The 71,567-nt window shown below is 39.3% G+C and overlaps 6 protein-coding genes across 6 annotated transcripts; 2 read left to right on the top strand and 4 right to left on the bottom strand.

The window, feature by feature from the left end:
• Window positions 1–38,233: 38,233 nt before the first annotated feature.
• On the bottom strand, window positions 38,234–40,360 carry LOC116417122. The gene has a single exon (XM_031928370.1). The coding sequence runs from the start codon at window positions 40,358–40,360 to the stop codon at window positions 38,234–38,236; it is 2,127 nt and encodes a 708-aa protein (XP_031784230.1).
• Window positions 40,361–40,396: 36 nt separating this feature from the next.
• LOC116417121 lies at window positions 40,397–42,046 on the bottom strand. Its single transcript, XM_031928369.1, has one exon. It carries the CDS (start codon window positions 42,044–42,046, stop codon window positions 40,397–40,399), a length of 1,650 nt encoding a protein of 549 aa, XP_031784229.1.
• Window positions 42,047–43,635: 1,589 nt separating this feature from the next.
• Window positions 43,636–45,834, top strand: LOC116417120. The gene is made up of 3 exons (XM_031928368.1): window positions 43,636–43,687; window positions 44,756–44,848; window positions 44,953–45,834. The coding sequence occupies exons 1-3, from the start codon at window positions 43,636–43,638 to the stop codon at window positions 45,543–45,545; spliced, it is 738 nt and encodes a 245-aa protein (XP_031784228.1). The 3' UTR covers window positions 45,546–45,834.
• Window positions 45,835–56,748: 10,914 nt separating this feature from the next.
• On the bottom strand, window positions 56,749–60,487 carry LOC100679164. Its single transcript, XM_003425057.3, has 3 exons — window positions 59,738–60,487; window positions 59,274–59,484; window positions 56,749–58,282 (listed from the first exon to the last, which is right to left on the bottom strand). The coding sequence occupies exons 1-3, from the start codon at window positions 59,902–59,904 to the stop codon at window positions 58,067–58,069; spliced, it is 594 nt and encodes a 197-aa protein (XP_003425105.1). The 5' UTR covers window positions 59,905–60,487; the 3' UTR covers window positions 56,749–58,066.
• An 853-nt stretch (window positions 60,488–61,340) lies between these two features.
• LOC103318042 lies at window positions 61,341–62,825 on the bottom strand. The gene is made up of 2 exons (XM_031928367.2): window positions 62,517–62,825; window positions 61,341–61,983 (listed from the first exon to the last, which is right to left on the bottom strand). The coding sequence occupies exons 1-2, from the start codon at window positions 62,823–62,825 to the stop codon at window positions 61,480–61,482; spliced, it is 813 nt and encodes a 270-aa protein (XP_031784227.1). The 3' UTR covers window positions 61,341–61,479.
• A 1,929-nt stretch (window positions 62,826–64,754) lies between these two features.
• Window positions 64,755–69,265, top strand: LOC100114298 (ribonuclease Oy). Its single transcript, XM_001599308.6, has 3 exons — window positions 64,755–65,785; window positions 67,371–67,893; window positions 68,369–69,265. The coding sequence occupies exons 1-3, from the start codon at window positions 65,730–65,732 to the stop codon at window positions 68,546–68,548; spliced, it is 759 nt and encodes a 252-aa protein (XP_001599358.2). The 5' UTR covers window positions 64,755–65,729; the 3' UTR covers window positions 68,549–69,265.
• The last annotated feature ends 2,302 nt before the right edge of the window (window positions 69,266–71,567 follow it).

Here is a 71,567-nt window from a genome sequence, read left to right as displayed (position 1 = left end):
ATCACCCGAGTCTGTAAAAGCCACTCCCCCCTTGTTGCACATCGTACTTTTTATGATAAGTGCACGAATAGGCCACTTATTATGCATATGAAAGGAATGGGAAATTCGAGGACATTTCAAAGTAAAACAATACTATATTGAAGATTTCTAGAATTTCTAGAATTTTAAAAATGTTGGAAGTGTGTTCTGATGAATTTGAAGTCGAAAAATAGTGTTTGTGTGCGTGCGTATATATACGCCTCTATATCATTTTTTACTAAGTGGAATTTAGCCACCAAGTCTCATTTTTTTTTTGCTTGACCTCTTACATGGTATGAAAAAAGTCCGTTTTCACATTTTGTTAACTCATTTTTTTATAGTGATTTTTTAAAAGTTTTAAAAGTTCAGTTTTTTCTGATACAGTTATTGAAAAAAATCATAAAATTAAATTGCTTGATACAAAACGAAAACGTACTTGAAATAAAACGAAATCACCTATCTTTTCACCGCGGAGAATGTATATTATCGTTTCGTCGTTCTTCTATTATACACCATAAAGTGCAATTTTATGAAACTGTTGTAACTCGAAAAATAAATTTCGAACTATTTTAAATTAAGTTTTCTGTGTCCAACGTTCGCGAGGGTAAAAAGGCTTGAATTCATCTACAATTTTGGGAAAAGGTAGATCGGCTAAGTTCTTTGCGCAGCTTTCAAAACCCTGTGGTTTTCGAGATTAATTTTTTAATTTTTTTGATCGGCTCTTATATTTTCAAAACTATAGTTTTATTGCTTATAAGCAGTCAAATACTTCTAACACAAAATTTTGTGATTCATCATAGCAAAAACTAATTGCTATTAAAATTTTAAATGATTTACCGATTAGTTCCTGGGTTATAAGCCAATCTCTAAAATCCGATTTTTATCTACAATTTTGCTTCCTCCCTAGAGGAAGCTTTGTAATAGTAAAATTTTCACATAGCACATTACTCAGTAATGCAAAGTGAAATGCAACTGCTACTTTCGTATGCTACTCTTGATAGAAGTACAAATTCATCGATCTTAAAGTAAGCCAGCGTGATCTTCTGATCGAACTATATTCCACCGTTTATATCGTCGCTCCGTACGAAGACTAGCCGTACGTTGGAGACTCACGATTTGCCGCGAAGAGTAGCGCATTTCAGAAATGCCGCCAAGAGTCGCACAACTCACGTATTTCCCGCGAAGACTAGCACAACTCGCGACTTATATTATTTTAAATGTGAGTATTTTACGTCTTTATTGGATTATTGGGTTAGTTAAGATCATGAAAACCTTGGACGGAAATAGACAAACCTCAAAGTTTTAAAAAGTTTCGAAAATTTCAAATCAAAGTGAACAATTTAAAAAAATGCCTGTAAAAATTATTGTATTTGTGAAAACAATTTTAAATTCGGTAAAAAGTTGTAAATTGTAAACATTTAAAAATATTCATTAGGGACATTTTCGCAAAAATCGAGAAATTTTTATAAAAATTCGTTGTTTAAAGTTTGAGTTGTGCTATTTTTCGCGGCAAATGCGCGAGTTGTGCTAGTCTTCGCGGGAAATTTCGAGATGTGCTAGTCTAGTGTGCGTCAAATGACTTGTGCTACTTATGAGGGGAAATTTTAACAGTGCTACTCTTCGTTGGGAGCATCGATATAGTTGCTACAGCGTGTTATGAAAATCAAGAGCCTCGACAGATTCTTGGAAGAGATTACCGTAACGAGTGGAATTTCCCGCGGACAATAAACGCATGGCACCCGCACCCCTGTAATCCTCTGTAAAACAATTGACGCGTGCTTATGCGTTTCAAAAATCTTGCGAGTATACCTGCTCGAGATCAGCCTTTCGCATCCTGAAAAATGGAAAATTATACAGCCTTTTGTCTCCGCCTCGGTCCCGAAAAAGTGGCCAATTCGGACCGTTTCTTTGTTTTAGTTCACACCCTCTGCTCGTCAAATTAAAGCTTTGTATATTTTCTGAAATCGACAGTAAATTTCTGATCTCGGGGAGCGTGGTGTATTTGGGCTTCAGCACCTTGGTTTTTGATTTATACTCGCCTTCCTTCTATGTGACGAGGTATTAATTAAATAAATTTCTGATCTCGGGGAGCGTGGTATATTTGGGTTTCAGAACCTTGGTTTTTGATTTATACTCGCTTCGATCGCCTTCCTTCGATGTGCCGAGGTGTTCATTAAATACATTTCAGATCTCGGGGAGCATGGGGTAGCTGAGTTTAAGCGATTTGGTTTTTGATTTATACTCGCTTCGATCGCCTTCCTTCGATGTGCCGAGGTGTTCATTAAATACATTTCTGATCTCGGGGAGCATGGGGTAGCTGGGTTTAAGCGATTTGATTTTTGATTTATACTCGCTTCGCTCGCCTTCCTTCTATGTGCCGAGGTGTTGATTAAATAAATGATTGAACTCGGGGAGCATGGTGTATTTGGGCTTCAGCACCTTGGTTTTAGATTTATACTCGCTTCGCTCGCCTACCGTCGATGTGCTGAGGTGTTGACTAAATAAATTACTGATCTTGGGGAGCGTGGTGTATTTGGGTTTCAGCACCTTGGTTTTTGATTTATACTCGCTTCGCTCGCCTTCCTACAATGTGCCGAGGTGTTGATTAAATAAATGACTGATCTCGGGGAGCATGGGGTGGCTGAGTTTAAGCGATTTGGTTTTTGATTTATACTCGCTTCGGTCGCCTTACTTCTATGTGCCGAGGTGTTGATTAAATAAATGATTGAACTCGAGGAGCGTGGTGTATTTGGGTTTCAGCACCTTGGTAATTGATTTATACTCGCTTCGACTGCCTTCCTACTATGTGCCGAGGTGTTGATTAAATAAATGATTGAACTCGGGGAGCGTGGTGTATTTGGGTTTCAGCACCTTGGTTTTTTATTTATACTCGCTTCGATCGCCTTCCTTCGATATGCCGAGGTGTAGATTAAATAAATTACTGATCTCGGGGAGCGTGGTGTATTTGGGTTTCAGCACCTTGGTAATTGATTTATACTCGCTTCGACTGTCTTCCTTCTATGTGCCGAGGTGTTGATTAAATAAATGATTGAACTCGGGGAGCGTGGTGTATTTGGGTTTCAGCACCTTGGTTTTTGATTTATACTCGCTTCGATCGCCTTCCTTCGATGTGCCGAGGTGTAGATTAAATAAATTTCTGATCTCGGGGAGCATGGGGTGGCTGAGTTTAAGCGATTTAGTTTTTGATTTATACTCGCTTCGCTCGCCTTCCTACTATGTGCCGAGGTGTTGATTAAATAAATGATTGAACTCGAGGAGCGTGGTGTATTTGGGTTTCAGCACCTTGGTTTTTTATTTATACTCGCTTCGATCGCCTTCCTTCGATATGCCGAGGTGTAGATTAAATAAATTACTGATCTCGGGGAGCGTGGTGTATTTGGGTTTCAGCACCTTGGTAATTGATTTATACTCGCTTCGACTGCCTTCCTTCGATGTGCCGAGGTGTAGATTAAATAAATTTCTGATCTCGGGGAGCATGGGGTGGCTGAGTTTAAGCGATTTGGTTTTTGATTTATACTCGCTTCGACTGTCTTCCTTCTATGTGCCGAGGTGTTGATTAAATAAATGATTGAACTCGGGGAGCGTGGTGTATTTGGGTTTCAGCACCTTGGTTTTTGATTTATACTCGCTTCGATCGCCTTCCTTCGATGTGCCGAGGTGTAGATTAAATAAATTTCTGATCTCGGGGAGCATGGGGTGGCTGAGTTTAAGCGATTTAGTTTTTGATTTATACTCGCTTCGCTCGCCTTCCTACTATGTGCCGAGGTGTTGATTAAATAAATGATTGAACTCGAGGAGCGTGGTGTATTTGGGTTTCAGCACCTTGGTTTTTTATTTATACTCGCTTCGATCGCCTTCCTTCGATATGCCGAGGTGTAGATTAAATAAATTACTGATCTCGGGGAGCGTGGTGTATTTGGGTTTCAGCACCTTGGTAATTGATTTATACTCGCTTCGACTGCCTTCCTTCGATGTGCCGAGGTGTAGATTAAATAAATTTCTGATCTCGGGGAGCATGGGGTGGCTGAGTTTAAGCGATTTGGTTTTTGATTTATACTCGCTTCGCTCGCCTTCCTTCTATGTGCCGAGGTGTTGATTAAATAAATGATTGAACTCGGGGAGCGTGGTGTATTTGGGTTTCAGCACCTTGGTTTTTGATTTATACTCGCCTTCCTTCTATGTGACGAGGTATTAATTAAATAAATTTCTGATCTCGGGGAGCGTGGTATATTTGGGTTTCAGAACCTTGGTTTTTGATTTATACTCGCTTCGATCGCCTTCCTTCGATGTGCCGAGGTGTTCATTAAATACATTTCAGATCTCGGGGAGCATGGGGTAGCTGAGTTTAAGCGATTTGGTTTTTGATTTATACTCGCTTCGATCGCCTTCCTTCGATGTGCCGAGGTGTTCATTAAATACATTTCTGATCTCGGGGAGCATGGGGTAGCTGGGTTTAAGCGATTTGATTTTTGATTTATACTCGCTTCGCTCGCCTTCCTTCTATGTGCCGAGGTGTTGATTAAATAAATGATTGAACTCGGGGAGCATGGTGTATTTGGGCTTCAGCACCTTGGTTTTAGATTTATACTCGCTTCGCTCGCCTACCGTCGATGTGCTGAGGTGTTGACTAAATAAATTACTGATCTTGGGGAGCGTGGTGTATTTGGGTTTCAGCACCTTGGTTTTTGATTTATACTCGCTTCGCTCGCCTTCCTACAATGTGCCGAGGTGTTGATTAAATAAATGACTGATCTCGGGGAGCATGGGGTGGCTGAGTTTAAGCGATTTGGTTTTTGATTTATACTCGCTTCGGTCGCCTTACTTCTATGTGCCGAGGTGTTGATTAAATAAATGATTGAACTCGAGGAGCGTGGTGTATTTGGGTTTCAGCACCTTGGTAATTGATTTATACTCGCTTCGACTGCCTTCCTACTATGTGCCGAGGTGTTGATTAAATAAATGATTGAACTCGGGGAGCGTGGTGTATTTGGGTTTCAGCACCTTGGTTTTTTATTTATACTCGCTTCGATCGCCTTCCTTCGATATGCCGAGGTGTAGATTAAATAAATTACTGATCTCGGGGAGCGTGGTGTATTTGGGTTTCAGCACCTTGGTAATTGATTTATACTCGCTTCGACTGTCTTCCTTCTATGTGCCGAGGTGTTGATTAAATAAATGATTGAACTCGGGGAGCGTGGTGTATTTGGGTTTCAGCACCTTGGTTTTTGATTTATACTCGCTTCGATCGCCTTCCTTCGATGTGCCGAGGTGTAGATTAAATAAATTTCTGATCTCGGGGAGCATGGGGTGGCTGAGTTTAAGCGATTTAGTTTTTGATTTATACTCGCTTCGCTCGCCTTCCTACTATGTGCCGAGGTGTTGATTAAATAAATGATTGAACTCGAGGAGCGTGGTGTATTTGGGTTTCAGCACCTTGGTTTTTTATTTATACTCGCTTCGATCGCCTTCCTTCGATATGCCGAGGTGTAGATTAAATAAATTACTGATCTCGGGGAGCGTGGTGTATTTGGGTTTCAGCACCTTGGTAATTGATTTATACTCGCTTCGACTGCCTTCCTTCGATGTGCCGAGGTGTAGATTAAATAAATTTCTGATCTCGGGGAGCATGGGGTGGCTGAGTTTAAGCGATTTGGTTTTTGATTTATACTCGCTTCGACTCTCTTCCTTCTATGTGCCGAGGTGTTGATTAAATAAATGATTGAACTCGGGGAGCGTGGTGTATTTGGGTTTCAGCACCTTGGTTTTTGATTTATACTCGCTTCGATCGCCTTCCTTCGATGTGCCGAGGTGTAGATTAAATAAATTTCTGATCTCGGGGAGCATGGGGTGGCTGAGTTTAAGCGATTTAGTTTTTGATTTATACTCGCTTCGCTCGCCTTCCTACTATGTGCCGAGGTGTTGATTAAATAAATGATTGAACTCGAGGAGCGTGGTGTATTTGGGTTTCAGCACCTTGGTTTTTTATTTATACTCGCTTCGATCGCCTTCCTTCGATATGCCGAGGTGTAGATTAAATAAATTACTGATCTCGGGGAGCGTGGTGTATTTGGGTTTCAGCACCTTGGTAATTGATTTATACTCGCTTCGACTGCCTTCCTTCGATGTGCCGAGGTGTAGATTAAATAAATTTCTGATCTCGGGGAGCATGGGGTGGCTGAGTTTAAGCGATTTGGTTTTTGATTTATACTCGCTTCGCTCGCCTTCCTTCTATGTGCCGAGGTGTTGATTAAATAAATGATTGAACTCGGGGAGCGTGGTGTATTTGGGTTTCAGCACCTTGGTTTTTGATTTATACTCGCTTCGATCGCCTTCCTTCGATGTGCCGAGGTGTAGATTAAATAAATTTCTGATCTCGGGGAGCATGGGGTGGCTGAGTTTAAGCGATTTGGTTTTTGATTTATACTCGCTTCGCTCGCCTTCCTTCTATGTGCCGAGGTGTTGATTAAATAAATGATTGAACTCGGGGAGCGTGGTGTATTTGGGTTTCAGCACCTTGGTTTTTGATTTATACTCGCTTCGCTCGCCTTCCTACTATGTGCCGAGGTGTTGATTAAATAAATGATTGAACTCGAGGAGCGTGGTGTATTTGGGTTTCAGCACCTTGGTTTTTTATTTATACTCGCTTCGATCGCCTTCCTTCGATATGCCGAGGTGTAGATTAAATAAATTACTGATCTCGGGGAGCGTGGTGTATTTGGGTTTCAGCACCTTGGTAATTGATTTATACTCGCTTCGACTGCCTTCCTTCGATGTGCCGAGGTGTAGATTAAATAAATTTCTGATCTTGGGGAGCATGGGGTGGCTGAGTTTAAGCGATTTGGTTTTTGATTTATACTCGCTTCGCTCGCCTTCCTTCTATATGCCGAGGTGTTGATTAAATAAATGATTGAACTCGGGGAGCATGGTGTATTTGGGTTTCAGCATCTTGGTTTTGGATTTCTTCTCGCTTCGCTCGCCTTACTCCGATGTTCCGAGGTGTTGACTAAATAAATTACTGATCTTGGGGAGCGTGGTGTATTTGGGTTTCAGCACCTTGGTTTTTGATTTATACTCGCTTCGCTCGCCTTACTCCGATGTGCCGAGGTGTTGACTAAATAAATTACTGATCTTGGGGAGCGTGGTGTATTTGGGTTTCAGCACCTTGGTTTTTAATTTATACTCGCTTCGCTCGCCTTCCTTCTATGTGCCGAGGTGTTGATTAAATAAATGATTGAACTCGTGGAGCGTGGTGTATTTGGGTTTCAGCACCTTGGTTTTTGATTTATACTCGCTTCGCTCGCATTCCTTTGATGTGCCGAAGTGTTAATTAAATAAATGATTGAACTCGGGGAGCGTGGTGTATTTGGGTTTCAGCACCTTGGTTTTTGATTTATACTCGCTTCGATCGCCTTCCTTCGATGTGCCGAGGTGTAGATTAAATAAATTTCTGATCTCGGGGAGCATGGGGTGGCTGAGTTTAAGCGATTTGGTTTTTGATTTATACTCGCTTCGCTCGCCTTACTTCTATGTGCCGAGGTGTTGATTAAATAAATGATTGAACTCGAGGAGCGTGGTGTATTTGGGTTTCAGCACCTTGGTTTTTGATTTATTCTCGCTTCGCTCGCCTTCCTTCGATGTGCCGAGGTGTAGATTAAATAAATGATTGAACTCGGGGAGCGTGGTGTATTTGGGCTTCAGCACCTTGGTTTTTGATTTATACTCGCTTCACTCGCCTACCTTCGATGTGCCGGGGTGTAGATTATATAAATTACTGATCTCGGGGAGTGTGGTGTATTTGGGTCTCAGCACCTTGGTAATTGATTTATAGTCGCTTCGATCGCCTTCCTTCGATGTGCCGAGGTGTTCATTAAATACATTTCTGATCTCGGGGAGCGTGGTGTATTTGGGTTTAAGCAATTTGGTTTTTGATTTATACTCGCTTCGCTCGCCTTCCTTCTATGTGCCGAGGTGTTGATTTAATAAATGATTGAACTCGGGGAGCGTGGTGTATTTGGGTTTCAGCACCTTGGTAATTGATTTATACTCGCTTCGCTCGCCTTCCTTCTATGTGCCGAGGTGTTGATTAAATAAATGATTGAACTCGGGGAGCATGGTGTATTTGGGTTTCAGAACCTTGGTTTTTGATTTATTCTCGCTTCGCTCGCCTTCCTTCGATGTGCCGAGGTGTAGATTAAATAAATTACTGATCTCGGGGAGCGTGGTGTATTTGGGTTTCAGCACCTTGGTAATTGATTTATACTCGCTTCGACTGCCTTCCTTCTATGTGCCGAGGTGTTGATTAAATAAATGATTGAACTCGGGGAGCGTGGTGTATTTGGGTTTCAGCACCTTGGTTTTTGATTTATACTCGCTTCGATCGCCTTCCTTCGATGTGCCGAGGTGTAGATTAAATAAATTTCTGATCTCGGGGAGCATGGGGTGGCTGAGTTTAAGCGATTTAGTTTTTGATTTATACTCGCTTCGCTCGCCTTCCTACTATGTGCCGAGGTGTTGATTAAATAAATGATTGAACTCGAGGAGCGTGGTGTATTTGGGTTTCAGCACCTTGGTTTTTTATTTATACTCGCTTCGATCGCCTTCCTTCGATATGCCGAGGTGTAGATTAAATAAATTACTGATCTCGGGGAGCGTGGTGTATTTGGGTTTCAGCACCTTGGTAATTGATTTATACTCGCTTCGACTGCCTTCCTTCGATGTGCCGAGGTGTAGATTAAATAAATTTCTGATCTCGGGGAGCATGGGGTGGCTGAGTTTAAGCGATTTGGTTTTTGATTTATACTCGCTTCGCTCGCCTACCTTCGATGTGCCGAGGTGTTGATTAAATAAATGATTGAACTCGGGGAGCATGGTGTATTTGGGCTTCAGCACCTTGGTTTTAGATTTATACTCGCTTCGCTCGCCTACCGTCGATGTGCTGAGGTGTTGACTAAATAAATTACTGATCTTGGGGAGCGTGGTGTATTTGGGTTTCAGCACCTTGGTAATTGATTTATACTCGCTTCGACTGCCTTCCTTCGATGTGCCGAGGTGTAGATTAAATAAATTTCTGATCTCGGGGAGCATGGGGTGGCTGAGTTTAAGCGATTTGGTTTTTGATTTATACTCGCTTCGCTCGCCTTCCTTCTATGTGCCGAGGTGTTGATTAAATAAATGATTGAACTCGGGGAGCATGGTGTATTTGGGTTTCAGCATCTTGGTTTTGGATTTCTTCTCGCTTCGCTCGCCTTACTCCGATGTTCCGAGGTGTTGACTAAATAAATTACTGATCTTGGGGAGCGTGGTGTATTTGGGTTTCAGCACCTTGGTTTTTGATTTATACTCGCTTCGCTCGCCTTACTCCGATGTGCCGAGGTGTTGACTAAATAAATTACTGATCTTGGGGAGCGTGGTGTATTTGGGTTTCAGCACCTTGGTTTTTAATTTATACTCGCTTCGCTCGCCTTCCTTCTATGTGCCGAGGTGATGATTAAATAAATGATTGAACTCGTGGAGCGTGGTGTATTTGGGTTTCAGCACCTTGGTTTTTTATTTATACTCGCTTCGATCGCCTTCCTTCGATATGCCGAGGTGTAGATTAAATAAATTACTGATCTCGGGGAGCGTGGTGTATTTGGGTTTCAGCACCTTGGTAATTGATTTATACTCGCTTCGACTGCCTTCCTTCGATGTGCCGAGGTGTAGATTAAATAAATTTCTGATCTCGGGGAGCATGGGGTGGCTGAGTTTAAGCGATTTGGTTTTTGATTTATACTCGCTTCGCTCGCCTACCTTCGATGTGCCGAGGTGTTGATTAAATAAATGATTGAACTCGGGGAGCATGGTGTATTTGGGCTTCAGCACCTTGGTTTTAGATTTATACTCGCTTCGCTCGCCTACCGTCGATGTGCTGAGGTGTTGACTAAATAAATTACTGATCTTGGGGAGCGTGGTGTATTTGGGTTTCAGCACCTTGGTTTTTTATTTATACTCGCTTCGATCGCCTTCCTTCGATATGCCGAGGTGTTGATTAAATAAATTACTGATCTCGGGGAGCGTGGTGTATTTGGGTTTCAGCACCTTGGTAATTGATTTATACTCGCTTCGACTGCCTTCCTTCGATGTGCCGAGGTGTAGATTAAATAAATTTCTGATCTCGGGGAGCATGGGGTGGCTGAGTTTAAGCGATTTGGTTTTTGATTTATACTCGCTTCGCTCGCCTTACTTCTATGTGCCGAGGTGTTGATTAAATAAATGATTGAACTCGAGGAGCGTGGTGTATTTGGGTTTCAGCACCTTGGTAATTGATTTATACTCGCTTCGACTGCCTTCCTTCTATGTGCCGAGGTGTTGATTAAATAAATGATTGAACTCGGGGAGCGTGGTGTATTTGGGTTTCAGCACCTTGGTTTTTGATTTATACTCGCTTCGATCGCCTTCCTTCGATGTGCCGAGGTGTAGATTAAATAAATTTCTGATCTCGGGGAGCATGGGGTGGCTGAGTTTAAGCGATTTGGTTTTTGATTTATACTCGCTTCGCTCGCCTTCCTACTATGTGCCGAGGTGTTGATTAAATAAATGATTGAACTCGAGGAGCGTGGTGTATTTGGGTTTCAGCACCTTGGTTTTTTATTTATACTCGCTTCGATCGCCTTCCTTCGATATGCCGAGGTGTAGATTAAATAAATTACTGATCTCGGGGAGCGTGGTGTATTTGGGTTTCAGCACCTTGGTAATTGATTTATACTCGCTTCGACTGCCTTCCTTCGATGTGCCGAGGTGTAGATTAAATAAATTTCTGATCTCGGGGAGCATGGGGTGGCTGAGTTTAAGCGATTTGGTTTTTGATTTATACTCGCTTCGCTCGCCTTCCTTCTATGTGCCGAGGTGTTGATTAAATAAATGATTGAACTCGGGGAGCATGGTGTATTTGGGTTTCAGCATCTTGGTTTTGGATTTCTTCTCGCTTCGCTCGCCTTACTCCGATGTTCCGAGGTGTTGACTAAATAAATTACTGATCTTGGGGAGCGTGGTGTATTTGGGTTTCAGCACCTTGGTTTTTAATTTATACTCGCTTCGCTCGCCTTCCTTCTATGTGCCGAGGTGATGATTAAATAAATGATTGAACTCGTGGAGCGTGGTGTATTTGGGTTTCAGCACCTTGGTTTTTGATTTATTCTCGCTTCGCTCGCATTCCTTTGATGTGCCGAAGTGTTAATTAAATAAATGATTGAACTCGGGGAGCGTGGTGTATTTGGGTTTCAGCACCTTGGTTTTTGATTTATACTCGCTTCGATCGCCTTCCTTCGATGTGCCGAGGTGTAGATTAAATAAATTTCTGATCTCGGGGAGCATGGGGTGGCTGAGTTTAAGCGATTTGGTTTTTGATTTATACTCGCTTCGCTCGCCTTTCTTCTATGTGCCGAGGTGTTGATTAAATAAATGATTGAACTCGAGGAGCGTGGTGTATTTGGGTTTCAGCACCTTGGTTTTTGATTTATTCTCGCTTCGCTCGCCTTCCTTCGATGTGCCGAGGTGTAGATTAAATAAATGATTGAACTCGGGGAGCGTGGTGTATTTGGGCTTCAGCACCTTGGTTTTTGATTTATACTCGCTTCACTCGCCTACCTTCGATGTGCCGGGGTGTAGATTATATAAATTACTGATCTCGGGGAGTGTGGTGTATTTGGGTCTCAGCACCTTGGTAATTGATTTATAGTCGCTTCGATCGCCTTCCTTCGATGTGCCGAGGTGTTCATTAAATACATTTCTGATCTCGGGGAGCGTGGTGTATTTGGGTTTAAGCAATTTGGTTTTTGATTTATACTCGCTTCGCTCGCCTTCCTTCTATGTGCCGAGGTGTTGATTAAATAAATGATTGAACTCGGGGAGCATGGTGTATTTGGGTTTCAGAACCTTGGTTTTTGATTTATTCTCGCTTCGCTCGCCTTCCTTCGATGTGCCGAGGTGTAGATTAAATAAATTACTGATCTCGGGGAGCGTGGTGTATTTGGGTTTCGGCACCTTGGTTTTTGATTTATACTCGCTTCGATTGCCTTCCTTCGATGTGCTGAGGTGTAGATTAAATAAATTTCTGATCTCGGGGAGCATGGGGTGGCTGAGTTTAAGCGATTTGGATTTTGATTTATACTCGCTTCGCTCGCCTTCCTTCTATGTGCCGAGGTGTTGATTAAATAAATGATTGAACTCGGGGAGCGTGGTGTATTTGGGTTTCAGCACCTTGGTTTTTTATTTATACTCGCTTCGATCGCCTTCCTTCGATGTGCCGAGGTGTAGATTAAATAAATTACTGATCTCGGGGAGCGTGGTGTATTTGGGTTTAAGCAATTTGGTTTTTGATTTATACTCGCTTCGCTCGCCTACCTTCGATGTGCCGAGGTGTTGATTAAATAAATGATTGAACTCGGGGAGCATGGTGTATTTGGGTTTCAGCATCTTGGTTTTGGATTTATTCTCGCTTCGCTCGCCTTACTCCGATGTGCCGAGGTGTTGACTAAATAAATTACTGATCTTGGGGAGCGTGGTGTATTTGGGTTTCAGCACCTTGGTTTTTGATTAATACTCGCTTCGCTCGCCTTCCTTCTATGTGCCGAGGTGTTGATTAAATAAATGATTGAACTCGGGGAGCGTGGTGTATTTGGGCTTCAGCACCTTAGTTTTTGATTTATACTCGCTTCGCTCGCCTACCTTCGATGTGCCGAGGTGTTGATTAAATAAATGATTGAACTCGGGGAGCATGGTGTATTTGGGCTTCAGCACCTTGGTTTTAGATTTATACTCGCTTCGCTCGCCTACCGTCGATGTGCTGAGGTGTTGACTAAATAAATTACTGATCTTGGGGAGCGTGGTGTATTTGGGTTTCAGCACCTTGGTTTTTTATTTATACTCGCTTCGATCGCCTTCCTTCGATATGCCGAGGTGTTGATTAAATAAATTACTGATCTCGGGGAGCGTGGTGTATTTGGGTTTCAGCACCTTGGTAATTGATTTATACTCGCTTCGACTGCCTTCCTTCTATGTGCCGAGGTGTTGATTAAATAAATGATTGAACTCGGGGAGCGTGGTGTATTTGGGTTTCAGCACCTTGGTTTTTGATTTATACTCGCTTCGATCGCCTTCCTTCGATGTGCCGAGGTGTAGATTAAATAAATTTCTGATCTCGGGGAGCATGGGGTGGCTGAGTTTAAGCGATTTGGTTTTTGATTTATACTCGCTTCGATCGCCTTTCTTCGATGTGCCGAGGTGTAGATTAAATAAATTACTGATCTCGGGGAGCGTGGTGTATTTGGGTTTCAGCACCTTGGTAATTGATTTATACTCGCTTCGATCGCCTTCCTTCGATGTGCCGAGGTGTAGATTAAATAAATTACTGATCTCGGGGAGCGTGGTGTATTTGGGTTTCAGCACCTTGGTAATTGATTTATACTCGCTTCGACTGCCTTCCTTCTATGTGCCGAGGTGTTAATTAAATAAATGATTGAACTCGGGGAGCGTGGTGTATTTGGGTTTAAGCAATTTGGTTTTTGATTTATACTCGCTTCGCTCGCCTACCTTCGATGTGCCGAGGTGTTGATTAAATAAATGATTGAACTCGGGGAGCATGGTGTATTTGGGTTTCAGCATCTTGGTTTTGGATTTATTCTCGCTTCGCTCGCCTTACTCCGATGTGCCGAGGTGTTGACTAAATAAATTACTGATCTTGGGGAGCGTGGTGTATTTGGGTTTCAGCACCTTAGTTTTTGATTTATACTCGCTTCGCTCGCCTACCTTCGATGTGCCGAGGTGTTGATTAAATAAATGATTGAACTCGGGGAGCATGGTGTATTTGGGCTTCAGCACCTTGGTTTTAGATTTATACTCGCTTCGCTCGCCTACCGTCGATGTGCTGAGGTGTTGACTAAATAAATTACTGATCTTGGGGAGCGTGGTGTATTTGGGTTTCAGCACCTTGGTAATTGATTTATACTCGCTTCGACTGCCTTCCTTCTATGTGCCGAGGTGTTGATTAAATAAATGATTGAACTCGGGGAGCGTGGTGTATTTGGGTTTCAGCACCTTGGTTTTTGATTTATACTCGCTTCGATCGCCTTCCTTCGATGTGCCGAGGTGTAGATTAAATAAATTTCTGATCTCGGTGAGCATGGGGTGGCTGAGTTTAAGCGATTTGGTTTTTGATTTATACTCGCTTCGATCGCCTTTCTTCGATGTGCCGAGGTGTAGATTAAATAAATTACTGATCTCGGGGAGCGTGGTGTATTTGGGTTTCAGCACCTTGGTAATTGATTTATACTCGCTTCGATCGCCTTCCTTCGATGTGCCGAGGTGTAGATTAAATAAATTACTGATCTCGGGGAGCGTGGTGTATTTGGGTTTCAGCACCTTGGTAATTGATTTATACTCGCTTCGACTGCCTTCCTTCTATGTGCCGAGGTGTTAATTAAATAAATGATTGAACTCGGGGAGCGTGGTGTATTTGGGTTTAAGCAATTTGGTTTTTGATTTATACTCGCTTCGCTCGCCTACCTTCGATGTGCCGAGGTGTTGATTAAATAAATGATTGAACTCGGGGAGCATGGTGTATTTGGGTTTCAGCATCTTGGTTTTGGATTTATTCTCGCTTCGCTCGCCTTACTCCGATGTGCCGAGGTGTTGACTAAATAAATTACTGATCTTGGGGAGCGTGGTGTATTTGGGTTTCAGCACCTTAGTTTTTGATTTATACTCGCTTCGCTCGCCTACCTTCGATGTGCCGAGGTGTTGATTAAATAAATGATTGAACTCGGGGAGCATGGTGTATTTGGGCTTCAGCACCTTGGTTTTAGATTTATACTCGCTTCGCTCGCCTACCGTCGATGTGCTGAGGTGTTGACTAAATAAATTACTGATCTTGGGGAGCGTGGTGTATTTGGGTTTCAGCACCTTGGTTTTTTATTTATACTCGCTTCGATCGCCTTCCTTCGATATGCCGAGGTGTTGATTAAATAAATTACTGATCTCGGGGAGCGTGGTGTATTTGGGTTTCAGCACCTTGGTAATTGATTTATACTCGCTTCGACTGCCTTCCTTCGATGTGCCGAGGTGTAGATTAAATAAATTTCTGATCTCGGGGAGCATGGGGTGGCTGAGTTTAAGCGATTTGGTTTTTGATTTATACTCGCTTCGCTCGCCTTCCTTCTATGTGCCGAGGTGTTGATTAAATAAATGATTGAACTCGGGGAGCGTGGTGTATTTGGGTTTCAGCACCTTGGTTTTTGATTTATACTCGCTTCGATCGCCTTCCTTCGATGTGCCGAGGTGTAGATTAAATAAATTTCTGATCTCGGGGAGCATGGGGTGGCTGAGTTTAAGCGATTTGGTTTTTGATTTATACTCGCTTCGCTCGCCTTCCTACTATGTGCCGAGGTGTTGATTAAATAAATGATTGAACTCGAGGAGCGTGGTGTATTTGGGTTTCAGCACCTTGGTTTTTTATTTATACTCGCTTCGATCGCCTTCCTTCGATGTGCCGAGGTGTAGATTAAATAAATTACTGATCTCGGGGAGCGTGGTGTATTTGGGTTTCAGCACCTTGGTAATTGATTTATACTCGCTTCGACTGCCTTCCTTCTATGTGCCGAGGTGTTAATTAAATAAATGATTGAACTCGGGGAGCGTGGTGTATTTGGGTTTAAGCAATTTGGTTTTTGATTTATACTCGCTTCGCTCGCCTACCTTCGATGTGCCGAGGTGTTGATTAAATAAATGATTGAACTCGGGGAGCATGGTGTATTTGGGTTTCAGCATCTTGGTTTTGGATTTATTCTCGCTTCGCTCGCCTTACTCCGATGTGCCGAGGTGTTGACTAAATAAATTACTGATCTTGGGGAGCGTGGTGTATTTGGGTTTCAGCACCTTAGTTTTTGATTTATACTCGCTTCGCTCGCCTACCTTCGATGTGCCGAGGTGTTGATTAAATAAATGATTGAACTCGGGGAGCATGGTGTATTTGGGCTTCAGCACCTTGGTTTTAGATTTATACTCGCTTCGCTCGCCTACCGTCGATGTGCTGAGGTGTTGACTAAATAAATTACTGATCTTGGGGAGCGTGGTGTATTTGGGTTTCAGCACCTTGGTTTTTTATTTATACTCGCTTCGATCGCCTTCCTTCGATATGCCGAGGTGTTGATTAAATAAATTACTGATCTCGGGGAGCGTGGTGTATTTGGGTTTCAGCACCTTGGTAATTGATTTATACTCGCTTCGACTGCCTTCCTTCGATGTGCCGAGGTGTAGATTAAATAAATTTCTGATCTCGGGGAGCATGGGGTGGCTGAGTTTAAGCGATTTGGTTTTTGATTTATACTCGCTTCGCTCGCCTTCCTTCTATGTGCCGAGGTGTTGATTAAATAAATGATTGAACTCGGGGAGCGTGGTGTATTTGGGTTTCAGCACCTTGGTTTTTTATTTATACTCGCTTCGATCGCCTTTCTTCGATGTGCCGAGGTGTAGATTAAATAAATTACTGAACTTGGGGAGCATGGGGTGGCTGAGTTTAAGCGATTTGGTTTTTGATTTATACTCGCTTCGCTCGCCTTCCTTCTATGTGCCGAGGTGTTGATTCAATAAATGATTGAACTCGGGGAGCGTGGTGTATTTGGGTTTCAGCACCTTGGTTTTTTATTTATACTCGCTTCGATCGCCTTCCTTCGATGTGCCGAGGTGTAGATTAAATAAATTACTGATCTTGGGGAGCGTGGTGTATTTGGGTTTCAGCACCTTGGTTTTTAATTTATACTCGCTTCGCTCGCCTTCCTTCTATGTGCCGAGGTGATGATTAAATAAATGATTGAACTCGTGGAGCGTGGTGTATTTGGGTTTCAGCACCTTGGTTTTTGATTTATACTCGCTTCGCTCGCATTCCTTTGATGTGCCGAAGTGTTAATTAAATAAATGATTGAACTCGGGGAGCGTGGTGTATTTGGGTTTCAGCACCTTGGTTTTTGATTTATACTCGCTTCGATCGCCTTCCCTCGATGTGCCGAGGTGTAGATTAAATAAATTTCTGATCTCGGGGAGCATGGTGTATTTGGGTTTCAGCATCTTGGTTTTGGATTTATTCTCGCTTCGCTCGCCTTACTCCGATGTGCCGAGGTGTTGACTAAATAAATTACTGATCTTGGGGAGCGTGGTGTATTTGGGTTTCAGCACCTTAGTTTTTGATTTATACTCGCTTCGCTCGCCTACCTTCGATGTGCCGAGGTGTTGATTAAATAAATGATTGAACTCGGGGAGCATGGTGTATTTGGGCTTCAGCACCTTGGTTTTAGATTTATACTCGCTTCGCTCGCCTACCGTCGATGTGCTGAGGTGTTGACTAAATAAATTACTGATCTTGGGGAGCGTGGTGTAGCTGAGTTTAAGCGATTTGGTTTTTTGATTTATACTCGCTTCGCTCGCCTTCCTTCTATGTGCCGAGGTGTTGATTAAATAAATGATTGAACTCGGGGAGCGTGGTGTATTTGGGTTTCAGCACCTTGGTTTTTTATTTATACTCGCTTCGATCGCCTTTCTTCGATGTGCCGAGGTGTAGATTAAATAAATTACTGAACTTGGGGAGCATGGGGTGGCTGAGTTTAAGCGATTTGGTTTTTGATTTATACTCGCTTCGCTCGCCTTCCTTCTATGTGCCGAGGTGTTGATTCAATAAATGATTGAACTCGGGGAGCGTGGTGTATTTGGGTTTCAGCACCTTGGTTTTTTATTTATACTCGCTTCGATCGCCTTCCTTCGATGTGCCGAGGTGTAGATTAAATAAATTACTGATCTTGGGGAGCGTGGTGTATTTGGGTTTCAGCACCTTGGTTTTTAATTTATACTCGCTTCGCTCGCCTTCCTTCTATGTGCCGAGGTGATGATTAAATAAATGATTGAACTCGTGGAGCGTGGTGTATTTGGGTTTCAGCACCTTGGTTTTTGATTTATACTCGCTTCGCTCGCATTCCTTTGATGTGCCGAAGTGTTAATTAAATAAATGATTGAACTCGGGGAGCGTGGTGTATTTGGGTTTCAGCACCTTGGTTTTTGATTTATACTCGCTTCGATCGCCTTCCTTCGATGTGCCGAGGTGTAGATTAAATAAATTTCTGATCTCGGGGAGCATGGGGTGGCTGAGTTTAAGCGATTTGGTTTTTGATTTATACTCGCTTCGCTCGCCTTTCTTCTATGTGCCGAGGTGTTGATTAAATAAATGATTGAACTCGAGGAGCGTGGTGTATTTGGGTTTCAGCACCTTGGTTTTTGATTTATTCTCGCTTCGCTCGCCTTCCTTCGATGTGCCGAGGTGTAGATTAAATAAATGATTGAACTCGGGGAGCGTGGTGTATTTGGGCTTCAGCACCTTGGTTTTTGATTTATACTCGCTTCACTCGCCTACCTTCGATGTGCCGGGGTGTAGATTATATAAATTACTGATCTCGGGGAGTGTGGTGTATTTGGGTCTCAGCACCTTGGTAATTGATTTATAGTCGCTTCGATCGCCTTCCTTCGATGTGCCGAGGTGTTCATTAAATACATTTCTGATCTCGGGGAGCGTGGTGTATTTGGGTTTAAGCAATTTGGTTTTTGATTTATACTCGCTTCGCTCGCCTTCCTTCTATGTGCCGAGGTGTTGATTTAATAAATGATTGAACTCGGGGAGCGTGGTGTATTTGGGTTTCAGCACCTTGGTAATTGATTTATACTCGCTTCGGTCGCCTTCCTTCTATGTGCCGAGGTGTTGATTAAATAAATGATTGAACTCGGGGAGCATGGTGTATTTGGGTTTCAGAACCTTGGTTTTTGATTTATTCTCGCTTCGCTCGCCTTCCTTCGATGTGCCGAGGTGTAGATTAAATAAATTACTGATCTCGGGGAGCGTGGTGTATTTGGGTTTCGGCACCTTGGTTTTTGATTTATACTCGCTTCGATTGCCTTCCTTCGATGTGCTGAGGTGTAGATTAAATAAATTTCTGATCTCGGGGAGCATGGGGTGGCTGAGTTTAAGCGATTTGGATTTTGATTTATACTCGCTTCGCTCGCCTTCCTTCTATGTGCCGAGGTGTTGATTAAATAAATGATTGAACTCGGGGAGCGTGGTGTATTTGGGTTTCAGCACCTTGGTTTTTTATTTATACTCGCTTCGATCGCCTTCCTTCGATGTGCCGAGGTGTAGATTAAATAAATTACTGATCTCGGGGAGCGTGGTGTATTTGGGTTTAAGCAATTTGGTTTTTGATTTATACTCGCTTCGCTCGCCTACCTTCGATGTGCCGAGGTGTTGATTAAATAAATGATTGAACTCGGGGAGCATGGTGTATTTGGGTTTCAGCATCTTGGTTTTGGATTTATTCTCGCTTCGCTCGCCTAACTCCGATGTGCCGAGGTGTTGACTAAATAAATTACTGATCTTGGGGAGCGTGGTGTATTTGGGTTTCAGCACCTTGGTTTTTGATTAATACTCGCTTCGCTCGCCTTCCTTCTATGTGCCGAGGTGTTGATTAAATAAATGATTGAACTCGGGGAGCGTGGTGTATTTGGGCTTCAGCACCTTAGTTTTTGATTTATACTCGCTTCGCTCGCCTACCTTCGATGTGCCGAGGTGTTGATTAAATAAATGATTGAACTCGGGGAGCATGGTGTATTTGGGCTTCAGCACCTTGGTTTTAGATTTATACTCGCTTCGCTCGCCTACCGTCGATGTGCTGAGGTGTTGACTAAATAAATTACTGATCTTGGGGAGCGTGGTGTATTTGGGTTTCAGCACCTTGGTTTTTTATTTATACTCGCTTCGATCGCCTTCCTTCGATATGCCGAGGTGTTGATTAAATAAATTACTGATCTCGGGGAGCGTGGTGTATTTGGGTTTCAGCACCTTGGTAATTGATTTATACTCGCTTCGACTGCCTTCCTTCTATGTGCCGAGGTGTTGATTAAATAAATGATTGAACTCGGGGAGCGTGGTGTATTTGGGTTTCAGCACCTTGGTTTTTGATTTATACTCGCTTCGATCGCCTTCCTTCGATGTGCCGAGGTGTAGATTAAATAAATTTCTGATCTCGGGGAGCATGGGGTGGCTGAGTTTAAGCGATTTGGTTTTTGATTTATACTCGCTTCGATCGCCTTTCTTCGATGTGCCGAGGTGTAGATTAAATAAATTACTGATCTCGGGGAGCGTGGTGTATTTGGGTTTCAGCACCTTGGTAATTGATTTATACTCGCTTCGATCGCCTTCCTTCGATGTGCCGAGGTGTAGATTAAATAAATTACTGATCTCGGGGAGCGTGGTGTATTTGGGTTTCAGCACCTTGGTAATTGATTTATACTCGCTTCGACTGCCTTCCTTCTATGTGCCGAGGTGTTAATTAAATAAATGATTGAACTCGGGGAGCGTGGTGTATTTGGGTTTAAGCAATTTGGTTTTTGATTTATACTCGCTTCGCTCGCCTACCTTCGATGTGCCGAGGTGTTGATTAAATAAATGATTGAACTCGGGGAGCATGGTGTATTTGGGTTTCAGCATCTTGGTTTTGGATTTATTCTCGCTTCGCTCGCCTTACTCCGATGTGCCGAGGTGTTGACTAAATAAATTACTGATCTTGGGGAGCGTGGTGTATTTGGGTTTCAGCACCTTAGTTTTTGATTTATACTCGCTTCGCTCGCCTACCTTCGATGTGCCGAGGTGTTGATTAAATAAATGATTGAACTCGGGGAGCATGGTGTATTTGGGCTTCAGCACCTTGGTTTTAGATTTATACTCGCTTCGCTCGCCTACCGTCGATGTGCTGAGGTGTTGACTAAATAAATTACTGATCTTGGGGAGCGTGGTGTATTTGGGTTTCAGCACCTTGGTAATTGATTTATACTCGCTTCGACTGCCTTCCTTCTATGTGCCGAGGTGTTGATTAAATAAATGATTGAACTCGGGGAGCGTGGTGTATTTGGGTTTCAGCACCTTGGTTTTTGATTTATACTCGCTTCGATCGCCTTCCTTCGATGTGCCGAGGTGTAGATTAAATAAATTTCTGATCTCGGGGAGCATGGGGTGGCTGAGTTTAAGCGATTTGGTTTTTGATTTATACTCGCTTCGATCGCCTTTCTTCGATGTGCCGAGGTGTAGATTAAATAAATTACTGATCTCGGGGAGCGTGGTGTATTTGGGTTTCAGCACCTTGGTAATTGATTTATACTCGCTTCGATCGCCTTCCTTCGATGTGCCGAGGTGTAGATTAAATAAATTACTGATCTCGGGGAGCGTGGTGTATTTGGGTTTCAGCACCTTGGTAATTGATTTATACTCGCTTCGACTGCCTTCCTTCTATGTGCCGAGGTGTTAATTAAATAAATGATTGAACTCGGGGAGCGTGGTGTATTTGGGTTTAAGCAATTTGGTTTTTGATTTATACTCGCTTCGCTCGCCTACCTTCGATGTGCCGAGGTGTTGATTAAATAAATGATTGAACTCGGGGAGCATGGTGTATTTGGGTTTCAGCATCTTGGTTTTGGATTTATTCTCGCTTCGCTCGCCTTACTCCGATGTGCCGAGGTGTTGACTAAATAAATTACTGATCTTGGGGAGCGTGGTGTATTTGGGTTTCAGCACCTTAGTTTTTGATTTATACTCGCTTCGCTCGCCTACCTTCGATGTGCCGAGGTGTTGATTAAATAAATGATTGAACTCGGGGAGCATGGTGTATTTGGGCTTCAGCACCTTGGTTTTAGATTTATACTCGCTTCGCTCGCCTACCGTCGATGTGCTGAGGTGTTGACTAAATAAATTACTGATCTTGGGGAGCGTGGTGTATTTGGGTTTCAGCACCTTGGTTTTTTATTTATACTCGCTTCGATCGCCTTCCTTCGATATGCCGAGGTGTTGATTAAATAAATTACTGATCTCGGGGAGCGTGGTGTATTTGGGTTTCAGCACCTTGGTAATTGATTTATACTCGCTTCGACTGCCTTCCTTCGATGTGCCGAGGTGTAGATTAAATAAATTTCTGATCTCGGGGAGCATGGGGTGGCTGAGTTTAAGCGATTTGGTTTTTGATTTATACTCGCTTCGCTCGCCTTCCTTCTATGTGCCGAGGTGTTGATTAAATAAATGATTGAACTCGGGGAGCGTGGTGTATTTGGGTTTCAGCACCTTGGTTTTTGATTTATACTCGCTTCGATCGCCTTCCTTCGATGTGCCGAGGTGTAGATTAAATAAATTTCTGATCTCGGGGAGCATGGGGTGGCTGAGTTTAAGCGATTTGGTTTTTGATTTATACTCGCTTCGCTCGCCTTCCTACTATGTGCCGAGGTGTTGATTAAATAAATGATTGAACTCGAGGAGCGTGGTGTATTTGGGTTTCAGCACCTTGGTTTTTTATTTATACTCGCTTCGATCGCCTTCCTTCGATGTGCCGAGGTGTAGATTAAATAAATTACTGATCTCGGGGAGCGTGGTGTATTTGGGTTTCAGCACCTTGGTAATTGATTTATACTCGCTTCGACTGCCTTCCTTCTATGTGCCGAGGTGTTAATTAAATAAATGATTGAACTCGGGGAGCGTGGTGTATTTGGGTTTAAGCAATTTGGTTTTTGATTTATACTCGCTTCGCTCGCCTACCTTCGATGTGCCGAGGTGTTGATTAAATAAATGATTGAACTCGGGGAGCATGGTGTATTTGGGTTTCAGCATCTTGGTTTTGGATTTATTCTCGCTTCGCTCGCCTTACTCCGATGTGCCGAGGTGTTGACTAAATAAATTACTGATCTTGGGGAGCGTGGTGTATTTGGGTTTCAGCACCTTAGTTTTTGATTTATACTCGCTTCGCTCGCCTACCTTCGATGTGCCGAGGTGTTGATTAAATAAATGATTGAACTCGGGGAGCATGGTGTATTTGGGCTTCAGCACCTTGGTTTTAGATTTATACTCGCTTCGCTCGCCTACCGTCGATGTGCTGAGGTGTTGACTAAATAAATTACTGATCTTGGGGAGCGTGGTGTATTTGGGTTTCAGCACCTTGGTTTTTTATTTATACTCGCTTCGATCGCCTTCCTTCGATATGCCGAGGTGTTGATTAAATAAATTACTGATCTCGGGGAGCGTGGTGTATTTGGGTTTCAGCACCTTGGTAATTGATTTATACTCGCTTCGACTGCCTTCCTTCGATGTGCCGAGGTGTAGATTAAATAAATTTCTGATCTCGGGGAGCATGGGGTGGCTGAGTTTAAGCGATTTGGTTTTTGATTTATACTCGCTTCGCTCGCCTTCCTTCTATGTGCCGAGGTGTTGATTAAATAAATGATTGAACTCGGGGAGCGTGGTGTATTTGGGTTTCAGCACCTTGGTTTTTTATTTATACTCGCTTCGATCGCCTTTCTTCGATGTGCCGAGGTGTAGATTAAATAAATTACTGAACTTGGGGAGCATGGGGTGGCTGAGTTTAAGCGATTTGGTTTTTGATTTATACTCGCTTCGCTCGCCTTCCTTCTATGTGCCGAGGTGTTGATTCAATAAATGATTGAACTCGGGGAGCGTGGTGTATTTGGGTTTCAGCACCTTGGTTTTTTATTTATACTCGCTTCGATCGCCTTCCTTCGATGTGCCGAGGTGTAGATTAAATAAATTACTGATCTCGGGGAGCGTGGTGTATTTGGGTTTCAGCACCTTGGTAATTGATTTATACTCGCTTCGACTGCCTTCCTTCTATGTGCCGAGGTGTTAATTAAATAAATGATTGAACTCGGGGAGCGGGGTGTATTTGGGTTTAAGCAATTTGGTTTTTGATTTATACTCGCTTCGCTCGCCTTCCTTCTATGTGCCGAGGTGTTGATTAAATAAATGATTGAACTCGGGGAGCGTGGTGTATTTGGGTTTCAGCACCTTGGTTTTTGATTTATACTCGCTTCGATCGCCTTCCTTCGATGTGCCGAGGTGTAGATTAAATAAATTTCTGATCTCGGGGAGCATGGGGTGGCTGAGTTTAAGCGATTTGGTTTTTGATTTATACTCGCTTCGCTCGCCTTCCTACTATGTGCCGAGGTGTTGATTAAATAAATGATTGAACTCGAGGAGCGTGGTGTATTTGGGTTTCAGCACCTTGGTTTTTTATTTATACTCGCTTCGATCGCCTTCCTTCGATGTGCCGAGGTGTAGATTAAATAAATTACTGATCTCGGGGAGCGTGGTGTATTTGGGTTTCAGCACCTTGGTAATTGATTTATACTCGCTTCGACTGCCTTCCTTCTATGTGCCGAGGTGTTAATTAAATAAATGATTGAACTCGGGGAGCGTGGTGTATTTGGGTTTAAGCAATTTGGTTTTTGATTTATACTCGCTTCGCTCGCCTACCTTCGATGTGCCGAGGTGTTGATTAAATAAATGATTGAACTCGGCGAGCATGGTGTATTTGGGTTTCAGCATCTTGGTTTTGGATTTATTCTCGCTTCGCTCGCCTTACTCCGATGTGCCGAGGTGTTGACTAAATAAATTACTGATCTTGGGGAGCGTGGTGTATTTGGGTTTCAGCACCTTAGTTTTTGATTTATACTCGCTTCGCTCGCCTACCTTCGATGTGCCGAGGTGTTGATTAAATAAATGATTGAACTCGGGGAGCATGGTGTATTTGGGCTTCAGCACCTTGGTTTTAGATTTATACTCGCTTCGCTCGCCTACCGTCGATGTGCTGAGGTGTTGACTAAATAAATTACTGATCTTGGGGAGCGTGGTGTATTTGGGTTTCAGCACCTTGGTTTTTTATTTATACTCGCTTCGATCGCCTTCCTTCGATATGCCGAGGTGTTGATTAAATAAATTACTGATCTCGGGGAGCGTGGTGTATTTGGGTTTCAGCACCTTGGTAATTGATTTATACTCGCTTCGACTGCCTTCCTTCGATGTGCCGAGGTGTAGATTAAATAAATTTCTGATCTCGGGGAGCATGGGGTGGCTGAGTTTAAGCGATTTGGTTTTTGATTTATTCTCGCTTCGCTCGCCTTACTCCGATGTGCCGAGGTGTTGACTAAATAAATTACTGATCTTGGGGAGCGTGGTGTATTTGGGTTTCAGCACCTTAGTTTTTGATTTATACTCGCTTCGCTCGCCTACCTTCGATGTGCCGAGGTGTTGATTAAATAAATGATTGAACTCGGGGAGCATGGTGTATTTGGGCTTCAGCACCTTGGTTTTAGATTTATACTCGCTTCACTCGCCTACCTTCGATGTGCCGGGGTGTAGATTATATAAATTACTGATCTCGGGGAGTGTGGTGTATTTGGGTCTCAGCACCTTGGTAATTGATTTATAGTCGCTTCGATCGCCTTCCTTCGATGTGCCGAGGTGTTCATTAAATACATTTCTGATCTCGGGGAGCGTGGTGTATTTGGGTTTAAGCAATTTGGTTTTTGATTTATACTCGCTTCGCTCGCCTTCCTTCTATGTGCCGAGGTGTTGATTAAATAAATGATTGAACTCGGGGAGCGTGGTGTATTTGGGTTTCAGCACCTTGGTTTTTTATTTATACTCGCTTCGATCGCCTTTCTTCGATGTGCCGAGGTGTAGATTAAATAAATTACTGATCTCGGGGAGCGTGGTGTATTTGGGTTTCAGCACCTTGGTAATTGATTTATACTCGCTTCGACTGCCTTCCTTCTATGTGCCGAGGTGTTAATTAAATAAATGATTGAACTCGGGGAGCGTGGTGTATTTGGGTTTAAGCAATTTGGTTTTTGATTTATACTCGCTTCGCTCGCCTACCTTCGATGTGCCGAGGTGTTGATTAAATAAATGATTGAACTCGGGGAGCATGGTGTATTTGGGTTTCAGCATCTTGGTTTTGGATTTATTCTCGCTTCGCTCGCCTTACTCCGATGTGCCGAGGTGTTGACTAAATAAATTACTGATCTTGGGGAGCGTGGTGTATTTGGGTTTCAGCACCTTGGTTTTTGATTTATACTCGCTTCGCTCGCATTCCTTTGATGTGCCGAAGTGTTAATTAAATAAATGATTGAACTCGGGGAGCGTGGTGTATTTGGGTTTAAGCAATTTGGTTTTTGATTTATAATCGCTTCGCTCGCCTACCTTCGATGTGCCGAGGTGTTGATTAAATAAATGATTGAACTCGGGGAGCATGGTGTATTTGGGTTTCAGCATCTTGGTTTTGGATTTATTCTCGCTTCGCTCGCCTTACTCCGATGTGCCGAGGTGTTGACTAAATAAATTACTGAACTTGGGGAGCATGGGGTGGCTGAGTTTAAGCGATTTGGTTTTTGATTTATACTCGCTTCGCTCGCCTTCCTTCTATGTGCCGAGGTGTTGATTCAATAAATGATTGAACTCGGGGAGCGTGGTGTATTTGGGTTTCAGCACCTTGGTTTTTTATTTATACTCGCTTCGATCGCCTTCCTTCGATGTGCCGAGGTGTAGATTAAATAAATTACTGATCTCGGGGAGCGTGGTGTATTTGGGTTTCAGCACCTTGGTAATTGATTTATACTCGCTTCGACTGCCTTCCTTCTATGTGCCGAGGTGTTAATTAAATAAATGATTGAACTCGGGGAGCGGGGTGTATTTGGGTTTAAGCAATTTGGTTTTTGATTTATACTCGCTTCGCTCGCCTACCTTCGATGTGCCGAGGTGTAGATTAAATAAATTACTGATCTCGGGGAGCGTGGTGTATTTGGGTTTCGGCACCTTGGTTTTTGATTTATACTCGCTTCGATTGCCTTCCTTCGATGTGCTGAGGTGTAGATTAAATAAATTTCTGATCTCGGGGAGCATGGGGTGGCTGAGTTTAAGCGATTTGGATTTTGATTTATACTCGCTTCGCTCGCCTTCCTTCTATGTGCCGAGGTGTTGATTAAATAAATGATTGAACTCGGGGAGCATGGTGTATTTGGGTTTCAGCATCTTGGTTTTGGATTTATTCTCGCTTCGCTCGCCTTACTCCGATGTGCCGAGGTGTTGACTAAATAAATTACTGATCTTGGGGAGCGTGGTGTATTTGGGTTTCAGCACCTTGGTTTTTGATTTATACTCGCTTCGCTCGCCTTCCTTCTATGTGCCGAGGTGTTAATTAAATAAATGATTGAACTCGGGGAGCGTGGTGTATTTGGGTTTAAGCAATTTGGTTTTGGATTTATTCTCGCTTCGCTCGCCTTACTCCGATGTGCCGAGGTGTTGACTAAATAAATTACTGATCTTGGGGAGCGTGGTGTATTTGGGTTTCAGCACCTTGGTTTTTGATTTATACTCGCTTCGCTCGCATTCCTTTGATGTGCCGAAGTGTTAATTAAATAAATGATTGAACTCGGGGAGCGTGGTGTATTTGGGTTTAAGCAATTTGGTTTTTGATTTATAATCGCTTCGCTCGCCTACCTTCGATGTGCCGAGGTGTTGATTAAATAAATGATTGAACTCGGGGAGCATGGTGTATTTGGGTTTCAGCATCTTGGTTTTGGATTTATTCTCGCTTCGCTCGCCTTACTCCGATGTGCCGAGGTGTTGACTAAATAAATTACTGAACTTGGGGAGCGTGGTGTATTTGGGTTTCAGCACCTTGGTTTTTGATTTATACTCGCTTTGCTCGCCTTCCTTCTATGTGCCGAGGTGTTGATTAAATAAATGATTGAACTCGGGGAGCATGGTGTATTTGGGTTTCAGCACCTTGGTTTTTGATTTATTCTCGCTTCGCTCGCCTTCCTTCGATGTGCCGAGGTGTAGATTAAATAAATTACTGATCTCGGGGAGCGTGGTGTATTTGGGTTTCGGCACCTTGGTTTTTGATTTATACTCGCTTCGATTGCCTTCCTTCGATGTGCCGAGGTGTAGATTAAATAAATTTCTGATCTCGGGGAGCATGGGGTGGCTGAGTTTAAGCGATTTGGTTTTTGATTTATACTCGCTTCGCTCGCCTTCCTTCTATGTGCCGAGGTGTTGATTCAATAAATGATTGAACTCGGGGAGCGTGGTGTATTTGGGTTTCAGCACCTTGGTTTTTTATTTATACTCGCTTCGATCGCCTTCCTTCGATGTGCCGAGGTGTAGATTAAATAAATTACTGATCTCGGGGAGCGTGGTGTATTTGGGTTTCAGCACCTTGGTAATTGATTTATACTCGCTTCGACTGCCTTCCTTCTATGTGCCGAGGTGTTAATTAAATAAATGATTGAACTCGGGGAGCGGGGTGTATTTGGGTTTAAGCAATTTGGTTTTTGATTTATACTCGCTTCGCTCGCCTACCTTCGATGTGCCGAGGTGTTGATTAAATAAATGATTGAACTCGGGGAGCATGGTGTATTTGGGTTTCAGCATCTTGGTTTTGGATTTATTCTCGCTTCGCTCGCCTTACTCCGATGTGCCGAGGTGTTGACTAAATAAATTACTGATCTTGGGGAGCGTGGTGTATTTGGGTTTCAGCACCTTGGTTTTTGATTTATACTCGCTTCGCTCGCCTTCCTTCTATGTGCCGAGGTGTTAATTAAATAAATGATTGAACTCGGGGAGCGTGGTGTATTTGGGTTTAAGCAATTTGGTTTTTGATTTATACTCGCTTCGCTCGCCTACCTTCGATGTGCCGAGGTGTTGATTAAATAAATGATTGAACTCGGGGAGCATGGTGTATTTGGGTTTCAGCATCTTGGTTTTGGATTTATTCTCGCTTCGCTCGCCTTACTCCGATGTGCCGAGGTGTTGACTAACTAAATTACTGATCTTGGGGAGCGTGGTGTATTTGGGTTTCAGCACCTTGGTTTTTGATTTATACTCGCTTCGCTCGCCTTCCTTCTATGTGCCGAGGTGTTGATTAAATAAATGATTGAACTCGGGGAGCGTGGTGTATTTGTGCTTCAGCACCTTAGTTTTTGATTTATACTCGCTTCGCTCGCCTACCTTCGATGTGCCGAGGTGTAGTTTAAATAAATTACTGATCTCGAGGAGCGTGGTGTATTTGGGTTTCAGCACATTGGTTTTTGATTTATACTCGCTTCGCTCGCATTCCTTTGATGTGCCGAAGTGTTAATTAAATAAATGATTGAACTCGGGGAGCGTGGTGTATTTGGGTTTAAGCAATTTGGTTTTTGATTTATAATCGCTTCGCTCGCCTACCTTCGATGTGCCGAGGTGTTGATTAAATAAATGATTGAACTCGGGGAGCATGGTGTATTTGGGTTTCAGCATCTTGGTTTTGGATTTATTCTCGCTTCGCTCGCCTTACTCCGATGTTCCGAGGTGTTGACTAAATAAATTACTGATCTTGGGGAGCGTGGTGTATTTGGGTTTCAGCACCTTGGTTTTTGATTTATACTCGCTTCGCTCGCCTTCCTTCTATGTGCCGAGGTGTTGATTAAATAAATGATTGAACTCGGGGAGCGTGGTGTATTTGGGCTTCAGCACCTTGGTTTTTGATTTATACTCGCTTCGCTCGCCTTCCTTCTATGTGCCGAGGTGTTGATTAAATAAATGATTGAACTCGGGGAGCATGGTGTATTTGGGTTTCAGCACCTTGGTTTTTGATTTATTCTCGCTTCGCTCGCCTTCCTTCGATGTGCCGAGGTGTAGATTAAATAAATTACTGATCTCGGGGAGCGTTGTGTATTTGGGTTTCGGCACCTTGGTTTTTGATTTATACTCGCTTCGATTGCCTTCCTTCGATGTGCCGAGGTGTAGATTAAATAAATTTCTGATCTCGGGGAGCATGGGGTGGCTGAGTTTAAGCGATTTGGTTTTTGATTTATACTCGCTTCGCTCGCCTTCCTTCTATGTGCCGAGGTGTTGATTCAATAAATGATTGAACTCGGGGAGCGTGGTGTATTTGGGTTTCAGCACCTTGGTTTTTTATTTATACTCGCTTCGATCGCCTTCCTTCGATGTGCCGAGGTGTAGATTAAATAAATTACTGATCTCGGGGAGCGTGGTGTATTTGGGTTTCAGCACCTTGGTAATTGATTTATACTCGCTTCGACTGCCTTCCTTCTATGTGCCGAGGTGTTAATTAAATAAATGATTGAACTCGGGGAGCGTGGTGTATTTGGGTTTAAGCAATTTGGTTTTTGATTTATACGCGCTTCGCTCGCCTACCTTCGATGTGCCGAGGTGTTGATTAAATAAATGATTGAACTCTGGGAGCATGGTGTATTTGGGTTTCAGCATCTTGGTTTTGGATTTATTCTCGCTTCGCTCGCCTTACTCCGATGTGCCGAGGTGTTGACTAAATAAATTACTGATCTTGGGGAGCGTGGTGTATTTGGGTTTCAGCACCTTGGTTTTTGATTTATACTCGCTTCGCTCGCCTTCCTTCTATGTGCCAAGGTGTTGATTAAATAATTGATTGAGCTCGGGGAGCGTGGTGTAGTTGGATATAAGCAAGTTTTAATCTAAACTGATGGATCTCGATCGATCTTTTGGCCAGTGTAATCAAGTGAATTTGATTAATTTAGCATTGCTCAAAAACAACAAGACGGCGTTAAAGCTTTTACTGGGATATGGCTTTAGTCCGAACAAATACTTGCACGATGAAAGCAGAGTACTTCCGCCGTTGTGGTATGCCTTCGTTAAGCGACGAGCTAAGCTCGCCAAGATTCTCGTAGCTTTTGGAGCTAACGTGAACTAGGAAGCTGGTAATCTGCAAAATACCTATGATTGCAAAGACAGTGTGGCCAGTTTCGGCTATTTGTAGCCAAAACGGCGATTTCACGCTTATCTTGGCGACATGTTTTTCAATCATGGCGAGGGCGATTTTTTAGGCTATATTAGTACTTTCTTGGCTATGTTATAGGCTATTTCAGCTAGGCTTGCGAAGTTGCGAAGCGTTTTACTTACCAGCGTTTTAAATGGCGTGCGAGAACGAAAGACCGATATAGCAATCCCAAATTTGTTAGCAACGCCCATAACCTATACACATATAAAAGGACGAACAGACACATGCATGACAAGTCTATACGTGCATCGTGCACACAAATACGTTGTCCTTTGTTGTCACGACTTACACTTACAACGGACGGCTATAATACATCTGCGTGTGTGTTTGTGCATTGGTAAGCGGCAAAGTTCAAAAATCAGTGATTTCGTCAAGATATTTGTGACTTTGAATTGTACTACTAAAGGCTATAGCCGGGTTACTATGGTGAAATGGCCCCCTTGGAAAATGTATATATGTTATATACCATTCGATGGGGGATAAAAAAAAACTCCCATAGCCAAATTTTTAGCTCTCTGCCTAGTGCGCATGCGCAGTAACGTCGATTAACGTGTTTTTTTTGATTTTATTTTTTTCTGAAGTCCCTATAAGATAAAAATTTTTTTAAAAATTCACATTGGTGTATTTTTATGTCATGAATAACTGCAATTTTGTTGGGATTACATAACCTCAAATATCGGATCTAAAAAAATTATTAAAGTTTTCAATCGATATTTTGACCCCCTTGTTTTTGAGGTGCAACTTTTTAAGTAGACTTTTTTTGTGTACTTTTTCCCGTTCTTTATGATGGCACTAACGTTTTTTCCTTAAAAATGGTGGCACAACTCGATTTGAGCCAAAAACTGATTTTTTTGCCATTTTTTCACGTTTTTAGCTGGTTATGTTACAATTTAGTTACTAAAGTGACTCCTTTTGAGTAGTTTTGCATATCTTCCCATGAAAACATAATCAAATGAAATATTTTGTTCGCTCCAAGCCGTATTTTTTATATTATCTTACGTTTTCAATGATGGTCTTATCAGAATTGTGATATCACCTTATTATAAAACTGATGGCTAATGTTATGTTCTTTTTAAACGTTCTGTGATTGGTCGAAAGTATTGTCTCTGTCGCACTTTTTTGTTTATTGTTTATTTTTATTTATAATAAAAGGTTATGCTTGGCCGCGCGGTTGACGCGGCGGCTGCAATGCAGACGATCTGCGTAGTGAATGGTCAATCATAAAATTAAGAATTATCAGGAGCATAAACAAATAAAGTATTTTGATTTCTTAATTAATTAAACGATGCGCAAACCAATGGCCAACATTGTTTTTTTCAAAACTAATTTTTTTTTTCTTACAATTGTCTATATAAGGGAGAAAGTACAATACGTCCCGTCCCGTCCCGTACCGACCCCGGGACATACCGTCTGAAGTAAGTCACTTTTATATTATTGGCTAATTCTGTTCGATAACCCAATCGACGGTACAGAATTAGCCAATCCCGTAAAAACAGCTTATTTCAGACGGTATGTCCCGAGGTCGGTACGGGACGACGGACTCAATTGTACTTTCTCCATAATATACTAATACAAGTGAATGGTGAAAACGCTGTTAGTATAAGTTTATAACTTTTAAAGTAAATTAAAATCTAGCAAATAAAAATTGTTTCGATTTTTCTTTTTACTATTTCGGCTTTTGACTGATAATTGATAGCAATACTAGAAAAAATAATAAAGTAGTTAAGTATTTATTTTCAAATACATTGGAGTTAGTTGGAACCGAAGGCTGACGCGGCTACTTTAAATCTTTCTGCTGTTTACTTCAAAACTAACAATCTTGTATATTTAAAGTGAGTACTATATATTTTACATATCTTTTAAAAAAATGAAGATTTAACAGTTTTTCAAAAGTTTTGACATCACAGATTATATGCTTTGATATTAGGGTTATATGTATTTCTAATACATATTACACAATAAATTAATATTTTGTTAAATAACTTCTTTAAAATCAAAACCTATTATTAATATCTAAAATGTTATTTTTATGCCGACACTTTGAGTTTTGAAAAAAATACTGTAACCAACCTACTGATAAATAAAAAATCTCCCATGTATTTATAATAAATACACTTGTATTTTACCGGTATATGCAGAGTAAGACTTATTAATGGGTAGAAAAATAAAATTTTTATTATAAATTCTGTAGTATTAAGAGTAATTGTATCAAAAATAATGACAGATAATATAGTAATATAATAATATGATATAATAATATAATAATATGATATAATAATATAATAATATAATATAATAATATAATAATGTAATAATAATAACAGATAATTATTAGACCTTTTTATACGCTAAATAAGAAAAACATGATGTGTACGTTATTAAATTCTTGCATAAAATCAAAAGTTTAAACCAACATTAAATTATAAACTGTTTTAGTACTCGCATAAAGATCCGATCTTATCCTAAAACAAAAATAGCAATCAGATTTTAAATCAATAAGCTAACAAAAAAGTAATTAATAAAAATGAATTTTCAATCCTATAGATATAGATATACGTACAATGCATGTAAGGGGAACGAGTCTTTATCTATTTAACTTAACCAATTTAGGCTAATCACATAAAGTAAAATGAGAAATTAGTTAAACATAAAGTTGTTGAAACTATTAACTAAATAAAATTAAGAAGGAAAAACATTTGAATAAAATATGACAATAAACTTTTGCTAGAAACGGATTTGACGATTGATGAGTTGCATGTTTTGATGTAATGCGGTATATTAATTATACAAGTATGATTAAATTGATAAAATATAGAAAGTCTTGAACAATAATTAATTTGTTTATGTATAAAATACTGTCAAATTAATAAAAAATGCACATAAATATCTGCATATGACTATATATGATGTGATTTTTACTATAGTTAATTATTATGAGATGAGAAAAAATATTTGGTTTTACATAAAAACAATACATGAGAAATAATAAAAATGAAAAATAGAACTAATAGGATGCGAACTTATTAATTGTCAATTAACTTTTAAGTTAAAAAAATGTAAAATGAATAAAGTAAACACAAGCTAACCTATGCTTTAAACACATACGTATATGAAACATCATTAAAAACAACATTATTTATTTATTTTAAAATACACTATTATTCATGTCTAGATACAAGAACATATTTTTACAAAAAAACAAATTGAATATAATAATTTCATAGGTTTGTTGATTTTATAAAATCACTAGGTGCAAGCACTTCAATACAGTTTTTATGACAAAAAAAAATTATTTGCTTAAAAAACTTATAAATGAAATACAACTTATTTCACTTTTACTAGGCAATATTATTTTTTTACTTTTCATGTAAAGCTACTGAGAAAACTGGATTATACAAGAACTTAGATTATAATATTTTTGTAATATTTATTATTCATTCTAGTTTTTAATTTAAAAAAAGGCAAACAATTTTTTTAGATTTTTAAAAACTAACTAACAGCATTTTTAAATGTATTGTAAAATATTTATATTTTATTATTTCAGAAGTGATCTTCTTGTCTAATGGTTAAATAAATATGGCATCTAATAGTAATGAAGAGTCAGATAACATCAGGAAACGCGATGATCGAAGATGTGCCATGTGTAATATTTATATTAGAAAATCAATTGGTCGAGAAAAGGAAATCGTATCTGAAGTTGAAATCGAATATGCTAAACAATTATCAAATAAAGATATTTACATCCATGATGTAATTTGTGATTCATGTAGAAAGCGATTAGCCAAATACATATCAAGCTCTAAACCTAAAAAGGTTAATGTTCCAGCAACTGCTTCGTCTCAAGATTCAAATGTTTCTGAATCATTTTCTCAGCTAACTGTCACTTCATCATCTCAGGAAAGTACACAATCATCTGTATACACAATAAAGGAACAAAAAGTACGAGCAACCACGGAATTACTTATTCAAAGGAAGATTGCGACACATAAATATTGCTTTGTTTGTGGGTACCAAAAACAGACTAATAATATATTAGTTCCTTTAGAGGCCCGAATTCAAGTTTATAGTAAAATGAATGTTTTTATTCCACATGGCAATAGATGCTGTTGCACACATTTAATTAAAAAAAGATTTTATGAAGATGAACTAAATAAAATTAATATTTTTTCCACTACAAGTACGGTATATATTGATGAATTACTACAATTTTTGAGTCAATTATCAATGAAAGCAGACGAAACTTTATTAGATACAGTAGCTGAATTTTCCATGCCTGAAAAAAAATTGAAAGTTTTTACGGGATTAACGTGGGAAAATATTAATTATCTTAAAGATCAACTCACTTCTCTGAAGAATTCCTGTGTAAGGACAGCGACACAAGCCATTGTCGTATTTTTATTCAAAATGCGCTCTGGGAATTCTAACTCGCTCATCTCTACAATATTTGACATTGAAAGCGAACAACAAGTATCTCGTTTTTGTCAATCAGTATTATTATCTTTCGAAAAAGATTTACTATCAAAACACTTTGGATTAGAAAATGTAGACAGAAATGAATTGATTGAAAATCAAACTTCTAATATGGCAAAGAAATTACATCCTGGTAAACAACTTATTTTGATTGCTGATGGTACTTATATAAGGCATGAAAAAAGCTCTAATAACGAGTACCAAAGAAAATCTTATTCAGGCCAAAAAAAAGTTCCTCTGACTAAACCATTTACTATATGTACTACTAATGGTTATGTTGTTGACCAGTTAGGTCCATATCTTGCAAATAAAAATAATGCTACAATACTGATTGAAATATTGGAAGAGAAGCAGAATATTTTACAGAAACTTCTTCGCCAAGGGGACATTTTTATACTGGATAGAGGTTTCAGGGACATTAAACAAAAATTAGAAAATATGGGTTATATTGTTTTGATGCCTGCACTCAAAGGTTCAAAATCTCAACTTTCTACGCAAGAATCAAATGAAACAAGATTCACTACAAAACTGCGATGGGTTGTTGAAGCAGTGCACGGAGTTCAAAAGAAAAAATATAGGTTATTAGATCACAAACTTGATAATACAATGGTGAAAAATACTGGATCTTATTGTAAAATTTCTTGCTACTTAAATAACTTGTTTGGCAAACGCCTAGATTCTGATGAAGACATGCAAGATGAAATATTTAGTGCTATGCAATCTAGAAAAAATGTTGAAAATACATTAGCAGTTTTAGTAGCAGACAAAAGATGGAGTCGTCGGAAACTACCATTTAAAATAATAACTTCGGATGATTTACCAGACTTTCCTGAATTAACAATAAAAGATTTGAAAATTCTGTTTACAGGAACATATCAGCTTAAACAGACAATATCTTACTTAGCGGAAATGCTTGACGCAGATAATAATTTGAAGATTGGATATTCAAAAGAGACTAACAATATTCTCAAACTTGAAGTTCAATCCAGGCATATTAACAGAAAACAATACAAATGTTTCGTTGAGTATAAACCAAATGGTATTGGTTATTCTAGCATCTTAAGACACTGTTGTGATTGTGCTAACGGTAACCGTACTATAGGATGTTGTGCGCATATTGCTGCCATAATCTATTATCTTTCACATGGAAGATATTTATCAAAAATCATACGACCAGCTGAAATTCTGTCTAAAATGTTTCTTAATGATCAAATTGAAGTGTGTATTGATGAAGATAGTGACAATGATGAGTGAATCATTTTTTCTATTGTGAACATTCGTTATTTTTAAAAAGCTACTTGTATACGTTCCATAATATATTTTAAATAGCCTATGAAGATAATAAATTATACTTTGTACGAATTGAACATACTTAACTTCAATTCCTTTTTACCTGATAATTATTACTGTCAATAGATTTTGAATAATCAATTAAGTAGAGGCAGATAAGCCAAATATGGCCTTTTTAAGACCACAAGACGCCAAAAGTACCCTCAAACGATCGATTTCAAGGCTATGTTTAGCTAAAAACAGGCTTTTTTGCGTGAAAACCCTTGCATTATGACATTTTTAGGTTAGTTTTGGGTTACATGGTACCAAAAATGGCCTTTTTCGGCGTTAAATCACTCAAATGAGGGCATTTTTAGGTTAAAGAGAAAAGCAGACACTGACAGCGGCGATATTCTTTTTATATATAGAGAGAAACCCTTTATTACCTCAAATTCTGATAAGACCATCATTGAAAACGTAAGATAATATAAAAAATACGGCTTGGAGCGAACAAAATATTTCATTTGATTATGTTTTCATGGGAAGATATGCAAAACTACTCAAAAGGAGTCACTTTAGTAACTACATTGTAACATAACCAGCTAAAAACGTGAAAAAATGGCAAAAAAATCAGTTTTTGGCTCAAATCGAGTTGTGCCACCATTTTTAAGGAAAAAACGTTAGTGCCATCGTAAAGAACGGGAAAAAGTACACAAAAAAAGTCTACTTAAAAAGTTGCACCTCAAAAACAAGGGGGTCAAAATATCGATTGAAAACTTTAATAATTTTTTTAGATCCGATATTTGAGGTTATGTAATCCCAAAAAAATTGCAGTTATTCATGACATAAAAATACACCAATGAATTGTCGCGCGCGAAATATTCTGAGGCGAATATTCCCGCTTTTTTTGTGTGTGTTCGAGTTCGCAAGGAGTGAGGTGTGGGAGAAATAAAGAAGTCGATTGAGCGAAAATCGAGAGTATTTAATCGCGCTCAAATTGAGAGGGGAAAGCCGTGAGGCATAAAAACCCTCTCGAATATTTTACAAGCTGCGAAGAAAAAGAAGAATGTGTGTCGTGTTCGTGTGTGTGTCGTGTTCGTGCGATTCTCAGAGAGAATCTTCGCTTCGTGTCAGTGGCGCAGTTCCACAGACTCAAGTCGGTAGCGCAGTTCTACCGACTTGCACGTTTCGACGCGCGCGAGATACGATTCGCGGAACCGGGCGCGAGCCGAACGCGAGTAGCAGGCAGCGAAAGAGACGAAGGAGAGAGATTTAGAGAGAAAGAGAGAGAGAGATAGAGAGAGAGATAGAGAGTAGCACAAGCACCAGCACCAGAAACACTCGATGGACGTACGGACGAATTCGCAAGAGCCAAAGTGTCGTTCGATCGTTCGCTAGTTTGACTGCACGAGCTGTCAAGCTTGGCGTCTTATCGTCAACTGACTCGGCGCTCGTCCGGCCGCGCGCGACACGAGGCCGGCGGCGCTGCCGGCGAGCGCGGCAAGTCGCGACTCCGCTTGTTCAACTCGAGCACGGGAGATGGAGCCACATGCTCTACGTCGACCTCGCTGAGTTCGCTCGACACCGTTTTCACGGCGGAACTTACACCTCGGGTCTCGACGGAACATTCTCCCCCCGTTGCGAGTAACACGAGCAAACGAAATCATCGTTCGAGAGGGTGTACATTCGACGGTTGTACATGTGATTGAGTGTGTATGTATGTGAGTATAAATATATATAATTCATTCAGCTTCTTCCGTTGAAGACGTGGGAAGAGGGCACAGCTGAGTGATGTTCCGCTTCAGAGTCCCTCGTGAAGTTCGAACGGTGGCGACTCGAGCGAGTCCGTCGGTTCCCGGGTGCACCTCTTGAACGACTGCCAGCTGCCACTGCGTACAAGGCTGATTTTTATCGATGAGGATGACGACCATTCCTTTCCGTAGTTCTCCAGTAGAGTCATGCCATTTTTGACGCTGCTGGAGCTCGTGGAGATATTCCAACTGCCACCGCTTCCAGAAGTCCTGTCGGGCTTTGGTGATGAACTTCCAAATGGACAGTCGATTATCTGGAATAGATGTTAAATCAGCGCTTGGCAGAACTGTAATAGGCCTACCTATCAGAATATGAGCTGGGGTTAACGCTATTGGGTCATTGGGGTCGGCAGAGATTGACCAGAGGGGTCGAGAATTTAAAATTGCTTCTATCTCTATCACGAGAGTATAGAGCTCTTCGAATGTGAGAAGTTGCCCACCCACTACGCGTTTGAGATGATGCTTAAATGATTTTACCGCGGCCTCCCATAAACCACCAAAATGCGGAGATAAGGGCGGGTTAAAATGCCATTGAATATCTAACGAAAGAGCTTTGGCATTCACCTTAGATTTGAACTCTTCTGAATTGAGGAGTGCGAAAAGTTCCCTAAGCTGGTTGTTGGCCCCAACGAAATTGGTCCCGTTGTCGGAGTATACATGCTGGGGAATACCTCTACGTCCTACGAATCTAGCGAACGCGCCTAGGAAACCTTCGGTGGTCAAATCGCTGGTTATCTCTATGGTCACCGCTTTTGTGGCCATGCATACGAAAACGCACCCATACGCCTTGAGGGCTGTACGATTATATCGCTTTTTCTCTTTAATGGAAAGGGGACCACAGAAATCTACGCCTACGTGAGAAAAAACGTGAGATTCGGTGACCCTAGCGGTCGGGAGATCTGCCATCTTGCAGTGAATTGGAGGGGGCTTGTGTCTAATACACGTGACACACTCGCGGATGACATGACGAACCTGATTTTTTGCGTCAATCAACCAAAAACGTTGTCGCAAATAGAAAAGAGTGCTTTGAACACCGGAGTGGTAGTTCGACTCGTGAGCTTCACGGATGATCAAATCCGTGACATGATTCCTTGAAGGCAATAGTATGGGGTGCTTACTAGCTATAGGGATATCTGCATTCTTCAGACGTCCTCCCACACGTACAACTCCATTCGCGTCCAAACACGGGTTAAGTGCCGCAATATGCGACCCCTTCACCTGAATACCCTTCGTCAAGCATGCAATTGAATCGGAAAACGCGTCCTGCTGAATGCTTCGAAACACGCGGGTTTCAGCATCGCGTTTCTCCGCGACCGTGATGGGTTCTCCTCGGTACTGTCGGCCCGAAGGAAGCCATCGTAAGCATATTGCAACGACATTAAGCATCATGCGGTGCTTAGAAAAACGCGATAGGAACATGCGATCCTTAGCACTGTCGACGAAGAGACAGACTCCTTTTTTCAATCCGGGTATATCCGGAGACGATTCGACGATGTTCGCGGGCCATGAAGCCTCCGTTTGCCGTAGCCAAGTAGGCCCGGTAAACCACGTTTCGTTTCGCAGGAATTCTTTCGGGAGTTGCCCGCGGGATAAAGCGTCAGCTGGGTTGTGTTGGGTAGGGACGTATCGCCAACTGGCGCGCTCTCCTAATTCTTGAATTTCGCGTACTCTGTTAGCTTCGAATAGCTTCAAATCTTGCGGGGATTTCCGTAACCAATGTAAGACTATAGTGGAATCGGACCATAAAACGATCCGGTCAATGGAAAATTCTAAAGCTGGAAGAGTTTCTAAAAGAAGTCTTACAAGGATCACGGCTCCGCATAATTCTAAACGGGGAATGGTCTGCTCTTTCAAAGGGGCGACTGTAGATTTGGAGCAGATCAATCGCACAGTGATCTTTTCGTCTTTATCGGTGGACCTAGCGTACAGGCAAGCGCCGTAGCCCTTTTTGCTCGCATCGCTGAAACCGTGAATTTCTATGCGCGAGAGATTAACGCAAACTACATGGCGTGGTGCAGAAACGCTGGAGAGAGACGACAACTGACTCGCGAAGTCCATCCAAAGCGTAAACAAACTCTGTGGAACTGATTCGTCTCAAGAAACTTTCTCCTTCCAACATTCCTGCATGATCCACTTCGCGTGCAAACCTACCGGTCCTACTAAACCTACTGGGTCGAAAATCTTCGCAATCTCCGACAAGATTACGCGTTTAGTTACGTTAGGGGGGATTTCTACGGGCTTGACTACGATAGCCAATTCGTCGCGTTTAGAGGCCCAGGAAACGCCTAATGTTTTTAAAACCGCGTCCTCGCCATCTGGTGCCAAGCTCAGAACCTTCTCATCTAAATTATCTAATGCATGGTTATGGTTAGAGGCCCATTGCCGGATGTTAAATCCACCATGCTTTAAGACGGTGATTATCTCATCACGCGCCTTCAAAATCTCATCTAAAGAATCTGAGCCTGTCAGCAGATCATCTACATACATATCCCTCTTGAGAATCTCGGCCGCTCGGGGGTATTGCGCGCTTTCGTCGTCCGCGAGCCTATGAATAGTTCGAATCGCTAAATATGGAGCAGAAGATACGCCAAACGTAACTGTGTTCAACTCGTACACCTGTAGTTTCCCGTCGCGATACCAGAAAATGCGTTGGTATCGGCGATCCTCGGGATGGATAAGTATCTGCCGATACATCTTTTCAATATCAGCAGTGAGAACGTACCTATGCGATCGAAACCTTACTAGATGAACGTAAAGTTTGTCCTGAATCGTAGGTCCAACGTACAACAGATCGTTTAAAGACACACCTAACGACGACTTAGCGGATGCGTCGAAAACGACTCGAAACTTGGTAGTAAGGCTCAAAATCTTAACGACAATCAAGAATGGAAGATAATATTCCGAGTCATTCTCGTCGACCACCAAAGACATATGACCCAAATCGAGATATTCCTGAAAGACACGACTGAATTCTTCCATCATGCCGGACGAACGGCTGCATCGCCGTTCCAATCCCCGGAACCGCTTGAGAGCTTGCGCCCTCGAGTCCCCTAGTACCGGGTCCTTGTTCCGAAACGGCAATCTCACCATGTACCGTCCGTTAGACAGTCGAACCGTGGTGTCGACATACCACTTCTCGCATTCTAACCTGTCGTCAGCCTGCTCAACCGGACTGGAGCATTTTTCCAGAGACCAAAATTGAACCAGCTGCTTTTCTAACTGAGAAAGATGACACGACACCGTTGAAATCTTGTCGGTGTCAATACCACCAACGATCACCCATCCTAGCTGAGTCTTCTGAAGATATAACTCGCTTCCTTCCCTAGACAAGTTAACTTGACCTATAGAAAGCATGGACAACGTTGCTCCAGAACTAATTAAAATGTCGACTTGTCGAGGGAGATGGAATTGAGGGTCCGCTAACCTGATGTTCTTGGGTAGCCTGATCGAATCGCGAGGAAACGGTTCCTCCGGAGTGACGCTAGTTATGTTGGGAACGGTGAGGAAAGTTAAACGCTTATTAAAGTCCGAATGTAACGCTTTAAATTGGGCATCGACGCAATGTTTCGTGGTAGTTCGCAAGTCGTTAATTGCTCCGATCGGAATCGAGCAAGGCCTAGTAGGGAGACGCAATCGTTTAGCTAAATCCGCGGTCATAAAGTTCGCATTTGCACACGTGTCCAGGAGCGCGCGAGCCTCTATGTACGCCCCATCGGCATCTCTAATCAAAACAACAGCACTCATCATGAGCTGAGACTGGAGAGCCCTGGACACGGTGCTAAGGACTCCTACGCCTAGTCACGGCTTCTTGCCTGAGGAATCTGTCTTTCGTTCCTCGTGCAAGAGCGTATTGTGATCCTTGTCGCATTTTTTGCAATTGCGGGATTCGCATTTGCCTTCGTGCGTTCGCAAGCACTTCCTACATAGTTTTTTCGTCCTCACAGCATCCCATCGTTGCTGGACGGACAACGCAGCAAACGACGAACACCGATAGATCGTATGCTTGCCGCTACAATAGTAGCAGGAAATGGACGAGCTCGTTACAAGCGCTCGAGCTTGCCCGTTACCTCGCCGGAACTTGGTCCCTTTCTCGCTCTGCGCCACCGTCCGCTTGGCTGAAGTCTTGGCGTCCTTGGATTCCCCTTCCTGGGCATATAGATAATTGCTAGTTTCCTGCAAAAATCTGAAAAACGACTCGAGATCGGGAATTGCATCGATGGACATCCTTTTGATCCATTTGTCCTTGATGTTAGTGGGCAATGCTCGTTCGAGAGTGCGGATCACGAAGTAATCGGAAGGAACGACCTTGAGAGATTTTAAGTCTGCCAGATGCTGCCGGACCGAAGTTTCCATGTCCTTTAGCGATCGATGGGAGACCTCCGTGATGACAGGATAATATAAAATTGCGTCAATGTGAGAAGCAGCAATGAGCCGAACGTGCTCGTACTGCGTGCCCAAAAGTCGCCAGGCTTCATCGTAGCTGCCATCGCTTGGATCCAAGATGTGGAGCGAATTAGCGGCTGCTCCGACTAACGACTTTTTTAGATAGTGGAACGCTGTGATGTTGTCGATATTCAATCGCACCATCTCGTTCCTGAAAGTCGTTTTGAACGCGTTCCATTTTTCTAGACGACCATCAAACTTCGGCAAGTCAATAGTCGGCAACCCAGAAAATCGAGAGATGTCTAGAAGAGTCGAATGCCCTAACGGAACGGTAGTATCGCTACCGAGAGTCTTGCTCTGCTTATCCTCGGCGGATCGGATGTACGCGGTTACCTTGAAGTAGAAATTCTTCAAGTCATTGAACTTCTCCCTCTCGGCTTCCTTGTGGACTGCATCTAATTTATAGAATAAGTTACCGAGAGTCTTGTAGTGCATGACGATTTCCTCCATGCGCGCTTTACACTCGTGAAGAACAGCAGATTTCGACTTAATAACTATCGACAGGTCTGTCAATAAATCCCTAAGTTGCTCGGTCTGGTTGTTCCACTGTACCACTAAAGCGTCCATGTTGCCTAGTAGTCAGTGAATACGCACGCTAAATAATAAATACCGAAATCCCTTATACGGACTGAAGCGCGAGCACGTGTCTCGACGCGCTCAGATTCTCGGAATTCGCTCGTCCGGCACAACAACGGTTTGCCGCTCGCCGCAACGCGCGACCTCGTGTTTACGCGCGAAGTCAAACAAACGCCGCGCTGTGTTCGAAATTCACACACGCGTAGAGTCACTTTGAAAAAGATAAACGCTACTTATCTTTTCTGTTGCGTTGACAATGCGTTGACCTTGAAGCGGCAGCTGGAGAGGTGACCCCAGGGGAAGACGTCTATGCGATGACCTGGGGAACCTTGATGAACCCTTTGTCCTTAGCTGACTGGCCGAACTGTCGATCCACACCTCACAGGAGGCACCATGAATTGTCGCGCGCGAAATATTCTGAGGCGAATATTCCCGCTTTTTTTGTGTGTGTTCGAGTTCGCAAGGAGTGAGGTGTGGGAGAAATAAAGAAGTCGATTGAGCGAAAATCGAGAGTATTTAATCGCGCTCAAATTGAGAGGGGAAAGCCGTGAGGCATAAAACCCCTCTCGAATATTTTACAAGCTGCGAAGAAAAAGAAGAATGTGTGTCGTGTTCGTGTGTGTGTCATGTTCGTGCGATTCTCAGAGAGAATCTTCGCTTCGTGTCAGTGGCGCAGTTCCACAGACTCAAGTCGGTAGCGCAGTTCTACCGACTTGCACGTTTCGACGCGCGCGAGATACGATTCGCGGAACCGGGCGCGAGCCGAACGCGAGTAGCAGGCAGCGAAAGAGACGAAGGAGAGAGATTTAGAGAGAAAGAGAGAGAGAGAGAGATAGAGAGAGAGATAGAGAGTAGCACAAGCACCAGCACCAGAAACACTCGATGGACGTACGGACGAATTCGCCAAAGAGCCAAAGTGTCGTTCGATCGTTCGCTAGTTTGACTGCACGAGCTGTCAAGCTTGGCGTCTTATCGTCAACTGACTCGGCGCTCGTCCGGCCGCGCGCGACACGAGGCCGGCGGCGCTGCCGGCGAGCGCGGCAAGTCGCGACTCCGCTTGTTCAACTCGAGCACGGGAGATGGAGCCACATGCTCTACGTCGACCTCGCTGAGTTCGCTCGACACCGTTTTCACGGCGGAACTTACACCTCGGGTCTCGACGGAACAACCAATGTGAATTTTTAAAAAAATTTTTATCCTATAGGGACTTCAGAAAAAAATAAAATCAAAAAAACACGTTTATCGACGTTACTGCGCATGCGCACTAGGCAGAGAGCTAAAAATTTGGCTATGGGAGTTTTTTTTATCCCCCATCGAATGGTATATAACATATATACATTTTCCAAGCGGGCCATTTCACCATAGTAACCCGGCTATAGCCTTTGTGCTATTTTGTACAATGCAAAAATAAGAAAATGGCCGACAATTAAAAAGCAGTCTCAGTAAAAACAAAACCTGCCACCAAGCCCCAGAAAGTCAGAGTATATAAGTATAATTCGTCATGGGAAAACGAGACTTGGGCGAAAGGTAAAATAATTTTACTAAACGTATAATGTCTTGATATATAAGCATAATTTACAGTGAAAGAAAAGTTGAAATAAATACTATATGCTTGCGCGTTTTATTTATAGGTTGGTTGGTAAAAAATCGAGATAATCATAATGCTAATCAGCAAGCGTTTTGTAAACTCTGCCGTAAACCTCTTCGAGCCCATCCAACAGATTTAGAAGCTCACAGCAAAAGAGATTCACACGTAAAACTATTTGAGAGTTTGGCTGCTGAAAATCAACCGAAAATAACTACAGTTTGCAAAACACAAACAGATAAGAAAAAAGAAAATCATGAAAGGGACTTAATACTAGCAGCTTACATTGCAACGCATTCGAGCATAAGAGGCGTAGATCATTTAAGTGAAATTTTGAAAGATTTGAAGGTAATAGAAGATCTTAGATTACACAAAACAAAATGTAGGAATTTAATTAAATACGTAATTGCACCAAATATGCTACAGGAGCTGATTGAAGATGTTGGTGATTGGGGTTACTCATTGATCGTTGATGAATCAACTGATGTTGCAACAATGAAGTTTCTGTGTCTTTGTATAAAGTATTTTAGCCATAAGCAAAACAGGATAGTTACTGCTTATTTAAGTTTAATTGAAGTCGTAAAAGCAGATGCTAACACTTTATGTTATGCAATTATTGAGTATTGTAAAAAAAATTAATTTATACTTGAAATATTTGATCGGTTTAGGTACCGACGGAGGTACGAATCTTTGCGGTAATAAGTATTCTGTCTATGCGCTGTTGAAAGCGCAATTTAATGAAAACCTACAATTGGTAAGATGTATCTGCCACTCGTTGAACAACGCTGCTTCAGCTGCCGCCAATCACTTTCCAGCAAACGTTGAATTTTTATGTAGGGAAATATACAATTAGTTTAACCATAGTGCAAATCAAAAATCAGAGTATAAGACAACGTGGGAAACAATAAATACTGGTGTAGAAGCTGATAATATGAATACAGTTGAAGAAAATGTTACAGATGTTGATAAAAACAAAAAGATAGTAAGAAAAAAGAGGTTTATTTGAAGTTCGTTCAATTATAAACGATTAGGTGGCTAGTAAGGTATAATGTAATTTAAGTTATTTTACTTCATTTTATAGCATTATGGACTCATTTCGATTTAGTAGTCAATACAGAGAAAGATTACACTGCTAGACTTCTTGTTGATATGTTAAAAGATGACAGCAATTATTTGTATTTAACAGAAAACTTAGCTGAAGAGGAATTTGAAGTTATCGATATATTGAATACGTTTGATTATCCATGCATTAATGTACCCGAAATCTAATATGTAATACCTTATAAATAATAAAAAGACAATAACCTTATTTATTTAAATATATATAAATTCATTTCTGAAAATTCTGAATCTGTAAAACTAAATTAATAAATTATTTCACTACATTGTTTAAAATGATTTTTTATTATACGTAGGGTCGTATTAAGAATTAATAATTATAAAATAATTAATATTATAGGTTTAATAAAAATAATTTACGTTTTTAATTTTTTTTCCCGGGATGTACATGTTTACTTTACGATTACAAACTTTTTGTTGGGTTATAATGCTTTTGAATCATTTCACATATTTGAAACTTTCAAATCTGGCGATTTTTGGCGATTTGTCTCCAATAGGTGGCGACACCAGGTTTCCCAATACTGGCCACACTGAGGTAAGAGGGCATAAATTTGTTTATTACAATAAAACTCTACGCGGATAAATCATAATAAAGTGGTATTTCGTATTGTTGGAAAAATAATAAAACTAGACATCGTTATGTTTTTGAAATTTCAAACATTAATGCTTGATTAATAATTAAATGCCTTACATTCTGTAAACAGTTTGTATACATAATTGAAAGCGAAACTTGTTCTAACTATACATTCGGAAGTTTAAAAAAAATAGTACATTGTACAACAAGGGGCCAAAATGGGCTTTTCCAAGCGAGGATGATGTTTGAGCACGATTGGTAGTTGAGGGCACCGTAGGCGCCCGAGACGGATACAAAAATGAGTTGAAATTTTGAGAAAAAATAGTTCTTTTTCTTTTGCTAAGTTCTTTTTGCAGCTTATGAAACCGGTAAGTTTATAAAAGGTATTAAGATTCAAACTCTTTGTCTCTCACCCTGTATACCCTGTACAACTGAAAATTACTATTTTTGTTAAACCTCGCTAACTTAGGTTTAGACTGTTTTGAGAAAATTCATGATTTTATGAGGTTATAAGGACCTTATTGTATTTAAAATTTTTTCATGAAAATTATATGATTTAATATTTTGACGGGTGCTCCTTCAGTAAAATAATTAAGATTAAAATTATATTTAAAATCATCAATATACTGTATATTTGAACAATATTTTATCTACTGGAACTATAAATTTTGTTGGAGGAAGCTACGTGCTAAAGATTTGGCAGCGGTTTTTTTAATACAGTAGATGATAGACTATAGAACACGTACAAAATTTGGATTAAAATTTTCATCGCATCAGTTAAACGTTACGTCCAAAATATCTAAGAATAATTTATGAGGATTTCGGATATTTCCAAGATCGGTTCGCACGTTTATTACCGAGCTTTTGTTGTCACTCAACCAGCCGACGTCTCAGACTCTGCCCGGGTTTTCCCCGTTTGAGACGGACGATGCAGATCATTATAGACTTGACACGGCCAGGTATATAGAAGAGCACAGACAATGCGTCTATTTATCTTTTACTGCAATACCTACTTGAGCAATCCCCGAATTACACATCCCTCAGGTTTACCCATCTTATGCGCTCCTCCTAAGACTGCAAACATTCTACTGCATATAAATACTCTTTCTTTTTTAAAAAAATTAATGGCAGGATATTTTGAAGTCGTTGACAAGGCGATTTGATTGGTTAAGAAACAAATATTCGGTCTGAATATTGTTACGATTTTAAACTTCTAACTTCAAAAAAAATGAGCATGCAAAGCACGTGCTGAGTTTAACTAGTAATACAGAAAGAAAAGATTTTTCAACAAGAAGCTTATAGAGAGCTTGCATTTTGAATGCGCTAATAAATACAACTTCTATATATTTATTTATTTATTTAGTACAAAGAAAATCTCGACGTTTTTGTTAATTTTTCAGCATCATATGCATATAAATTATTTCATATTTAACATTTTAACTATAGGAAAATATATCTTTCAGCATTTAACAATTTGATTTTATCCATTCTTTAATTATTTTTTTGTTGACTCGATTTACTTATTTCTAGCACTTTTTAATTCTTTGACAGTGCATTAAACAGTGAGATCGCTTTAATATAACAATTCTTATTACTAACTCTCTTTTTATTTATCAATACTATATAATAGTTTTATTTCTGGTAATACTAGTTGAGTTGAGGTATAGGGTTTTGAGATCATTGTACTATAGCTTTGAAGCCTCTACGGTAAACAATTGTTCGAGATTGAGGGGATTATTTTGCGTGACAAAATTATTTTTGTATATAATTTTTAGAATTTTTTTTCTGTATTTTTTGTATTAAATCTCTATTGTTCTGATGCGCTCCACCCCAGCCTATGATATCATAGCTTATTATACTATGGATAAAAGCATAAGATATTAACATTAAAGTCTCAGTTGACATTGATTTCGCAATTTTGTGAAATGTATTCACTAGATATTTAGTTTACACATATGCATTTTCCATTTTAGATTATAATCTATAACTATACCAAGATATTTGCAGTTTTCGACCCTAATTAATTTTTCATCCTGTATTTTTATATCTATTTGCTTATTTATATTTATATTCTTGCATAATATTAAATGAAATCGACATCGTGTCTTGCAGCTATTTGAATTTCAAGTCTCGCTTAGCGGCGCGAGCCTATCTCTCTCAGTGTAAGTCCCAAGACGATTGATATTGACTATCTTGGATTTATGTCTTGGTGAACGACGAATAGAATAGACGACGTCATTGAAGAACCAAACTTTTTGTCCTTGGGAATATTCAACGTTGAGAGCTCGTTTGTCGTACCAAGACTTCGTCTTTTCCGATTGTAAGTTAATCCAGTCTCGTGCTATTTTATGGATCTCGCTGAGTTTCCTCCGAAGTCTGTGTACGTAGTCTCCGTCTCCTTTAATCTCGACCTCCTGTGGTAGACACCCTCGAATTAAGTCCAAAGGAAGCCTCAGATCAAAACCGGTGTACATCTCAGCTGGAGTAGTTCCGGTCGTCGCATGTTTGGTGGACCTGTAAGCTAACAGAAATTGTGAAACCCAGCGATCTCAGTCTTTCTGATTGTCGTGTATGTATTTTGTGAGATAGTGAAGTGTTTGTTGTTGTCTTTCTGCTTATCCGTTTGATTGTGGGTGTAATGGTGATGTTCTTGTCTTTTTAATTCCTAACAACTCAGACAAATTTTTAATCAATTTCGAATCGAAATTTGTTCCTTGATCAATATTTACATCTAAAGGTACCCCATACCTACAGACAATCTGATCAACGAAAATCTCGACAATGGTTTTTGTTCTCATATTAGAGAGAGGAAAAGCTTCAACCCACTTCGAGAAACAGTCTGTCACAACTAAGATGTATTTATTGCCTAAAGAAGAAAGTGGAAAGGGACCTAAAATATCCATTTGAAGTCATTCGAATGGAACTCCTAAATTGTAAATCATCATTTCACCATGGCTTTTATCTGGAGGACCTTTCTTTGCAATACAAACTTCACAGGATTTACACCAATTTTCTACATCTGTCTTGCAAGTAGCCCAATAAAATCTTTTTCTAATTTTATCTAAAGTTTTGTTTACTCCGAAATGTCCTCCAGATGGTGAATCATGTGCTTCTTCTAAAATATCTTTGATTTTATCTATAGGAACAACCAATTGACGAATTTTATGATCTAAATTCGTTGAAACCCATTCTCTATACAAAATTCCATTAATCAACACTAACGAATCCCATTGTGAACAATAGATTTTAGTGAATTCATCCATCGAAGAAATTTCTTGCCATGCTGGTTTTTTCTGTAATTCCTTCGTTTGACAAATAAAAGAAATAGCCTCATCTTCTGCTTGACTCTTCTTCCAATCTTCCGACGTATTTTCTTCAAAAATAATACGGCAAATAGTCTCTTCATTGAATTTTTCTTCTACTCTGGAACAATATTTACATGAAAAATCTTCACAAGGGCGTCTTGAAAGTCCATCAGCATTTCCATGTAAATTACCTTTCCTGTGAACAATTTTGTAGTCATACTGATCCAATTTCCCTAACCAACGAGATAATTGTCCATCTAGTTCTTTAAACGATAATAACCAAGTCAAAGAGGAATGATCAGTCCTAATGATGAAAGGTTTACCGACAAGGTAATGATGAAAATGTTTTAACGATTCTATAATAGCGAGGAGTTCACGTCGAGTGACGCAATAATTTCTCTCCGGTTTAGAAAGGACTCTACTATAATAACCTATGACACGTTCGATTCCATCTTGCTTCAGAGAAAGAACCGACCCAATTCCATGATCAGAAGCATCAGTATCTAAAATAAATTCAGAAGAAAGAGAAGGAAATGCCAAAATTGGAGGTTTTGTAAGAACCTCTTTTAATTTTGAAAAGGCTTTTTGACAATCTTCAGACCATATGAACTTTTCAGTTAATTTATACAAAGGTTTTACTATATCAGCAAATCCTTTAATGAGACGCCTATAATAACCACAGAAATTCACAAAACTCAACACAGCCTTTTTGTTATGAGGAATTGGCCAATTTACAATAGATTGAATTTTCTTTGGATCAGCTGATTTTCCTTTTTCAGAAACAATGTATCCTAAATATTCGACTTGCCTGCTGAAGAAAACACATTTCTTCTTATTTAGACGTAAACCTGCTTCTTGAAAACGAACAAATACCTTTTTTAAATTGGATATCATCTCATTAAATGACTTTCCTAATACCATGTTCTAACCTAATTCCTAACATCATCTAAATAAATTAAACAGAATTTTGAGAGATAATCTCTGAGTAACTTTTCCATCAAACGTTGAAAAGTCGCCGGTGCATTGCATAATCCGAATGGCATAACCTTAAATTGCCATAAACCTTTTCCAATTGAGAAAGCCGTAATTTTCCTATCCTCTTCCCTAATCTTGATTTGCCAGCATCCACTCTTCAAGTCCAATGTACAAAACCACGAATATCCTGTAAGTTTATCAAGAGTATCATCAACTCTTGGTAAAGGGTAATCGTAATTGCATTAATTTTTTGGAATTTAATACAAAAACGAATTTTTCCATCCTTCTTCTTCTTGGGAACTACAGGTGAGCAATACGTACTATCGGATTCTTCAATGACTCCTTGAGAATGCATCTCAGCAATACATTCATCTAATTCCTTAATTTGATGAATAGGGGGTCTTCGAATAGGTTGTTTAATTGGTAGATTATGGAGTAATTGAATTTTGTGTTCAACCAAATTACATTTTCCAGTAACGTCATCATCTTGAAAAATTTCTTCAAATTCGTGTAGAAGATCCGTAAACTCCCGACGTTGATCTTGATCCAAATTCTCTGAGTTCTTGTCAAAAATTTCTTTTAATGAGCCTGGTATAACCTTACTAGAATCGACTATTCTTGAAATTTGTTTATTAATGATTGAACTTGGAGTATTTAAAATAATTTTAGTAATTAAATCTGTAATACCAGTTGCATCAAGAAAATCACTTCCAAGTATACAATCATCAATAATATTTCCGACAAAAACATCTAAATTAGCTACATGATTCACCCAATTTTAACGACGCTGAAATCAAAAATTCAACTGGTACCTTTTCTCCAGTTGGATACTTAAGTGTTGTAAAATTAATAGGAATTCTCATATCTTTTGACTCAACAAATTTTGGATTTATAATAGTCACATCAGAACCAGAATCTACTTTACAAGCTTTGTCACTAATTAAACCATTAAAATAAAATTTATTAGAGTTCCTATTAATTCTTCCAACATGGCAATCAATCCGATAAGAGTGGGAGTTTGTTGGAGTCTTGCCAAGTCCAGTTAAACTTGCTCCAGAAAGTTTAACATAACCTAGCTTCCCTGATGTGTTGACAAAGTCGGACAATTAGAATGAAATGTCCTTTTTTACCACAATTCCAACACTATTTCTTTTACAAAATCTTGAAAATTCTGTCTGCCTTACGGCTGAGATGACGAACTAACACTCTTTGGAAATGATCGCTTGTCCTGATTAACTTTAACTTCCATAGGTCTTGCCAGAGCAATTTGAAGCGAATCAATTCTTTCTAATTGAAGAATTTTCCGAATTAAATTGTTGAAAATAGCAATTACAAATTGAGCACAGGCGATTTTATTTTGAGTTTTAAAAGGACAATCAGGAGAAATCAAACCAGCTAATCTCATAAGATCAGCAGCTAATGTTGGAAAATCTTCACCCCGTTGTTGACGCCTGTTCTGAAATTGGAAATAATATGTTGGTGCAAAATGTGCATCACCAAAACGTAACTCTAAACTCGATGTTAACTTATCAAAATATATTGGAACAGTATCTTTATAGCTATCAAGAACAGATTTAGCTTTTCCCCGTAAAGAAGCAGCTAAAGCAACCATTATCCTAGCACTATCCTAACTATTTGCTCTAGCAATTAATTGAAATTGATTCAAAAACTCACGCAGTGGTGTTGTACCATCATACGTATCCGGTTTGAGATTATAACCTAAACTAATACTTTGTGTTGATTGTGTATTGTCCAGTGGGTGTACATTATTAGACCTTAACCTATCGGATGTGCCAGTCGCTATAGCAGAATTTGTGTTTATGTTTGTGTTAGAAATATTTGAACGACATAGCTCAGTTAATCGACGTTCGAGATCCTATTGTTTCCTTGTCCACTCTGACCGTTCTGTGAGTAATGCCTCGTTTGACCGTTGCAGTCTCTCGATGTCTTCAACCAGGTGCTTTATTTTCTCCTCATAGTTCTCGCGAAGCCGTTTCTCGGACAGAAAATCCTGATCCCGTCGTCGAAGCTCGTCGGAAAGGGTTACTTCTTCCACAGAACGTTGAGATAAACGGACTTCCAAATCTTTTCGTTGAGCATGTTCGTTTTCTAGTTGTATCTTCAAGTTGTTTATCTCCTTAATAGCAGCCACCAGTGTTGGATTTGGAACATTAGTGTGTGTACTGAGGATTGGGGTTTGTGAAGATTGTGTGTGTCTGAAAACATTTGTGTCCTCCAGATTCGTCTGTTCAAGATTCAATAAATCCACTTCTTCTCGTGAATCATCAATGGATTGTGCTGGTGCATCCGGCTTGTGTGTTGTTCTTGGAAGCATCTTGCCAGATCGAAGATGCATAAAATAATCACTCAAAAACACTAGTATCCCGGACGAGCCCCCAAAATGTTATGATCGGGTTCGGGTAATAAAAATAACACGTTATTTATAGAAAATCATTCTTGAACTCGGACTCTTTATTCGAACGTAAACATAACTGTTCTCAACGGCTGACAGAACCAGACTGAACATAAACAATAACATCCGCGACGTCGTTGATCTCGTTGTTAAGGTCGCTATGCGTGATTCTTGGTGTTCGAATCGCGCAATGTTCAGGTTCGGTCACAACAGTATAATAAGCTCACGTGGTAAGTTCAAATTTGTCAACTATCAAACTGGAAAATGATGTATATATTTATAAAAATATACAAAAACCAACGTGTCAAATGCAATCGCGGTGGTATTCGAGATGATTAATTGTGTTAATGGTGGGAGTAGGCCCTTTGAAGAAGGATCATGAGTCTTAAACTCCAATCACATGTTATTATGTAGATATTGTCATACAGTAAACAAAGTTGCTGAATATTTTGCACTGTGTTAGCTATCAACCTCTATGACAGAATGTCCCCATGAAGTAGCAGACATTATTTCTGATTTATTTATTAATTATAATCAATTTTACTTGATGTTTACTGCATGTTTGTATGTTCAGAATGATTCTACTTTAGTCTGAGTGATCCGAGTGGTCTGCTTTCCGAATGGAAATTTAAATTGTACGTTTTTGTTATAGTACGAGATGCTGCATGTTCACGTACGTTTCGTACTAGTTACGGTAGTTCATCGGCTGCAGTCGTGCACAATTAGGATTTTTATTAGAAAATTCCTTTTTTAAGATATTATACAGTGTTATCTAATGTCAAAACCTTATAATTCATAGTATCAAACATTAGAATGGTGATATAAATTGTTTAGAGTATAAAATACTCTCAAAAATCTGTAAAAATAATGTCGCTTAGGGAGTGAAAAAATACCACGTTGTAGAGGACACTTAATTGAATATGTAAACAAAGTTTGAGCGATATGCTAAGAAAATAAATATTCCGGTAAACTACCTTATAATTCAAACATTTTATACAGCATTATACAGAAACGTACACGGACGTCCAAGAATTCGTACGCAGGCGTAGGTAAATGTGTGAAAATTTAGTAGAACTAAGGAAAATAGGATAAGGATCGTGCAAAACTGTCCCTAGGTGGTTTCCGGTTCTTTCTTCTCGCAAGCGCTAAGCTTTTATACTCTTATTAGTGTACCAGACTGATCATGTTACTGCGAATTAAGTTAATTATAGCAGTGAGAAATGAAAGTTAAGTCATACAATTGTATATATTTCTGTAAATAGTCCGTAAAAATTTGGATTTAAAAATTTATTTTATTCATGCGTTCGTACGTTTATGTCTATTTCCGTACGCCGCTGTACAAAATGTTCGTAACAAAATAGGACATTACGCTACATGTAGCCTAAGTAGCACATTGCCTACCCGAGCCCGCTGTCACGCCTATCCATGCCATAAGCAGTCCTATTTTGCACCATGTAAGCGCACGAGTGTAAAGAGCTTGATAAACATACGGTGCAAAAAAAGGACTCTTAGGTCACATTGCCCTATAAATGTTTTAAGAACTCCTATAAGAAACGTTTTCATATGAATGTTCTAAACACAGTCTTGAAAACGTGACTATAGTGATTTAGAAAGGTTTCCAACACGTTACTACATAAAAGTAGACGTTTTCAGATTTTTAAAGCGTTTCTAAAGCGTTTTAAAACTTTTGAAGAAACGTTTTAAAACAAAGCTTGCTATATGTGATGCTTTTCTATGCATAAAGTACAACTTTCCCTTCTCTAACCAAGCTAGATATAATCTGCGGAAATTCATGCGGAAAGGATCTAAGCATGTGGCCTATCTTTGCCCCACTCCCTATTTTACTTATGACCTTATACATAATAAACGACACGAGTTTCAATTTACCTCATGTGAAACAGTGGGTATTGGACGCGGTGTACATTGCTATCAATAACAATCATCCAAACTCGCTAGAGCTTCTGCTCAAATACGGATTTGATCCAAACGTTCCCGAAGTGTTATACGGATCAACACCACCACTTTGGGAAACTATTATTAGGGACAATGCCGAATTATTCAGGATCCTTGCCATCTATGGCGCCAACGTTAACGAGAGATTCGGTCAAAATGAGCAATAATACAAGCACCGGTTTTATTTATCTTGAAAATATATCTCAAAAAATTGAGTGATTCCGCGGTAACAGCCATGGTAGAAGTGGCACACGTGGCATTGCAGTTACGAAGAGCGTGGTATTCATAACGCGTAATGCCTCGATTATTTATATAAGCCAAGCTTAGATTAAGTATAATGTGTATCGGAATCTTGTATGTATACATCGGGAGATTAGGTCAGGCATCTACGCTGTCGCTGGATCCCACGTACCGCGCATGCACCGTGTACTATAGAATTAACAGGTTTCAAGCAGTAAACCAGCTTTTGATAACTCACTCTCGTTAGCAGGTTCCTAGCTAGAAACCCGTTAAAAATGTCGCTTTGATAGCAGGTTTTTTAGCTAATTTTATGCTAATTTTTAACGGGTCTTCCACATTTCTAGCTGGAAACCCGTTAATATTTTTACCCAAGAGTAGCAGCTCTAAAACGCTTGAAGTATTGATCGGATGTTTTTAAACCACGGCGAGAGCGCCTAGAAAATACTTTTGAGGTACGTGGCAAAAATCCACGCAGCTGGTCATCTAATCAATCCAAAGATAGAAGAGCATCTTAGGGATCGAAAGGAGCTCGGCGAACTTTTTATCAGTTGTACGCAAGAACTTGATAGGATGAAGTCGATACAGATTCATGAACGGAAAACGCTCTTTGAAATTTTATTAACGGGGAAAAATACTTTATTAGTTTATTTACAGAATCCAGCTTTTGCCGCTGCTTTGGAGCAGGCACTGAAGCCCGGCAAGTCGAAAGAACGATTTCCAGAATATGGACCAGAATGCAGAGGAAAATGCGGAAGAATACGAGAACGATTTAAGTCCATTTGTATGATAGAAGAGGCTTTGAATCAAATGTTTTATATGCATCTTCCAGACACGGTAGTAGCTGAAATGGCAAAGTATTGCTACATCGATGACTTGCGGGCATTACTACCCGAAGAGTTAAAATTCGCTTCCGACATATTTAATTAGATATTTTTATTCTATGCAAGGTATAAATTAGTTAGTTTTATTTTTTATCATAAATTATTTTTTTACGATATTATGAAATAAATACAGATATTATGAAATAAGTTCAGATATTATTCTCGTACAATTTTTTTTTCCCTAATACATCATTAATTTTTCTTAAAATTAATTTTGTATCAACCTATTATTTATTATCTAATACACACCTAACCATCTATATATCTTTCAGGTAACATAACTTATTCGAATAAAATGAATATAAAATGTATAAGAATTCCAGCACACACAATAAATAAAATCACACACAGCTGCAAATTTTGTTTACAAAAATAGCTGAATTTCACGTTTATTATTAATTTACATAATAAATATACAAACATATGATATCTCAACCTACTTTCAAAAATACATTGTCGTTTGAATATACAGAAAAAAAAACCGCTGCCAATTCTTTGGCACGTAGCTTCCTTCAACATTATGTATTACTTTAATATGAAACTGTTTTTACTCCATACATAATTACATACAGTTTTTGTACTTTTCTGTTTTATGGATAAAATTATTTAACATGTGCTGCACATAAGCGGGTGAGTGGACAAAATTTTCATTTATCGTATAACATAGATAAAAGTGTGTTTTTCCAGTATTTTATCTATTTCTTGGGATCGAATCAATGAAATTAGTTAAAATCACTTAAAATTCGTATTATTCTTTCTCTCGTTCGCCGAGCTATAATTAATTAATGGTTATTGAACGAAATATCGCCATGAAAAAAACGTACATGCAAGACTGAAATCTCGTTTTTCATGGATTGATAAAAAGAAAACAGAGAAAACGAACCTAGGTAGATTAGCTGAGATAGAAATGATGCAGTTTTCAGTTAAACAGAGTATTATACAGGGTGAAAAACCAAATTTTTGAACCTTAATATCTTCGAAACTAACTGGTTTCATAAACAGCCCAAAGAAAGGGCTCATTGTGCTGTGTAATGCTAACTAAATCCAAAATTTATATTTGATTATTGCGTTTTTACTCCTGTTATCGAATTTTATAGAAAAACGACTTTTTTCAGTTTTTGGCGTTTTTCTACGGATCTGCCCCATCAAATGAATTAAAATTATAGTGGTGTATAGTTCTAATAATCTTCAATAATCGTGTTAATTTTTAGAAAGGTTTGACATTTAGTTTTTGAGCAAATATGATTGCTATAAATTGCGCTTTATGGTATATAACAAAAGAACGACGAACGATAATATAAATTTCCCGCGGTAAAAAGATAGGTAATTTTATTCTCTAAAAGGTACATATCAAGCAATTTGTTAAAATTAATCTTTTCGATAACTTTATCAGATAAAACTGAACTTTCAAAACTAAAAAATCGCTCGAAAAAAAAATTGAAAAAATGTAAAAAAGGACTTTTTAACCATGTTACAGTAAAAACAAAGAAAATGAGACTTAGTGGCTTAAAATCCACTTAGTAGAAGCCGAGATACGGGCGTATACATACGCACACACACACATACATCCATACGGACATTTTCCAAAAACACTATTTTTAACTTAAAGTACTTCTAAACACACTTCCAACGTATTTTTAGACAAACTCCAAAAATCACTATTACAAAGCTTCCTTAGAAAGGAAGCAAAAGAATATTGATTAACGAATCTGATTAGCAATAGCGTCGAGTATCCTCTGCAAAGTTTGGGCTTCAAGTCCGAAAAAAGGTCGATCTCGTGGTGGTCGGTCCCGGTCGACTTCTCGCCTCCGTCGGCGCAGCAAAAAATCATCGTAATCTTCTGTGATCTGAGGGTTCACCTTCGCGTAGTACAGCGCGGCGAAACCACTGTAGATCAGCAACGCTGCTGTGGCAAGCTAAGAATGAATTTCAAAAAATTAAATAATGTTAATGTTATTTTTATTGACAACACTATCCTTATAGAAAATTAAAGAGCTAGTCCACAGAATCCGACAAATTTTCTGTTCGGTGGGAATATATCTTAGAATCTGCTGAAAATTCTGGCAAAAGTAGAGGACGCTAATTTGAGGTTTAATTGAAAAAATCACATAATGATAATTTTATTTTAAATTATTCAACAGCTCTTAGCATTTTTAAAAAGAGTTACACATATCAATAACTTTTGATTTATAGTTTATATACCAAAAATCACGACTCAATGCTTAATATTCTTTTAAACTTGTTTAATAGCTTCTGAACTATGAATCAGAACCTATTGATATATGTACTCTTTTTAGAAATGCCAATAGCTGACAAATAAATTAAAGCAGAATTCATTATGTAATCATTTCAATTGGCTGATTTGAGATTTTGGCCCCAATAACCGATGCTAAGCAAAATATGATATATTTATATCTCATGTACTCGAAGCCACAATGAATGTTCTCATCATGAGTATATTTTGAGTTTAGTTTTGTTGGACAAGACATTTCGCACTATTGTCATTTTGACTTGGTTCGTTTAAGTAAAATAAAGTGCAGTGCATGCGTATATCATATAAACTTTATACAGATTGTGAAGTAGGACTGTATATTAAATATAACAAATTCGAGTATTAAAAAAATTAAACTAATGTATTAGCCGCTGATTATGCTAACCTTTTAACCTTTGGAAGGTAAATACTAACTTACAGACCGTATTATAAATTTATAAATAAAAACAAATAAAAGTTTCTAAATTTGCGAGATGAAAATAAATTATTTGTTATTAAAAAATACTAATAATACTTTAATATTTCTTCCAAAGAGTTTCGCAAGCATGTTTGCAACAACGCTTTCATCTCGAAACAAATCACGTATAATAACGGGGAACATTTATTTTAATGCAGTCTTAACAAAATGACCGTACCTGAAAAGCAGCCCAGAACTTATAGCTTCCCTCGTTGATCAAAAAATCATAGTATCCACCGTATCCACCCCAGTAGTCGTACTTTCCCTGGCTCACAGCCTTGGAATCACCGGCATGCTCGTCGTGATGATCGGCCACTTCGTCCTGGTAATCGTCGTGAGACATTCGCGACTGGTAACCTTCGCGCTCATGTCGATGCCACCTTGAGTGCCTATGATCATGACATACACAATTGGATTATTCATTTATTTTTTTTTTATTTTTTTTTCGTATAATTTAAGCTTTATCTATGAAAGTCTGGGAGCGTACATGTTATCTCGGAAAATAAAGAGAAAGCAAATTGTGAAATTGAAGTATATTAAAGAAACTGTAATAAATCTTATTATTTTTAATTGAATTTCAAAATCATCACGTTAAATAGATATTTTATTCTTTATTTAAAAAAGCAAACTCTTCAATCTCACCTGTACGATGCCTCTGTGGTAGCAAGCGAAGTGACCTCGGTCGTGATTTTTTCATTGTCCCTGGAAACTATCACAAGCTCTTGCAAATCGGTCAAATTCATTCCGAAACCTCCTCGCCGCGCACATATCGACAGGACAATAAGCTTGCACCAGAATCTCGTTGCCATCTTCGATCTTTCTCTCCAGATACTAAATTAAAGTTCGTAGTCCACCTCGACACCTCAACAGTGCGTTGTACCCAAGGAAATCTTCGCGTCTTTCACCGATACTCATCGCACAGCCACATGGTCGCACAGTTTTCAATGTTCAAAGGTAGTTTTTCATCGCAAATGCCGCTGGCCAACTGAGCCCAAGCCCGAAGTCACTCGCGGGGTGAAGACTCCGAGCGACTCGTTCGTAACTGTATCAGGGAGCAACGTTAAGCAAACGCCGCTAAAGGCTCTAATTGTTACCGATCCGGAGCTCGCTGCTGTTGCTGCTACTTTTTTCCTTTGCGTATGAGCTAGACTTGGTGTAGCTTTGGGATTTTTTTCGTAGCTTCTGCTGGCGAAAATTAACGGGTACACATATGTACGCTATTGATCGTCTGGAACCGATTTTTTCGTTTAAAGGTTACGCGTGCAGTGCTCGCACTTGACTGCGTTAAAACTGATTGGTTACGTATGTAGCTGTATCTTGTTACGATTAGCTTCGTTTTTTAGTTAACGGGTACGTATCAAGTATTACGGGGGATCCGCTTAATGAGAATTGGACAGCTGTTTAGCTTTCACATTAATTTCATAAAACACACTGGTTCTAAAAACGATAGCTGCTATAAAAGATAATATGCTGCTATAAAATATTTTGCTAGAAAATCATAGGTAACACATTTTGCTTAAACACTTATGAATAATCTTTATAGCTATACACTGAAAAAAAACAGCCATTTTAACTAAATTCGCACCAGTAATCCGTCATTGTACGAAGACTCGCCAAAATTACCATAGAGTTTAGCAGTTATTAAAAATCAGTTCGGTCGTTTTTGCTGGTGTCCCGCGTAAACAACCAATTTTACGAGTCGCGACTCGCCAAAACTACCAGTGGCACACCGTTGTTCTTACTGAACAGTCGTTACGGTGGCAGAACGGTTAAAACTACCGGACTTTACAGCAGAGACGACTGTGTTTCTTTTCAGTGTAGGACAACATCGCAAATAACCAATTACTCCACGGCACATTACCTCATAAACTCGACAATGATTACCTGCACTAACAACCGGCTCAAATATTTGCTCCAGCTCTTTCCGTCGTTTTCCGTTTCAGAGATTCCAGAATCGCAACGCCTGCCTTACCGCTGCTTGTACGTACACGTGCGACCACTGGCACGTATTAGAACAGGCGGTTAGCATGTCGTACGGTCCCGTTGAGATAATAATCTAATCAACTAGGCGTTAATCACCGGAGGCTCGCCAGCAGTTTTTTTTTCAGTTGTACGCGTAAGCTAGTAGTGACAGTCACCTGATTGTTGAGGGTCTTTTTGATTCTTTTTTTATTTGATATACGACTACGCAACTTTTTCGATTGAATCATTAATAGGATGATATTGCAGTGATTTTACGAGAAACTGTTGTACGTAACTTTTGATTATTTTTTATTACAATAAATACAGTTACCACAATCTTATAGTTAAAAAATTATTTACACGATTCGCCTAATAATATTTACATACATAAAAAATCGCATAGAAAAAGAAACGTAAAATCTTCAAGGCATCCTGCCGTACTTCTCGATCCCCTCGAGTACCATCTCCAGGTAGTCCCTCCAACTGTGACCATCATCGCTCCTGCCATGTTCGGCCACAGCGGCGAGATGAGCGGGGAAATTAATCTTGTGCCTGGCGATGCTCTTGAGAACCAGAGCCCCAATGTAGATTATAAAGTAGATGCTGAAGTATAGCGGGATGTACCAGAGCTTTCTCCCGATATAGTAGTAGGAATAGGGGCGTTTGTTAAGTCGCTGGTCCATCATCTCCGGCTCTTCGGTCGTGGGTCGATGGTGGTGATGGTGGTGGTGGAAGTGGTCGTCAGGGATTTGGTCATAGATTGTCTCCTGGGGCTGAACATAAGATGGAAGATCGTCAAAGTGATCAGGAAAGTCTAGAGATTTCGGCGGCTGATCAAAGTCAAAGCTGGGAGGTTTGCTGTCGTACTCGGTAAGAGACGGAGGTGAGTCGCCGCTCGGGCCGGAGGAGTATGTATTATCTGAAAGCTAAATTTATGGTTTAATTTTTTAATAAATAATATAACGGTCAGTGAAATGACTCGATGACAATTTTTTTATCACATCATACAAAGGCGTTTTTTATTTTAACTTGATAATAGCTAACAAAAAAACCATTTATTGAAGAGGATACAAAGGTCAATTTAAAATTTAAATTTCGCGCTTGAATGTAGAAGGAAAAATGCAACTTATTTGCAAATGACAAATAGTAGTAGACAATAGTGAAAGCCATTTTATGATAAGCCATTTTACAAAGTTTTAAGTTTAGGCATAAATATTTCGTTAAATAGCTGTTAATGCCTCAAAAACACATGATTTAAATGCCATTATTATCGAGATATTTATTAACAAACTTTGAACTTTGTAAAATGACGATCACACAACGAAGAGCGAATGTCACAGTTTACCTTTGGCCTTCATTATTTGTTATTAGCAAATTGATTGAATTTTATTCTGCTATATCGCGGCGCGAAATTTTAAATTTTGACAAAATCTTGTTCACAAAAATAGTATAAAAGTACCTTAGTAGGTGAATAAATCGAAAAACTGTCCGGTGGCGTTGACATCGGATTAGAGTCGAAGTTTGTGGGCGGGTAATCGTAGGTCATGGAAACGACAGGCTTTGTATAAATTACATCGTTACTCGAAGCTGCCCCGGCAAGCGGCGGACCACCCGATTGTTTTAAAGCGTTTGAATGGGACAGAACATGCTCAAACTTGGACGGCGGATGAAACCGATCCTGGGCTCGACTCCTTCCCTTAAGACTGTCGAGCTTTGCAACCATTTCTTCGTCTAGCGTTGAGTATCTGTAATCAGAAAATCCTGACATTTTATTTCAAGAAACATCAAAATTCTAGAAGAATAGCAGAACAGTATGATATACAAACAAAAACACGCACTTGGCAGTAGATGGATGATCGATAGCTTCTCCGGGCCTCAGCTCATCGACGCCCTTGGAAGTGAGCGTATAAATCGGCGACACGGTAAAGGCGACGCCCTGTGATCTAGCCTGTCCGTTATTATTCGTCGCCACTCTCGAGTACGCGGATACAAAACCCAAGGAAACCATCGTCAATATTAACTTCTTCATTATGTCTGTCTGAGATTGGTAAAAGACCGGTAATCTATAAAACGGCCATCCTCCGAACGTCGACTGGGTTAAATGGCCGGAATACGCGGGTCGAGACTGGGCTATATAGACTCGGCTCGAAGTGTAACTGTATACATTGGATACCGCACCGATAATTAGCAGGGTAAATTGTAACGGACGAACTAGTTACGAGATGGTAAAATGCTCGTGAATGAAGTGTGAGAGGCAACGATAATAAATTTACTATATGATAATAAATTATGTAGTGCGAATTCACTTTTGGAGAAGAGGTATGCAATTAATGTAAAATAGGAATATAGGATATATTTCACAATAAATTTGTGAATTGAATTAGTAGAAGATGTTTTATGAATAAAAAGGTAACATAATAAGCGAAAAAAGAAAAAAGTTCAGAATTTTAATCGCCAAACATTCTCTAAGCATTGAAATAAAAATCCCTGCATTGATATCAAAACTAAAAGTGTACGAAGTATCCTACTCTTAAAAAAAGAGAGGAATCATCATTCTATTCGTTCTCGGATTGGTCGTCGATTGGCCAATAAGCTTACGAGATAAATAGCGGGACGCGCGTGATAGTTTGCTTCTAACCTATGAAAATGTTTAATATAAAGCAGAGTGCACGGAGCGCGCATTGATCTTGCTAGTCCTTCTAAAATTTTAGTCCAAAAGAATCACTTGTTCACTTGGAATCCTTATACGGACAGGGAAAAAATTCCCAACTCAGAATATTAGTTTTCACGACGAATGTTTTAGTTTCTAAGATCAAAAAGAAATAATTCTAAAACTCAAATTGAACTTGAATTATACCCGCGTGAAGATGTTATATGAGATGTCATGAGATCTCATTGCAAATTTCAGATGTATGAGATATCATACAGAACTCATTAAAATCTCATATAGAGCTCATCAACGTCTCTGCGAATTTCAATTATTACACCGCCCGCACAGGTAGAATAGAGATGCTTGTCTTACAATATGCTAGCCCGCGAAAAATACGATAAGGGCATATGAACTTTATATGAACTTTATATTTGACATAACTTTATCCGAACGTGGACAATGAGACTTTGCCAAACTTGGATTTTTTTTACTAAATTTGCAAGTTAATTGTGAGTTTGTTGATACGTGTGTTGAAGTTTTGCAAAAATGTTTTGCAAGTATGGCCACTGCTCCTTCAATAATATAACACAATGCATAACTGTATTTTAAAGTGTCTCGTGAACTCATATAAATACCTAGTTTAGAGTGCATTATTTTTTGCACAGTTACTGCAAATTTTGTACAATTTAGGGCATTTTCAATAACCAATCGTACAACTGCATTTTTATAATCCTTACTAGCGCCACCTACATAATCAACCCTGATCATAAAAGTTTGCAGCTGAATCTGCAGTCAAAGCTGCAGCTTGGCATTTATATTATATTTATTCACGGCTTAACTATAATAGCCACTTTATAGCACTGACTAGCATAAATCCGTGGCATAAATAGTCCTTTATTGCACCGTGCATATCGCCCTCGCTCCGCTGGGGCGCTAACCTCACGGCAAAAAAGGACTGCTAATGCCACGGATAGGCGTGACAGCGGATTTATGCTCAGTGCTATAAAATATCGTACGATACACGCGTCATAAGTCGATCTTCATGGCACGGCGTTAAGCGCACTCGCTACGCTTGGGCAGAGATTTATGCACAGATCGAAAATAGTGCATACTAAACTCTAAATAATCCCATGAAACGATTATTATCAACTAATATTTTAGAACAATAAAAGATTAAGTACAAAAACAACGCCACCTAATCTAATATTTTTATAAAACAACGTTCCAAGAATAATGCGATTCGACAAAAAAATGTAAATAGCTAAGCAAAAAAGAACGCATGGAAAATAGTGACGATCAAATTAATCGGTCACGTTTGAACCGATATGACGACAAAGATACACTTATTTAGTAACCTCTTATACGAAAGGTTATCTGGACTATTTAATCGCTTTGCTTGCCAAAACCAAATACGCGCACATGTTATACTTTTTATCAATACACAAGATAGCTTGAATAGCATTAGCGGAATATAAATTAATCATTTTGTTGATAAAATCTATGTATCATTGATATATACACTGATAAATTTATATTAATTATATTTAAATGTTATCATATATTATAAATCACTTTTTCGATATATAAAAACAATAAGTTAATAAAATAAATTCTGATGCGGCAATCGCACTATAGCGTAAATCGTAAAATATGAAATCAAAAGTTTCCAGGATTCCTTAATGCATTTCGACCGCTGCGCTGGTCAAAATTTCGGGCCGCAGGTATGAACGGCGCAGGTAAAAAAGTCCGCATTGTGCAGAGCCGCCCAATCCACAGCCGCAACTTATACTGAGTAAGAGTTAGTATACAAGCTGTGAGGCCGAGGAGTGGGGCATCCGCGTCTCTCTGTGCTTTTGTAACGCAGTTGCTATAGCTCAGTTTCTGTTCTTTGCCGACGCCGTAAACAACCTCTCTTGACATCTGTAGAGAATTCGATCAAATTAATCGACTTTTATTCGCGACTGGGTCGCTGAAATTTTGTGTGTGGGTGAAATTTTGTGTTTTCATTTTTCGTTTTTTAAGATGGCAAAAATGCTGGCGTTCTATGCCTTGGCAGCTGTTCTGCAGGTGTCGAATTGGTAAGCGATTTCATGTAAACGAAATTCGGTATGGTTCTGTGCAATTGTTAAAAACGCATTTTTATTTTTATTTATTGATATTATCACCAGTACCTTTAATTACGTTCAAAAATAAAGCTAGATTAAACAAATGAATCAATTGAACAATGAATGAATTGCTATTGACTATGCTGTGTTTTGAAGTGCACTCGTATTTTTTTCCTGGGATAATTGTGACTAAGCTTCGAATAAATGCTTCTTGTATACTGCTGATTGTACCTAATTCCTTTTAATATTATGGCATTTCGTCACGCATGAGTTTTTGTATTAAAAGTGCAATGATGCACTAGTCAATCACATTTTACAAAATGTGTCTCATCATCACTGGAACAAAATATTAAAAAATTGCTAGGCTATAGTCAGCACAAGCTTACATTTTTTAAATTAAAATTCCAAGCCTAACATTCAAACTACAATCTCGGCTCTTGTTCGTTTCTAAAATTCTAAAAATACAACAACTTTTCTCAATATAATTCATGTGGCTGAAACGTACCATAAGAAATCCGCGGTGGTTCGTAACTCTATACATGAACACACTAATAGTTGCAATGGTAATAGGTAGACTCTAATCGGCTAGAATCAGGGTAGTCTTAATGACCGAACTATATACTTGCCGAATAATGAATAAAAGAGCAATTATGATGACCAGGCTTCCGTATTAAAAAAGAGAGTTGATGTGTCGAGGCAATTTAGTTAGCCACTCTTCTCTAACGATCCTTTTTAGGTGGAAGTAAAGAAAGAAAAGACTTTCATATATCAAATCATATGATGACAAGAAAATTCTCAGATCAATTACAAAAATGATATTGATACACTGTCGAATAATAGCTCTATACGCGCTGTATAATTCAGCAGTGTAAACTCGATCTATAGAGTAAGAGCCAGGATCTTCTGCTCAGTCTACACGTTCATTATAACTATATGCTGCAGTTGCTTCATCGCTTATAAGCTGCGGGTAACCACCTAGTGGCACTTCTCCGCAACTCACTCTCTGCTCTCTCATACTTGCATGATGAGAAAATTTTGTTGTATCCATCAGTTTTTAATGTCACTATATGACAAATTTTAAAAAGTGAAATATATGTATTTAAGCCAATTTTTATCGTTTGATTATATCACACAATTTTCAAAAACCCAGCGATACACTAGACTAAATCTTGAATTTAAAAAAAAATGTTAAAATAATTACTGATCAAGATAAAAAGTTTTCTGCTATTAACAATAGCAATTTCAAAAAAAGAAGAAAATTACGAGACTAAGAACATTTTTTAATTCGTATGATTTACAAGCATACTTTTTTTTATAGTTGTGGAAAATATAATTAATAATAAAAATAAGCCTATAGAGTGTACTCGTACTTTGAAGTTTATTTCATTTAGTGATACTTAAAACTGACGAAGTAAAAAAAAATTTCCTCGCGTACTTCTGTATTAGAATAGCGTAGACGATGCACGTCATTTTTTATCCAAAAAAAATTCATCACTATTTCTCACGGAACCCCAAACTTCCTCTCTCTATCTCTCTTTCTCTCTCTCTCTCTCTGCAGCATGAATCTGCCGGCCATAATAACCGCAAAGTACGATATGCTGATCTTCACGCAAGCCTGGCCCATGACATCCTGTTACGAGTGGGAAGAGAAATCCCCGTCTCACAAGTGCAATCTCCCACCGGATGAGGAATGGTCAATCCACGGATTGTGGCCTACGAAAAACGGGACAATGGGTCCGTTTTTCTGCAACAGAACTATGCACTTCAACTTGGCAGCGCTGGAATCACTCCGGGCTCAATTAGAAGTCAAGTGGATTGACGTACATAAGGGCGCAAAACCCCACGAGTTCTGGAGGCATGAGTGGGAAAAACATGGAACCTGCTCTGTCGACCTAGAGGTCGTGAATACTGAGAAGAAGTATTTTCAGAAGGGATTGGATCTTTTGGATCAGTACGATATGAAGCATGTACTTGGAAAGGCCAATATTGTGCCAAATGGAAAGTACCATCTGCAGGATTACCTCGACGGTGTGAGGAAAATTTTGGGGAAGAATGCGCAAGTTGAATGCGTGAGAAATACCGTAAGATTATTTATCATCTTTTTAAATGGGACGAGCTTAAATTAAAGTCATGAGAAATATTTTTCAATAGACATTTTTAGGCATAAATATCCGATTTTTTAGTCATAATTTATGTCCGAGATTATCACGTGGCTCTCTATTTGTCGAACAAATTAGTTGCCAAAAATTGCTTCAATAAATAATAAAGGAAAAAATCCGTAACGTTTTTATAGAAAATATTTTTGTTTAAAGTATTTTTTTCTTTTATTAAAAAATAAGTTGAACGCATTTTTTCACGAAGTACAACTTAAAATTTATTACCACTCTTGATAAATGTGATTGCAATCATATTTTCAATAGTACGTGAACACACTGTGCAGTTTTTCTATAATTTATCGCTCTAAAATATTTTTTACACTTTATTATTGTGATTTTTACCATTATAGTATATGTATTAAATGCATTTGCAACAAGTAATTTTTTTTTATAATTGCAGAAGAGGAAGGAGCTCTACATATCCGAAATGCGCATCTGCTTCGATAGGCAATTCGACCTAATAGATTGCAACGGCATCCCTCACTTTCCCAGCAACTGTGACCACAACCAGCAAATAATATATCCAGGAAGTGTGCCAGATTTGATAACGCATCTGCAGCCGTCGGCTATTCAGATATGACGCTAGCTGTACTATGAAAGACTAGCGATTGCGGTGCCAATTCTGCTTCTAGATAATTTCTTTTCTTTGACACGTGCAACTGCTTATGACTGTATACTCTCATATTGAGATTGGCGCGGTTTCTTTTGTTATCGACGATTCTGCGCAGATTCGCTGGAACTTCAATCAGTATAAAAATATATGCGAGAATTGAATTGTTAATAAATTGTAAAATTTCAAGAAAAAGTGAATCAATTTGTGATGTTGAACATGCACATCACAACAAGCGTCTGTCTGATGACAAATTATAAACAATCTAATTATAACGATTTATATATTTAATTAAAACATTTTTATGTATGATTATTGAAATTTTGTATCCAATTGTTAAATGCTCTTGATGTAGGAGTATTTTTATCACGCAAGATAATATTTTATATATTCATTATTTTGCCGCGATGCAAGAAATGAAAAAAAAATAATGTTATACTCGCAATTCACAGTAAAAATACACTGTATTCTCAATTGCACGCTTTTGCTTCCTCCTAGAGGAAGCTTTGTAATAGTAAAATATTGAGTTTCTTCAAAACTTCAAGAAAATACTTTTTGGTATGTTAGAAGTTCAAATCAAGTGTTTTTAGAAAATGTCCGTGTAGATGTGTGTGTGTGTGTGTGTGTGTATGTATACCGTAAAATTTCTGGAACTACTCCGTCAATAACAATAAAATTTGACATGCATATATATTTTTGGATTCTTAATTCCGGAAAAACAGTTATTTTTTATTTTCTCAACTATTCTTTTATGGCCATTTTTTGATTTTCGAAAAATACTATTTTGCGTTATTTCAATCATCCAATTGTTACAAACAATTCAGCTATAATGCATTTGAAAGAGAATAAAATTACATACTTTTCATCGTTTGGTCCTCGGAATCGACCGCTTTGTTCAGCAGATAAAATCAAAAAGGTGATTTTTTTTTTAATTCATATCTCTGAAACTAAACGTCATAACCTCGCGAAAAAAATTACCTCGATGGGTCATGTGTCAAACTATATTTCAAGTGATTTGACTACTTATTTTTTCAGTAATAAATCGAAAACTGAAAAAAATGAGTTGTTTTTGGCAATTCAACGATACCGCAGCGCCAAAAAGCCAATGTTAATTTCCATAAGGTGGTGAGTTTTCAAAGATGAGACCAACCCGATTTTACTGTGCATTTTTTATATATATATATATATATATATATATATATATATATATAAATACTTCCGGATCACTTAAAATCCGACGCTCCGATTGGCTGTCTCATGGGTATAGAGAACTCTTAAAGTGAATATGTAAGACCACGTCGACGCAGGCTAAGAAAACGAACATGGCCGCATGCGAGCTAACAGTCGACAATGCTATCAGTTCTAAAAACGTCAAGCATTCAAGATCAGCAGGTAAGCTAGAATCAATCATAACTATTTGTGAATAGTTATGAAAAATAAGATAGTTGCACTTTACGAAATTATTATTTTAACTCACACTTGCCGTCCCGCCGTCTTATGGTTTATCGATGAAACACTCAAATTATTGGTTTTGAGATGTGCCTAAATCTGTTAAATCGTACAAATTAAAACAAGGACATTTTTTATTATAATCTTAGTTACAATATAAGTTTATTGTAAAAAATAGAATTTTAATATTGCGGAATTAGCTCAATTTTTATTGTAGCAACTGAACCTCATTAAATAATCATGTTTTTTTATTAATATAATTTTATTTTTAAGTAAAAACTTATTTTGTAGTTATATATAAGTATATATGAGTAGATAAATAGCATATAACGCATACGTCTTGAGATGCATACTTTATCGTCATTAAATATTATAAATCGTTAAATATTATACACATTATTTACATATTTCTGAATAAAGCAGCAGTGCAAAATATAAACAAACTGATACGTAGAAATAAAGAAATTAAAGAATTTCAAAGTTGACAAGGTGATCGAATACATGAATAAATAATGATATTACTAGATAATACATTCACTTATGTTTTAATTTACTAGACTTGGCGCAGTGCGCTGCGCGCACTGTAGTAGACTATAATTTCATTAACTTATTAAATGGAATATAAATACTTGATTGATATTTTTAATATTTGTTTTCTATCACGGAAATATATCAAACTTTACAATATATGATTCATTTCGCGCTCATATAAATTTCAAAATTGCCGCGGTTTCGTCGCCAACTTCCTTTTAAAATTTTAAGGTTATGTCTAGAGAATAGAATAGTCTCGAGAGTAGAATGTCTATAGAATATTATAAATACACAAATTATAATTTGATATGTATTATAGTATTATATTACATTTTTAATATTAGAATCAATTTTAGAAATCAAAAACAAATCAAAAAATTCTAACGATACTTTTGACGCATGCGCACTACATGAGCCAATCATATTGACGCATTCTTGGCTTCACTTCATCCGGTCATGACTTTTTTATATAGGGATACGCTTCTTCTGGCCCTTACTGCCTCGACTACTGTAGAAGTAGGTCTCTCTTAGAGGAAAACCAAAATTATAAAATCACAAATGACAATTAATAATTATCTTTGAATTTTATTCAAAATCATAAAAATGTATAAATACAATTGAAAGTATAAAATACATTTGATTGCCATTTATCGAAAATAAAACCTTTCACGGCATATATGCATCACCAACGCTCTTCTTGATCTTCCTGCCTAAACTACTGAAGAACTAGATCTCTCTTTGAGGTCCGCACTTTGCTTGTTTTAAAAAGAGCATCATGTGCAGTTTCGGGGGCACTAACTAACACTCATTCAGGAGATATAATCATGGTTTTGTTTGGCCGATGTTAAGATACCTTAACACTACGGCGCTAAAGACTCGGTTTTTCATTAGCAAACTTTATTTAAAAAGTTTTATGTAATAGAAAAACAATGTTTTTTGGGACGACATCCCTTTAAATATCATCATAACTAATTTGTGAATCGCGAGCAAAGCGAGCGTTTTTTGCTAC

The sequence above is a fragment of the Nasonia vitripennis genome (assembly GCF_009193385.2).
Source record: "Nasonia vitripennis strain AsymCx chromosome 4 unlocalized genomic scaffold, Nvit_psr_1.1 chr4_random0006, whole genome shotgun sequence".
NCBI lineage: Eukaryota > Metazoa > Arthropoda > Insecta > Hymenoptera > Pteromalidae > Nasonia > Nasonia vitripennis.
The sequence above is the reverse complement of the archived record's forward strand: the minus strand, read 5'-3'. Positions and strand labels throughout refer to the sequence as shown.

Coding starts and splice junctions, on each gene's coding strand:
- LOC116417120 (XM_031928368.1), top strand. CDS start 43,636: ATGACCTGGGGAACCTTGATGAACCCTTTGTCCTTAGCTGACTGGCCG. Junction 43,688..44,755: donor CTTAGCTGACTGGCCGAACT/GTCGATCCACAC, acceptor ACAATTAAAAAG/CAGTCTCAGTAAAAACAAAA. Junction 44,849..44,952: donor AAACGAGACTTGGGCGAAAG/GTAAAATAATTT, acceptor TTTTATTTATAG/GTTGGTTGGTAAAAAATCGA.
- LOC116417122 (XM_031928370.1), bottom strand. CDS start 40,360: ATGGACTTCGCGAGTCAGTTGTCGTCTCTCTCCAGCGTTTCTGCACCA.
- LOC100679164 (XM_003425057.3), bottom strand. CDS start 59,904: ATGGCAACGAGATTCTGGTGCAAGCTTATTGTCCTGTCGATATGTGCG. Junction 59,485..59,737: donor ACCACAGAGGCATCGTACAG/GTGAGATTGAAG, acceptor TCATGATCATAG/GCACTCAAGGTGGCATCGAC. Junction 58,283..59,273: donor AGTTCTGGGCTGCTTTTCAG/GTACGGTCATTT, acceptor ATTCATTCTTAG/CTTGCCACAGCAGCGTTGCT.
- LOC103318042 (XM_031928367.2), bottom strand. CDS start 62,825: ATGTCAGGATTTTCTGATTACAGATACTCAACGCTAGACGAAGAAATG. Junction 61,984..62,516: donor CGATTTATTCACCTACTAAG/GTACTTTTATAC, acceptor CCATAAATTTAG/CTTTCAGATAATACATACTC.
- LOC100114298 (XM_001599308.6), top strand. CDS start 65,730: ATGGCAAAAATGCTGGCGTTCTATGCCTTGGCAGCTGTTCTGCAGGTG. Junction 65,786..67,370: donor GTTCTGCAGGTGTCGAATTG/GTAAGCGATTTC, acceptor CTCTCTCTGCAG/CATGAATCTGCCGGCCATAA. Junction 67,894..68,368: donor TTGAATGCGTGAGAAATACC/GTAAGATTATTT, acceptor TTATAATTGCAG/AAGAGGAAGGAGCTCTACAT.
- LOC116417121 (XM_031928369.1), bottom strand. CDS start 42,046: ATGAGTGCTGTTGTTTTGATTAGAGATGCCGATGGGGCGTACATAGAG.